At 37.3% G+C, this 72,089-nt stretch overlaps 3 protein-coding genes, 1 long non-coding RNA gene and 1 pseudogene across 5 annotated transcripts in view; 2 read left to right on the top strand and 3 right to left on the bottom strand.

The window, feature by feature from the left end:
- Positions 1 to 24,818: 24,818 nt before the first annotated feature.
- Positions 24,819 to 25,475, bottom strand: LOC111886768 (uncharacterized). Its single transcript, XM_023883011.2, has one exon. The coding sequence runs from the start codon at positions 25,473 to 25,475 to the stop codon at positions 24,819 to 24,821; it is 657 nt and encodes a 218-aa protein (XP_023738779.2).
- Positions 25,476 to 28,158: 2,683 nt separating this feature from the next.
- On the top strand, positions 28,159 to 37,500 carry LOC111886769 (GDSL esterase/lipase At1g29670-like; annotated as a pseudogene).
- On the bottom strand, positions 30,642 to 33,778 carry LOC111897826 (uncharacterized). Of its 2 annotated transcripts, XR_008231583.1 has the most exons (6): positions 32,714 to 33,778; positions 32,493 to 32,619; positions 32,053 to 32,407; positions 31,861 to 31,965; positions 30,988 to 31,539; positions 30,642 to 30,891 (listed from the first exon to the last, which is right to left on the bottom strand). XR_008231583.1 is itself a non-coding variant. In XM_052770314.1 (5 exons), exons 2-4 carry the CDS (start codon positions 32,191 to 32,193, stop codon positions 31,198 to 31,200), a joined length of 588 nt encoding a protein of 195 aa, XP_052626274.1. In that variant the 5' UTR covers positions 32,194 to 32,407; positions 32,493 to 33,778; the 3' UTR covers positions 30,642 to 30,891; positions 30,988 to 31,197. The 2 variants fall into 2 exon arrangements, 1 of the variants encoding a protein (XP_052626274.1); XM_052770314.1 differs by having other exon boundaries at positions 32,493 to 33,778.
- LOC111886826 (uncharacterized) lies at positions 33,981 to 35,305 on the bottom strand. The gene is made up of 3 exons (XR_008231584.1): positions 34,552 to 35,305; positions 34,146 to 34,473; positions 33,981 to 34,082 (listed from the first exon to the last, which is right to left on the bottom strand). It is a non-coding gene; the product is annotated as an uncharacterized LOC111886826 (long non-coding RNA).
- A 31,201-nt stretch (positions 37,501 to 68,701) lies between the features above and the next one.
- LOC111886824 (GDSL esterase/lipase At1g29670) overlaps positions 68,702 to 72,089 on the top strand; it is an 8,298-nt gene continuing 4,910 nt past the window's right edge. The window contains exon 1 of the mRNA XM_023883069.3: positions 68,702 to 69,001. Coding sequence (XP_023738837.1) covers positions 68,758 to 69,001 — 244 coding nt within the window. The 5' untranslated portion in view covers positions 68,702 to 68,757. The remainder of the gene's footprint in view (positions 69,002 to 72,089) is intronic.

Genomic DNA, 72,089 nt, shown 5'->3' with positions numbered 1-72,089 from the left:
ACCCCCAAATTTTGATGGTGTTAGAGATCTAATTGTTTCCATGGGGTGGATCTCGGATGTGGAAGGATGTCTCTTCACTTGTGCTTGTCCGATGAAACTTTGTCACCAAGAACTATTCATCGATGGAGAAGAGTTTGGTGAGTTGGGAACAGTTCGTTGAGAAGTTCAAGTCAAAGTATGTTCCACCAGTAGAGAGGGAGCGACTCACTCCAGAATATATGTCACTCAGACAAACTACTAAATCGGTAACTGAGATCACCAAGATGTTCACCTAAAGGGCCCTATTTTTCCCAGTGTATGCTGAAGATTAGGAAGCAGCGGGTCAATTTAAGAGCGAAATTGTTTTATAAGTCTTAAACAATACTTTTCAACCACTATGTATAGGGGCCAGACATGAAACACCGGAGGGTAGGACCACATTGGCATTATAACACTTTTGAAATCCAACAACCCTATACGACCCTTCAAACCAGATTCCCCGTACCACGAGTAGTTAAAATATATTATAATAACACTTTGTATATTATATTTTATGATACATTTATTTTTTATAAGTTCATAATAACGATATTGAACTTAAACATAAGCTATACTTAAAGTAGGGTAAACATAACTCACTTACCGAGAGGTTTGGCTAGGAACCGAGCTCTACGGGGGTAGAACTTCCGAGCCGAAGCTCTTCTTCTCGGAGCCTTCTGGTGCTCTAGGACTCGTCTCTTAGCACTTGGGAAATACTAAGGGTTCAGAGAGGTTTAGAGAGAAGTGAGAAAGAGATAAAAGGGTTAAGGTGTGAGGAATGAAGGAGAACTTCTCATGGTCTTCGGTTACGCTGAGTGTGCCTCGGAGGCACGTTACGCGTACCCGGTACGCTGCGCGTACAAGGGCTATGCTCCAATTACGAGGGGAACATATCAAACTTCGGATGGGGCATTGTGGACGCTTCTGGACTGTGCATGCGGGACCGCGGGGCGTAGGGTTATCTACACAGAGTGTGCACATGTACCCTCGCATTCAGCCTATTCTGAATTCTAAATTCCGTAACTTTCACATACGAGCTCCATTTTTGACGTTCTTTATATCCACACTTAGGTGGAGACAAAATCTACAACTTTCGTTTAGACTCCGTCGGCTAATTTTGAATTTATTTTTAAAGTTATATTTTAACAGACCTAGACAGGTAAAGTCTGTTAAAAATTAATAACTTTGTCATCCGACGTCCGTTTTTGTCTATCTTTATATTGTTGATCTCTTATTAACGAGATCTTTAATTCTCATTTAGATTATGTTGGCTAAAAATCGGTCAATCTAAAATTCGAATTTTGGGTTGTGCACTTCTATGTTAAATCTTGGAAAAAATCATAACTTCCTCATACGAAGTCAGATTTGGACGTTCTTTTTATGGAAGATTTCAGTTTAAAGTATACTACGACTTTCGTTTAGATCAATAAGGCTAAAAAGTAATTTATCGCAAGCTCACTTTTTACGTTTCTCGGTGTTGTGTCGGTTTTACCGTAAAACTTCGACAGGTCATAACTTCTACGTTATAACTCGGATTTCATCGTTCTTTATATATACAGAACCCTTGTGACATATACTATAACTTAGTTAAGATTATTTATTCTTAATAATCTTCTATCAAAAAGTTATTTCTGGCGCTTATTGTCTCTAAATCGACTAGCCCGAATCTGCGGGCATTACAATCATTTCCCCCTTAGGATGATTACATCCCAGAATCATCAATGAAACAGGGCTTGTATAATGACTCCGTACGTTATCTCTTCATCCTAGGTAATAACCGTAACTTCTATGTTCCTTCGAATGAGTATATAACTCTTGGACTTCTTGACTTTAGGCGGTGCTCAATCTTGCACCCGCTCTCCATCTGGCGTTGGACTTTCAATCGTAACCTTCGAGTCACAAAATCAATCCTTATTGGAGACTCCTTCTTCTTCTTAGCAGACTTAGGAAACGTTTTATCATTCGATTACCATAATAGACCGATGGGTCATGTTCTAATGACCTCTCATTGTATGATGCAACGCTTAGACTTAAGTCTTTTAGAGTCAAATTCGATAATGGAATATACCTTCCTTCATGTTCTAATTTGATATAATCACATTCTATCGTGCAACACTTCTAGCTACAAGCTTCTTACTTTAACAATGATCGCGATACTTCTACTGATTGCTTCGATTATCTTTCATTTCATTCTTCTGGCTTAAGTCAGATACTACATCGATCTTAGTCCTCTAAACCTCGTAACATACTCATCTCAGTCGGATTCAATTTGATATGACCACTAGGTTCGGAATAATAACCATCTTTTTAGTCATTTACGAAACATTGGTATCGATATTCATGAACAAAACAATTTCAGTTACTATCTTCTTGGTAACCTTGTGACTTTCCCCGATCCAAGTGTGAGTCCAGTGCTTCCGGTAGTATAGGCCCCTACTACCTTTCACACCTACTCATACTCGTCCTAAGTATTGTCTTCCAGTTCTCCAAGTCACCATACAAGAATTTCACATGGGCATTTAACACATCAGATAACATAACGAAGGTTTATATTACTTCTTGAAACGATTACATAGATATTCAGGTCCACCCTATACTACGCCTGTAATAGGCTACACTATATGATACTATCCGTATAGATACTTCATATCTTGATCTTTCGATATAAAGTCCTCACTCCTGATTCCTTGCATTGTCACCTGCTTCGTCGAAGATCATCTGCACTGCTCTTGCCTTTGGCTTTAGTGGTGCATTTTGCCTTGCTGCTTCATTTTTCTTCGGACAATCCGAAACACACCTTCTTGTTGAATATGCACTCATTGGCATAATGCCCATACTTTCCAGTCTTGAAACATTTCACCTCCTCACCACATTTTCCAAAGTGTTTCTACTAGCACTTATCGCACCATCTTGCTTCACCTCCTCCTCCTCCGAACTTCTTCGAACCAGACTTCGAGAATTTTCTGTTATCGTTGTACCTTGAAGATCCTTCAAACTTTCTCTTCTCACTAAATTCAACAACCTTGTGGGCGGCTCTACTCTTGATCATCTCCTCGACAGACTTAGCAACCAGATAGCCGCCTCAAGAGTAGGTGCCTGACGTACTGGCACTGCATACTCCAATGGTAGTCCCTTCGTATACTTATCGACTTTTGTTAGTTCGTTAGGAACGATGCGCAAAGAAAACTCCATCTTGTGTGTGCAATCATTGGCATACTCCTCAATGGACATGTTGCCCTTCTTCAATGTCAGAAATTGGTTTTCTAGTTCCAACATGTTTTGGGCTGAGCAGAATTGGCATTTAAAGTGGACCAAGAACTCTACCCATGTCAGTTGTAGTGGTTCATTGGGGCTTATGGTCTTCCCCAGGGCGTTCCACCAGTGAACAATGCCACCTTTAAACTGACGCACTGCATAAGTGGTTTGTAGCTTGCCCTTGTAATCACACGTTATGAAAGCTAGCTCCATTTCAGAGATCCAGTCCATAACTCCGATTGGATCTTCTTTCCCAGTAAAATTTGATATTTTGCAAGCTGTGAAGTCTTTGTACTTGCATCCATTTCTTTTAACCCCTTTCGTCTTGGTTATTTCTTCTAACCACCGGCGGTTCATGTTGGCCAACGGTTCTACTATAGTTTCCTTCTTCTGACTGAGCTTCATTCAGTTCAAGTTGTTCAACAGGCGCAGTAGGTTCATCCCTATTTTTTTAAGTATATACCTTGTCTATTCCATCTGACGATCCAACATCATTTGCATCATTGCTTGTAATCCTGCCATCGTGATTGGCTCGGGTGTAGCTGTTACTACTGGTGCATGCTCAATCACAGACCACTGATTAGAATTAGCATTTCCAAATCTGCTTCAAGTTCCCACCATTTCGATCTATGTACCAAATCAGACGTTCGGTATGCAGTGAGGATAATTTAGATATCAAAGCTTTATTTACCATAGACGTGTAAATCTCCTTATCTTTTTGAAAAGTTAAATGTCACTTCTAATACCGTAATTAAATGTTTAGAAATCTGAACACATAAAGTTTCCAGATTCGGTCGGCAACAGACCACATATCTGACCAAATAATGGCATCATAAAGCATCTCAAATCATTTACATATAAAAGCATTTTAGGCATCTTCCCTAAATAAGCTATCCCTTGTGTTTATTCAGGTGTAGTTCCTAAAATATATTAGACTTACTCTTCACAATCATCGCTTAGCATTCCAAGTTTAAGTATAAAAATAATTCCTTATTCCTAGTTCACTTAAACTAATGTTCTGATACCAACTGTGAAATCCCTTTTTTTCACGGCCAGAAAAGACCGATTTGTTTATGCTTTATTTGAAAATTAGAGTATACTTTTGAAGAAATATGTTGCGGAATTTGTTCCCAGAAAAACATGATAATAATATTATCAAAGCATTTCCGAAGAAATGTATTTTGTTTATATTAAAACTTTGGGAAGTCATCATCAATATAGAAACATAAGCATAAACAAACCTTACATTCATTTAGACTAGTGATTTAAATCTTTAATCTCTCAGTGTAATGTAGCTCCGTCTCGGCACCTATGATTCAAATAAACTGAGTGGGTCGAGTTGGGAAACCTGGTGAGTACATAGGGTTTTCAAGCCACAATAATAAAGTTATTATGTTTCATCATCAAACAGTTATCGTAATTACCCATCCCCATTATCTTCTTTATTTCTTAAGGACCTACCTTAAGAATCATCTATCATTCACTCATTCATTCCTAAGGATTGTTCTAAGTAATAGACACCAAATCCATCGTTGCCAAGGTTTGTATAACAGACACTAAGTCCATAGTTTCCAATGTTCTTTGTTAGGCACTAAGTCCATAACTGCCAGGGTTTATCTATTTTATTGATAATATTATTTTAGGGAGTCCACCCACAATACATGTCAATGGGATTTTAGAGTACATCCAATGAACATATCATTCACAACACCTACAAGTTGCGAGTCTGCTAGTGTTCCACTAGACTGTCTAGTGGACTTCTCAAGCTTGGACACTCTATTGGGATGCTTCACATTGACAAAACCCTATGGCTGAGCCATGTAAACATCCTCTGCCAACTTCCCATTATGGAAAGCGGTTTTGACATCCATCTACCATATTTCATAGTTATGAAATGTAGCAATCACTAGCATCACCCTAATAGATTTTATCTTAGCAACCGGTGAGAAGGTTTCATCATAGTCAACTACGGGAGTTTGAGTGAAACCCTTCACGACCAATCGCGCCTTATATGTGTGCACATTCCCATCCATGTCTGTCTTCTTCTTGAAGATCCACTTCCACCCGACCGTCTCACGTCCTAGTACATGGTCAACCAAATTCCAAACTTGGTTGTCATACATGGACTGAATCTCGCTGTCCATCGCCTCTTTCAACTTTGCAGACTCTGGGCTTGTCATGGCTTCCTTATAGTTGTTAGGTTCATCCAAATTCGCTAGTGTACTATCACTAATGAACGTATCCCCTTATATAGTAATATGAAAACATAAAATTGGGGTTGAACCCTAACTCTATCAGAACGTCTAAGAGGTAAGGACTCGTCAATTAGTTCACACTACTAGAAAAACAGCCTTTTACAACGCGCAATGCGTGTCGTAAAACGCTCAGATGAATCAGAAATGAACGTCAAGGAAAACCCTGTCATAACGAGAGACGACACGCAATGCGTATCATTAAAACCCCTGTCAAGAAAGGCCATGTCATAAATGAAGATGACACACATTTTTACGTATCATAAGTTTAAATGTTTAAAAGAAATAAATTTATATATTTATTAATTTTAAAATTAAATTTGCATTTAATTTCTCATAATAGAAATAGAATACCATATACAAAAAATACAATCCATTGCATAATATAAAATAAAATTTCATACTAAAAAAATAAAATAAATTGCACAAATTATAATATTTCATACAAAGAATCATTCAAATGTTAAACAAAAATAATACATTGCTAACATGGGTTATACATTCTTATAAAACTAACAAATAATCATACAACTTTGTTTCTTACTGGAAACATTTCAACCCATTATGCACCACTTTTAGGGATGTCGTCATTATTAGCTGATGAGTTGTTCTCCAAAGAAGCAACATCTTCACTCTCAGTAGAAGAATCTGTGGTTTTAAAATTTAATTAATAAATGAATCTTGTTTATTAAATATAACAAAAAAGAAAGTTCATAACAATAAAGACACATGATTTCCAAAACTCTATTTATTTGTCAATGGAAATGAAAAGAATTACGTTTTTCAGTTACTGCATTTGATTGCATGGGTAAACCTGAGATCCCATCCACATATCCAAGACAGAGTTCATTGAGACTCTTGATGAGAGAATCTAAATCATTTCCACTCCTTTCTAGTGCTTTCTCCAGTAGCTGAAAACACAGTTTGTTTCTTTTCAAAGACATTCATACACCATAACACAGAACAAAATTAATGTGATTTGAAGTTCGAACAACACTAGACATCAGACATCACAATTCACAGATATTATAAAATGTATTTAAGTGAGGTGGATCTGATTCAGGCCAGACAACAAACACATACAAAGACATTATGCATCTTAAATGTCACCATGGGAAGGAAGTTGTCCTTTATATTGGTCAAAAGTCGCAATGGTTCACTAAACATTGTGATGATTAGTACGTATATATATGTGTATGAATTGTATTTGTAAAAGTAACTGATGTGTGATCAATAAAGATAGTATTTACTGCACATAATCTTCTCCCACCTTGATTATTGATTGTTCCTTTTTCTCTTTAATTTGATATTTCTCAATGTTCCTTTATCTCTTTAATTTGATATTTCTCCAACAGGAATCATCTAACTCACTTGAATATAAACCCTGTGCTTTATATCTATCAATAATGTTATATATTTTGGAACCATATTGGAAGAGAACAACAACATATAATGCTCCTAAAAAATCTAGCAGTTCTTGTACTTTTTGTCTCTACACAAACTCATAGTTAAGTTGCTATTTAAAGCCATATATTAGGTTAAAAGAAGAGAAAGGAAATGAATTAGTAATATTGTATTTTCTATTGGGAAGAAAGTATACGGAAGCCAAAATTTTAAGATTAATAAGTAACTTGAGGGCCAAAATACCATTGTGTACATGAAAAATGAGTGGTCTTAACGACTGTTATGGTGAAGGACCGACAGTGGTCTTAACGGCTGTTATTCGTTCCTGACCTTCATGTGCGTCTGTTGGACTCATGCCCTGAAAAGGGTATTTCAATATTCACCTTCTTAAAAGTTCAAGCATGCATGTGTTATGTGTAGTATAATTATTAGGAAACTAAATGGAAACAATTCTATAAATAAACATTGGGATCACATGAAGGAAGTAAGTTCAAGACTCATGTGCATGGTGGTTTTTTGACTATACAACATCAAAGAAGAAGTCTGATGCCCTTACCCTATCTAGCATCTCCTGCTTAATTTGACCCAGTTCTGTCCTCAAACTCTGTGTGCAAGATGTGAAAAAATAAATACTACTTTCGAATAGACTATTATTAACAATAAAGAAGATAACTCAATCACACGCAACCACACAACAAAAATGATAAAAAATAAAATCACGAGTCAAAGAAAGCCAAAAATAAGATATGGATAGATATATGTAGCCGGAAAAGAGCTCACAGATAACTTTGAGGTAGCCTTGAGCTGATTAATCATGAGTGGAATTTACAAGGTTCTAATTATGGTGATGAACCGAATTAGATTATACTGTCGGTTCCTCCAGTAAGATCAATGTTGTTTCCACAAACAAGCTTTACACTGTATGATAAACGGTGTACTTGGTTTGGAAAAAGAGATTCTGTGAGCCATTGGGGGCGTACTAAGCTCCCTTATTAGTTCTTGGTTGTCTCTGAAAACATCACATAACATCCATTAAAACATATTAGAAATACACAAGGAAAACAATCATATGAGAAATAAAGATTTTGAACTTAATGATAACAGGTGGATTTGGCATAAATCTGAGCATAGTCAGCATTATGTTGATTTTCAACTAAAGAAGAAGTCACCTGCAAAACCCATGTAGCAGGATTATAACCATTCCTGATCCTTGGAACTGCTGGAATATCCTACAAGAAGTAACTTTGGTGAATGAATATCATTTTGTTCACAATAACCACTAACACGAGAAAATGTTGATTGGTTCTTTAGGTATCCTGAACAGAATCATAGACACCTGATTTGGATGCAAAACCACAGTGCTAAAAGATTTAATAGATTCCAGACTAGTAGAATTCAGCCAAACCTCTTCACCATCGAAGTCAACTAGAGCCACGGAAGATAGAAAAATATACCTCATCCAACAACTTCTTAAAAAGATTAAGAGCTTTGTCAGGGTCTACAGAAGGTGAGCTTGTTTGTAGGACCCTGAAATACCAACAAAAATTCCTTTAAGAACTTCACTCACAATAAAAAGTAAAAGTAGAATAATAATACAGTAAGATAAGTAAGCTAGACAAGACGTAGCATAAGTTGAGAAGCAAATACATACCCACATAGTTTCTTATTCAATTTTCAAAGAACCCATGTAAATTAGTAATTCGTTTTCCGAATACGCCCTTGCTTGCCTTCTTGGTGTTGAACACGACCAGTAATTCGTTTTCCATTATGCTGAGATGAATTTGCTACACGGACATCAGTGTTTATATAATGTGCAGCACTAAGTTGCAGATTATCCCTTAAACACCCTGCAACAACATCATCAAAAGGAACATTTGGATTAATAGTCTAGCTAATCTGCTTCAACACTTTACAACAGGGTATCAATAGATAAATAAATACAAGAGAAAAGAGATTATTTAAGAGGGATAATAAGATTAAATAGAAATAGAAATAGAAATAGAAAAACAAAACAGTACCAAACTTTTGTTATGGACAGTTGCTCCTGATAAAGCCTCGTGAACAGATGAGTTGGTGAGTTGGACAACAGGTAAATACTCTACTACCCTGATTTTAAGCCTCCGCACACTCCTATATGAGGGCATGGTATCATACAGAGCACAAAGCAAATCCTTCACAATACTAATATAGTATAGAAAAGCTTAAATTCAGCAAGAAATTTGTAATTAAAGTGCACCTCATTGCTCCACCAGCAGCTGGGACAGAAGGATGAATACATATAGGAGGAACATGAATGATGGATATAATGAGCTTCTCAGGTCTATCAGCAAGATAAAGCAACTCGCAATCCTGTAACACAATAAAAAATAAGTAAACATCAACAACTGTAAATAACTACTATTTATATTGCAAGTTCCCTCCAAAACAGAAATGATTAGCAATGATAGCCCATTGCAGTTTACATGCAAGAGATCATTTTTGAGACAGAGGAAACAGAAGTCAACTAGAGTCATAGAAGATAGAAAAATGTACCTCATCCAGCATCTTCTTAAAAAGCTTAAGAGCTTTGTTAGGGCCTACAGAAGGTGACAATTTGGCAGGTGTATGCGACCCCTTCAAGTAAATAGTATCATTGAGCACATTTGAGGTAGTATCTTGAACATTGCTTCGATCATCTATGACTCCTATTGTTCCCAGAGCCTTTTTCACTGTGCCAATAATGTATTATAAATAAGCATTAGCTTACATGTATTTTCTAAATAAAAGAATTATGGTAAGTTTGGTGTTAAAATTGATTGTTGTATAAATTTATCTTTGTGTTCATGAATAAGAGACAAATAGGAACAACACTGGGAAAAGTTCATTAAGTTTTTTATGTAAGGTAAAAAAGAAACATAAACTTAAAAGAAAATAATATATAGACATAGGGTAAGTGTCGAACCATTTACATAATGACATCTAGAGCATATCACCACCTTCTTACTACTTGCCATAGCAGTACACCTTCTAACTACCTGCTTATAAATTCCATTCTTCCTGAAATGGTCCAAATTTGGATTTATGATCCTCTTTAAGAAGTTTACACGTTTTGTCTCCACCAACAGTATGCAGGAACAAGACTGAAAAGGAAAAACCATGTAAATGGGAAAGAGAAGGGGAAGGGGAAAAGCAAACATAAATTGCAGCTACAATACCTTGCATATGCACTTCAAAATGTCCACAACATGAAACATATATCCAACATTATAAACTGGAAGCACAAGTGGCAGGTAACCAAAGTGACCAGGCCAACTATGAGAATCCCCATGGCATGTTTCACATGTGTCGAGCTTGTTTGTAGGACCCTGAGATACCAAAAAAGATGCTTTTCTAAACTTCACTTCACTCACAAAAAAAGTAGAAGTAGATTAATAATACAACTAAAGTAAGCCAATTGACCTAGAAAATATGTATCATAAGGTGGGAAGCATAGACATACCCACATAGGAGTCACTTCCGGAGTCATCGCCCTGTCGATTCAGATTTGAGAAAGTCTGTATGCGTCCACTAGACCGACTACCTGATGGCTTCTTATCCGTAGTGGTGTTCCTAGATCGTAGATTGTAAGGATTTTGTAAACCAATAGCAGGATGTGGGGAGGCTGATCGGGAGCGAGATGGAGAAGACGACGGAGAAAATGAAGGGGAATGTGTATCAGAAGGCCGGTTAGGGTGTCGGCCATGTAAGGCAGACACATGAGCCTCTTCTACGGCCGCAGCGGTTTCGAGGAAGGCTCTTCTAAGAATGTTGCGATCATTTCCTGGTGAGCGTCTTAGCCGATGTTGGTTTCCAGTCTGTATTTCATTCTTAGTTTTCTTGTGTGAGATGAAGATGAAGGCCCTAGGGCTTTTTCTTGCTAAATCAAAGAGGGGGGTTTAATTTTTGGGATCCAATATGCGGGGGTAATTTTGATCGATTTCATTTCCCGCCTAAAACGCGTGTTTCAATTAAAAATTATAAAGCGACACATTTACATGACGCACATTTTATGAGAGTCGCGTCCGCATTTCTTTTTTTTTTCTTTTCTGACACTAATTTTAGGGCACGCATAAATGCGTGTCCTCTAACCTTAAAATTTTGGAAAACTGACATTAGTTTTTAGGGCACGCACAAATGCCCGTCCTCTATCACTGTGTGTCATTGTTTGCACGTCCTTAAAAGCAGTTTTTCTTGTAGTGTAAAATTTAAAACCTTTTAATTTTAAAATTTTAAATATTAAAACTTTGGTTTAAAACTTTGATTTAATAATTATCCCAAAATTAAACTATTAGCTTGAATTATTAAATCTTGAAGTATTATCTTGTTAAATTAAACAATTAATTTAACCTAATCCCTTAAATCCCCTCTGATTCAAAAATATGGGATGCGATAATTCAAAATCTTTAATTATCAAATTAAACTATTAAAAAGATAATCAAAAGATATGCCAATATCCAAATCCCTAAAATTTAGGGATCTTATCTTGGGGAGGAGGCAAATTTTGAAACCCTAGGGTTGGATAACCCTAAAATCGAAATCTTGGAGGCTAAGGAAAGGATTTAGGAAACCCTATCAATTTTTGAAATCTAGGGTTTATGAACCCTAATTTCGAAAATCATGGCTTTAAGTTTTATTGGCTATAAACCCTAATATGACAAATTCATACTTTTATATAAAACTAATTGAAAACAAAACCGTATGCTCTGATACCATTGATGGGATTTATACAAACAATCCTATGTGTGCATGCAACCCTAGATAGGATCTATGTTTTCACTATTAGTTACACAACATTATAAACACAAAAGAAGCCTGTCATGCTTATAGTATTTTCGAAATCTCATAGAATAATAGAACACATACCTCTTGTTGTTAAGTTAACATAAGAACTTGTATCTTGAATCTCTTTGCCTTTGAAAGAAAGTATCACAAGTGTAGTACCTCTAATGGCTCACAAACACCAAGATCAAATGGAGAGGAAAGAGAGAAAGAGGGGAGAGGTAAAAATTCGGTTCTAGGAACTCTAGATATCAAGTGGCTGAATTTCTTATGCCAGTAGGTCTTTATTTAGGTGTAGGAATTAGGGTTTCAGTCCTTATCCTTATCTGATTACTTGCCCACCAAGCAGTCCAAAGGATAACCCTAGAAACCTTATCATGGACAAAATCTAAGGCCTTATCCCCTTGAATTCGTCCACCGTATCATATAGGGCATCCTTTTCCCTACTTTGCAACTATCACATAATTACAGTTCAGTCCCCTAGTTTAATTAACTTCTTTTGATCATAAAATTAATTCTTAATTAATTCTTGACCAATGTTAATTAAATAAATATGATTTCTCTTTTAATATATTATTCTCATTATATATTCATAAACCATAATAACCTCTTTCTCTATTATTTCTACAGTCAAGTTGCTTTGGTGAAGGCAACCCAAAAGGACCATGCACAACTGGGTCAAGTACTTACTAAATATGGTTACGGGCTTAGACAGTAATCCAACAGAAGGTAGTATTGGGCTTGTACTACTGAAAGCACAGGATCCATACTCGAATTGATGAGTGTGTTGGAGAATCTGAGAAGCTTTTGGGAGGAGTTATGACCTGGTTTGGGGACAGAGGATGTTCCAGTTGTTGTAGCTTCGCCATTGGCAAGTGAGCTAGTGAGCGTGACAGGGTGCCAGACCCTGAAGGATATGCTTTCCAAGAGTTTGCAGATGTGAGATTGATTTGGAGCACCCTGGGAAGAGAGGGTCATGCCAGGTGCGTATAGTAAAGGGTCCCAGGAAGAGACCCATGACCTCTGACCATCGGATGAAAGGTCAACAGGGCCGAAGTCAGTGCAGCACGTGTGGGAAAGTACACAAGGAATTTTGACATTCCAAGGGTTTAGGCAGTTACAAGCATAGCGCGGTTGGTTATGTTCGCAGAAGGGGTCAGGCCCTACAGTGTAGGAAAAGAGAAGTCAGAACTTCAGCAGGCAATGTTGTGGGAGGAGTAAGTGTATCCCTGGTTTATTTCTTTGCTCATGTTGGGTTAGATCATCAAATATCGTCATATGCTAATTGCATACCATGGAATAACCGGTGGTCAGTGTAAGAGCCTTTTCTTTCTGCTGGTCTGGGGTGTTAATTGTTCTCTCGGTTCATAGTAGAGAATTGTCGCGGGACAGTTAGGGGCTCATCATAAGTGCAAAGCTTGTGAATCCTTAGAGTCCTTCAGGAAGGAGGATCCTATTGTTAGTTCATGTCATCGGGATCGAAAGGGAGTTTTGCACCATGATCTCAGGTTGATCGAAGTATCTCAGGAGGAAATGATCAGGATTCCTCCGGATGTTGCAGGTATGTCATCTTCTACTGCTACTAGGTGGATGTTGGGAATACGTATCACTTTGAAATTGTGAGTGAGTTTGGATAATTAAGATTTTGGGTTGGTTTTCTGCTAGTGTCTGGGATATCAAGGATCATATATGCCATCCTGCATGCCGAAAAGTCCTTGATGAACCCATAGAGGGACGCATATTACGGAGTGGGTTCCGCGTGTACCGTTATTATTCTGGATCTTGTCGGGATCTGTGTAGGAGTATTATTTAAAGGATAGTCATTCAGTATTAGAGCGATAGTTCTTCAGTGAAGTTATCGTCCATTGGTTCTATCATTTGTTCGGGTATGGTTGACAATTGCCTATGGAAGAACTTTGGAGTTCAAGGAACTATCGTTGCTAGGAAAGGATTGGTAGCATGAAGATAGTGGAGTCAATTATATGTGTTAGAAGCATAAGGGGTTGGTCATTGGATGTTCAAGAGAATTGTATTTTTGCATGGGCTGTGTTCGGTTAGAGTTTACTGGTGCTGCAAGATTGGAAGTGGGAACGAGGACTCGTCAACCAAGGTGAAGATTAAGGTCTCCAGTTGTCAGCATGGATGATGGATTGAGGTGTCACACTGGACCAAATCTCAAGGGTACTCTTCAGGATTTTAGAGGATGGACGAACTTAAGGTTTGACTGGTAATTGACCGTTAGCATTGGTAAGCTCAGATTTTCGACATTGGGATATTAGAAAGCAAGCAGGATTGGGAATCCTTCAATTCTCACGTGCCGTGAAGACTTAGTCAAATAGAAGTCGGGGAGAATCGATTAGGTATCCAGGAGCAGAAATATGTGTGTGAAACTAGGATGAGTTTCACATCCCCGTTAGGACGGAAGACGGTTGAGTGGTCATCTTGATTGAGGATTGTGTGAGTTGGGAGCTCAGAAAACAACCCAACATTTGGTTCACGCTTTTCCTTGGCATCAGATAGCAGGTTTTGGGAACCCGGTTAGAGCTTCAGTTAGGACTCAAGTTTAGTTGAGTGGAAGGTTGACTGTGTGTTCGACCTGGTTTGAATAGTGTTGTAAGACTACGGGGGTAGCCGTAGCATTAACTAACATTCAGATAGTATGCAAAGTGTTGTATGACTATGGGGGTACCCGTAGCATTCACCAACAGTCATATAGTATGGAAAGTGTTGTAAGACTACGGGGGTAGCCGTAGCATTCACCAACAATCAGTTAGCATGGAAAGTGTTGTAAGCCTGCGGGGGTAGCCGTAGCATTCACAAGCGATTGAGATAGTGTGAAAAGTGTTGTAAGTCTACGGGTGTAGCCATAGCATTCACAAGCGATTGAGATAGTGTGAGAAGTGTTGTAAGTCTACGGGTGTAGCCATAGCATTCACAAGGCTGACAGATAGTGTGAGAAGTGTTGTAAGTATGCGGGTGTAGCCGTAGCATTCACTAGGTTGGTAGATAGCATGAGTGTGTTGTTGGAACGAGAAAGGAATAGTAGCACCCACCAGTTCGGGTGCAGCAGTGATGACGTGGCAAGTCCACAAATTGGTTTACAAATTTCCCTAGGTGGATTAGACCTGGTTGATCCAGTGATAGGATCGTGGGTATAGTTACGAGATGAAGGAAGCAATGGATTGCTTAAGGTTGCTTGTGATATAAAGCTACAATTGGTCATGTAGCAATCACTTTTAACCTTGGACTTGATGACGTCCGGATTCGACATAGGGATCCGATTAGTTAGATCAAAAGGTTGTTAGAGCCACAATGATATGATACCTAGTGGCAACTAGTTCCAGAGAAGGATTTTGTTCAGGAGTCGTATCAGACAACTTTTAAGTGGGGGTCCTTTGTTTTGGGTTGCAAATATGGACGGATGAATTGGGACCAGGAAGGTCTCGGTGGATTTTGGAAAGCAACAATGTGGCAACATACTGCTTCAGGCAGTTAAGTGTTCTGGCAGTTTCAGCGTTTGAGCAGTATTATTACTATTTTTGTTTTGGGTTGCAAATACGGACGAAATAGCTGGTTGATTGGGAACTCACAAGTCACTCACAACAGGACTAGCTGAGCCTTGGCAAAGTATAAGTGATCTGCGGGGATAATTAGGTTTGTGACTTTGTTTTCCAGTGGGGGCCTCGTGTTATCAGAAGTTGAGTAGTCAGTTGAGAGACAAGTGGATTGGGTTCAACAATGATGATTTAGTATGAGCGGTCTGTCAGGGAGTCGGACCATCTCGAGACAGCAAAATTAAGATAGAGTAGATTTGATCATGTTGCGAGGAATTCGTTCACCTGCGTATTTTAGGGCTTTGTGAAGATTTGGTCACGGCTGCCATGGGAAGGCTGGGGCTATGCTCGGGGTTGTAGCCCTGTTACTTGAGTGGTCGGTCATGTAAGGAATGATTTCGAGGACGAAATCTAAGTTAAGTGGGGGAGAGTTGTAACACCCCGTTTATTAAATAGATAAATAAATTGTAACATCCCAAGTCCAGGTATACCTTGTAAACCTTGATCTATTGAGTATTTGTCCATTTTGGCCCTTTGTAGAGAAAAGGTGGTAAATGAGTATGCGAGGCGTACTAGAGTGTACGCTCAGCGTACTCATATGCGTCCATTTCACGCGAAGGCCACCTAGTATGCTGGGCGTACTAGGCCCATAGTAGAAACCCTAATTTGGGGTGTGACCCTATATAAAGGATATGATGGCCTCATTCATGGCCACCATTCCCAGACACTAAACCTTCCTAACCCTAAATCTTCGTTCTTATAGCTTGTGAGTGCATTGGAGAGCTTGTGAGAAGAATCTTGTGTTCTTGAAGTGGAGAAGGATCTTTGGAGAAGAAGGAGGAGAGTCCAAGCTTTTGGATCTGAGCTTAGCTGTGTGGAAAGCTGCACTTAGAGGTATAAAGCTTCATTCTCTCTCATTCTTTTGAATTGTGCATTTATATGGAGTATTTTAGGGTTTTATCCCAAAAGATGGAGACTTTATGATATAATAAGCTCTAGAGATCTTGATCTATCCCCTTTTAGTGTATTTTGTGGATTAGAGTCTTAAAAATCCAATCTTGGACGTTAGGAGTAAGCCATGCATGAGATATGACCTTCGTGAAGAAAGAGGATGGATGTTTTAAGTGTTTGTGACCTAATCAGCCATGTAAAGGCCTAAAGTCACTGACTTTATGGATTAAGAGATGTTAGAGAGTCCAGATCCATGATATGAGTTAATGTCTTAACTGATTAAGACGAAAAATGTGAGGAGAGTGAAACTGGGATGTACGCTAGGTGTAATCCCAGTACGCACAACGTAGTGGTCGAGCATCCCGATGTATGCATGGTAGTCGAGTACGCTGAACGTAGAGAGTTGGTACGTGCAGCGTACTCCCTCCCGTTGACTTTCGATTGACTTTTAGGGTTTGCTCAATTTGTGGACTATAAGGCCATAAAGGGGTAAAATGGTCTTTTTCTCATCTGTGAGTTTATAGAAGGGTTAGTTTAGCTTCAATGATAGCCTTATTAATTAGGGATTATGCTCGTTGTGTTAGGCGGAGGCTAGACCGGTGATTCGAGTTCGAGATTATTTAAGTTCTACGAGGTGAGTCTTCTCACTATACTTACCTTAAGTGGTATTCTATGTGTGACCGGAATGTCTTATGTGCATACACTGTGTATTGATATATCCTACTAGTTGTACTTGTGATTTATATGTTGTGTATTATATTAAGTTGTCGAGTTGAGGGACCGAGGGGTCCAACTGAGTTGTGGGACCAAAGGGTACCACTGAGACACATTGACCGGAGGGTCTTATCTGAGTATAGCCATGAGAGGCTAATGAGATATGTATGGTATTTTGGGGAAATCACTAAGCTTTGTGCTTACCGTGTTATGTGTTATGTGTTTCAGGTACTTCTCAGGATCACTGGAAGGCTTCGGCTTGATTTTACACACGTTAGAGATTTGAGTTATGTTTGAGAGGATCCTGGATTTGTTAGATATTCAGTTTTTGGGATATGTGTTGAACGATTTGATACTATAACACTTTTTGAAATGTTTAAATTGAGAAAATGTGTTTTAAAATTTGAAAAAAATTTGGTTTGAAAATTTACATTATTACATAAATAAAAAATTAATGAATGAATAGTAGCCATAAAATCAATAATTATATAGCAAGGTGTGATTTCGAGGAGTTAACTGGCATAATTTAGAAGTCGGGGGTTAAAAGTGTAAGTTACGGATTAGTTTTGTAAGTATTTATGAAGGTAGGGACTAAATGGTAACTTTTAGGACTTCATTTGAAGAGATTTTGGGGCTAAGGGGTTGTTTGGTAAACTAGGGATCAGATTTGAGAGGAAATATTGAAGCACGGGGTATAATTGGTAAATATTGTACCTAGATTGTAATGGATATTTAATGTTGGGGTTTAAAGGGTAAATATGGAATTTATTTTGAAAAGATATTTCTGGAGAGGGACCAATGGTGACATTATGGCGAAAAGTTGGGAAGGCGTCGGGTATAAAGTATTCCCGTAACCCTAACCCTAACCTAAGGATGCAGCCGCCACCATCGGAAGTTCGACAACCGCTACCCTTCTTCATGTTTCCGATCAGAAGAGTCCGACGAGCTTGCCGTTTCCCAGCCGCCATCACCATCTGGTTGCATTTCTCCGACTGGTCACGTCTTCGAACGACCGCCACCATTTATCTCGTCCGCCGCTGCTTGCCAATGACCACCTGCACCGCAGTTTCATTGCCAGTGATGCTATGAGCAACCAGGACGATCACCAGAGGCCGACGAATGGATGGAGTCGCTGTTGTGTGGTCATGAACGATCGGCAATACTTGGGGATCAAGAAACCACCGTCACCACCGTGAGGTGGTGGATGCCATCATGAAACAGTTGTTGCCGCTGCCGTGAGCTACCACGTGGGTGGTTGGACCTTTTGAACAAATCAAAATCGTGTAGGTGTATGTGTTTTGTTGTGTGAGCGTTTTTTGGGCGGAAAACCAAGAACAGGCACCACCACCACCGTGAGGTGGTGGCTGCCACCATGTACCGTCGCGTGTGTGTATTTTAGTAAGTGTGTTTTATGTGTACATTTGTTATTTTCATTGTAACATTGTAACCAGAGCTAGAATAATAAAAAGAAACTCAAAACCACCATTGTGAGGTGGTGGCTACCGCCTCCTACCACCACCAACCGTCATGTTGGGTGGCAGTGTGCTTAGTTTTTGTTTGGATTGCTTTTGGAGTGCTTGGACTCGATTGGACTAGAACCCTAAACCACCACTGTGAGCCGCAGTTGACCACCACTACCTGAGGTGGTGGTGGGTGGTGTCCGACTAGTGAAACCCTAACGGGCCTAATGAAACCCTAATGGATCTAACGACTTATTTATTGGGCCTATTGGGCTGGGAGTGGGTTGAAAACCCTAATAAGGGTTCAGAAAACCCTAATTGTGGATATATGGGCCTTGGACTTATCGGGACCCACATTTGGTCCAGGAAGGTCTCGGTGGATTTTGGAAAGCAGCAATGTGGCAGCATACTGCTTCAGGCAGTTAAGTGTTCTGGCAGTTTCAGCGTTTGAGCAGTATTATTACTATTTTTGTTTTGGGTTGCAAATACGGACGAAAGAGCTGGTTGATTGGGAACTAACAAGTCACTCACAACGGGACTAGCTTAGCCTTGGCAAAGTATAAGTGATCTGCGAGGATAATTAGGTTTGTGACTTTGTTTTCTAGTGGGGGCCTCGTGTTATCAGAAGTTGAGTAGTCAGTTGAGAGACAAGTGGACTGGGTTCAACAATAATGATTTAGTATAAGCGGTCTATTAGGGAGTTGGACCATCTCGAGACAGCAGAATTATGACGGAGTAGATGTGATCATGTTGCGATGAATTTGTTCACCTGCAGATTTTAGAGCTTTACGAAGATTTGGTCATGACTGCCATGGGAAGGTTGGGGCTATGCTCGGGGTTGTGGCCCTGTTACTTGAGTGGTTGGGCGTGTAAGGAATGATTTCGAGGACGGAATCTAATTTAATTGGGGGAGAGTTGTAACACCCCGTTTATTAAATAGATAAATAAAGTGTAACATCCCAAGTTCAGGTATACTTTGCAAACCTTGATCTATTGAGCATTTGTCCATTTTGGCCCTATTTAGAGAAAAGATGGTAAATGAGTATGCGGGGCGTACTAGAGTGTACGCTCAGCGTACTCATATGTGTGCATTTGACACGGAGGTTACCTAGTACACTGGGCGTACTAGGCCCAGAGTAGAAGCCTTAATTTGGGGTGTGAACCTATATAAAGGATATGATGGCCTCATTCCTGGCCACCATTCCCAGACACAAAACCCTGGTTACCGGTCGATAGGGCCAAAGGGGTAGTCTAGTACCCAGCTATGCTAGACAATATGTTTATGTTATGTTATGTTATGTTATTATGTAGTAGTGGTAGAGGGTGAAAGAGTCCCCGTAACCGGTTCAGATACACCGGAGGGTAGGTCGGGCACCCAAATATGCCTGACAGTGGGGTAGGTTGAAATGGTTTTAGTAAGTAACAACACAATAATTATATTAAATAATGAAATGGTTTTTTATTAATCGCCATAGCAAGTAGCTTTTTTTTTAAGGACAATCAAATGTATTAGCACAAAAAAGGACTTAAGCGAGAAACTCAAGTCAAAAACAAAAAAAGTTCAATAAAGATTACATACACCAAAAAGACAAATCAATATTACAAAATTTGGAGTTCTTAATATAATTAAAAGTGTTAATGCTAACATCACGCACCAAAAGTATAACTGATCGGCTTTTAGTTTTGAAGACAATTCCATTGTACACCTTCCAAATAATCCATAAAGTAGAGTAAACAGGGGACAATCAATTTAAGAACATGCTTGTCACATGTATGCGAATTAACCTTATCCATAGACTTGTGCAAGAAAAATGCTCATCAATGAAGATACCCGACCACTCCAGCAACCACTTCCAAAGAGACGCATCAAAGGAATATGAGAAAAAGTATGATCGATACTTTCCTCGCGGGAAGGACAAAAGGCACAAAGACTTGAAGAAATGCTAATACCACACTTTTTTTTATTAGAGAAGGTAGGAATTCGATTTTTAAACAATCTCCAAATAAAACAATTGTTCTTGAGTGGAATCCAATCTACCCACCTCATCAAAGTTGTCATTTGATTCACTGAACCTATCAATTAGTTGCCTCAATGCCTTAATAGGAAAAATGTAATTGGAATCCCATGTCCACTGTTGTTCATCTATTAAAATGAACAATACTCAACAAAATCAACCATAGCCGAGAATTGCATGGATTCCCTACCTCATCCGTCGTAGCAAGTAGCTAGAAAGGAGAGAAACCAATTACAAATTAGTAATAAACAAACTAATCCGAGTTCCAAATGGAAAAACCTTTATTTATAACTACTTTACTATATCGAATCAACTATTATTTTTATTTTCTTATTTCTATCAAAAACAATATAATTTATTTTATTAAATATGATAGTTTTCGTCATTTAATATAGATATAGAAAGATAAATAAGAAGAAAAATTAAAAGGATATTTTATTTCTCTTTCAAATACCACACCACTCACAAAGTAGTCTTCATGATCGCTTCCACTGTTGATTTTTCTGAAACTAACGTTTGTAAAAAATCTAACCAAACTCAAAATGTCCATAACTACACTCAAAGAAGAAAAACAACATACATCAATCTAGGAATAACATCCCAGATTTTAGTCACCGATTCACATTCCGTAAAATAAACGATCTAGTTTTTCTTCATAATTCAAGCAAATTGAATACAAAGTCGAAGGAACTGTTGGAGATCAGGCAATTGAACAGTAAACAAATATTAACAATACAGGGGCAAATTTGGAATAAAATGAAATTTCGACTGATAATGACTTGCTGAACTACAACTAATAAATAGTGCTAATTAACATAAAAAGATAAAAATAGCAACGTTCCTATTCTAACGTTCCAGTCACCCACGTGCTTTTACCTTCCTAAATACTTGGTCAACCATTGACTAACATTTCTCCCCATCAATGTTGACTTTCTTGAGCTTCAGGTCTTCCACACCAATGAGTGCTTTCATCTCAACAAATTTTACTCGAGGCATTGCCTTGGTCAACACATCAGCCTTTTGTTGATCACCACTTACATGCTCCACATGGATCTGCTCTCTTTCAACACACATCTGGATGAAGTGATACTTAGTATCTATATGCTTACTCCTCCCATGGAAGACTGGGTTTTTTATGAGGGAAATGGTGGATTGATTATCGATGAACAACTTCACCTTTTGAGCTTTCTTTCCAACCAGGTCACTGAACAAGTTTCTTAACCAAAGTCCTTGACAAGCAGCTGTGGTTGCAGCCATATACTCTGCCTCACACGAATTTAAGGCCACAGTTTTCTGTTTTTGTGAGGTCCATGTGATCAGATTCCTTGAGTAATAGTAGGCCACTACTGTGGTTCCTCTTCCATCCTCACGATCATTGCTATAGTTGTTGTCACTATAGCCAATGATCTTTCCATCACCGCCCTTTCGATACATCAGCCCATGTTCAGTTGTACCTTTCACATATCTGAGGATGTGTTTTATAGCTGCATAGTGGCTTTGCTTGGGATCTTGCATATACCTGCTCATAACCCCAATGCTGTAGCTTATGTCAGGTCTTGTGTGAACCAAGTACCTTAAGCTCCCAACTAGTCTCCTGTAATTTGTTGCATTTACAGGTTCTTCCTTTTCATCTTTGGTCAATTAAAGTTTGGGCTCCATCGGGTACTGTGAGCTGTTGCATTCTTCCTTACCTGCCACCTTCAATATTTTTTTGCATAACCCTTTTGTGAGAGCATTATTCCTTCTTTACTCTGAGTCACTTTTATTCCCAGGTAATAAGATAGCAATCCTATATCACTCATATCAAACATCTGTTTCATCTTTCTCTTGAACTCCAGAATTACCTTCTCACTTGAGTCAGTGACTATAAGGTCATCCACATAGATACCAACTATGAGAGTCAGGTTGGGTTTGTGTACCTTATAGACAACTTGTTCTTGAGCACATCTGGTAAATCCAAGCTTTTTGAGTGATTGATCCAGCTTCATGTTCCAAGCTCTCAGTACCTGTCGCAAACCGTAGAATGCCTTGTGGAGTCGATATACGATATTTTGTTTCCCTTTGACCGAAAATCCAGTTGGCTGAGATACGTATACTTCTTCCTTTAGGTCTCCGTGTAAGAATGCAAACTTGACATCCAGGTGGTGCACAAGCCATTTCTCTTTCGTTGCTAACGCCAGAATCAACCTTATAGTCTCCAAGTGGGCCACTGGTGCGAAAACTTCTTCGAAGTCAATCCCTTTTTCTTGGACGTAACCTTTAGCGACCAGTCGTGCCTTGTGTTTGACTATGCTACCAACAACGTCCTTCTTTGATTTGAACACCCATTTTAACCCTATTGCCTTATGATTTGGGGGAAATTTGGTTAAAGTCCAAGTGTTATTTCTTTCAATTAATTGCAATTCCGACTCCATGGCTTGCTTCCAATTCCTTTCAGCTGATGCCTCTTCATACGATGTGGGTTCATCATCAACCAACAATAGTTATTGATTTTCTTCATATAGTTCTTGGATCTTAGCTTCGTCTAACCTTCTTGTGTTCTCATAGACATCATTCAGGGATCGAAATCCCCTTACTGGAGTGTCATCGAAGGAAGCCACTGATTGATCTCCATCTTGGTTTCTCGAGGATTGAGTTGGAGGAGTTAATCGAGAACTAACTCCAGATGTTTGTGATCATGATGGGTTTTCAGGTTGCGAGTTATCTGGTGTATAGTCACCGTGAGAGTTTTTTAACGGCATCAAGGGTTCCTTACTTACTTCATTTGTTGGCTCTTGGTTTTGGGCTGTTTGGGTTGTCATGTTGACCACATAATTGGTCCAGTAGGGTGTGGTAAAAGGCTCCCCCGTAAGTTCTTCATTCCAGAACCACTTCCTTGCCTCGTCGAATACCACATCCCTTGAGACTACAATATGCCGATTAGTGGGGTTGTACATACGATGCCCCTTCGTCCCTTCCTCCGTTCCAAGATACACCATGGCTATGCTTCTATCACTCAATTTGTTCAGTCCTCGTAGCTTTTTCATATATCCTACACATCCGAAATCTTCAAATGTGCAATTAGGGGCTTTGATTTCTTCCAGGCTTCATATGGTGTTACATCCTTGAGCGCTTTTGTGCTCGTTCTATTCAGCAAATACACAGAATGCCTCACCGCTTCACCCCATAATTGATCTGGTACATTCATCGCCTTGAGTAGCGCTCTTGTCATCTCTAGGACTGTCCTATTACACCGTTCCACCACCCCATTTTGCTGTGGGGTGTGCGGTGTTGTCAATTGACGCCTGATACCTGTCTGCTCACAGAAAGCCTGGAATTGGTTTGAGTTGAATTCACCTCCACAGTCAGTTCTCAACATTTTGACTTTATGGCAACTTTCCTTCTCAACCTGTAATTTGAACTTCTGAACATACCAAACGCATCATCTTTGGTCTTGATCAGGTACACCCACATGTAACGTGAGTAGTCATCCACGATTAAGAGGATGTATTGATTCCCCCCTTTGGTCGCTGGTGTAATGGGTTCGCATAAATCCGCATGTAGCAACTGAAGTGGGTCCTTAGCTCTCCACTGGGCCTCTTATGGAAAACTTTGTCTTGATTTCTTCGATATCATACATCCCTCACATACTTGGGATGGGTGAGCAACCCGATTCATACATGTCATCATTTCTTTACGTGTCATCTCTTCTAGTGTTCTGAAGTTCGTGTGACCCATACGTGCATGCCACCGCCATGAGTCATCATCTATTCTCATGCTTAAACACACGGGTCTTCCAGGCGTGAGCTTTATCTTATAAAGCTTGTTTTTTTACCTTTGTAATTTCATAATCAGGCTCCCTTCTTCATCATACATGCGTAAGAATTCCCTCTTCATACCTATATCATAGCTTTCTTCTGTCATTTGACCCAAGCTTATGATGTTGCTGTGAAGGGCTAGTATGTAATACACCTCTGGAATGATGAATTGATCACCATTCTTACAGTCAAACAGCAACGTGCCCTTTCCTTTTATTGGGGCCCTGGACCCATCTCCAAACCGTACTTGTCTCGTTACATTTCCATCTAGCTATGCAAATAAGGATTTGGAGCCAATCATGTGATTACTAGCTCCATTGTCTAGATATCATACGTTCTCATCTTCACTTTCTTTCAACTGACTTGGATACACTCGTTCTTCATTCAGGAGCACCATGCTTGATGATTCTTCTCCACATACAGTTAATAGGAGGGCAGGGCCTTCTTCATCTACAGCTAGGTTCACCTCCTGGTCCTGCTGCTTCTTTGCCTTGCATTCAGATGTAAAGTGACCAAGTTCTTGGCATTCATAGCATCTGATGTTGCTCTTGTCTCGTGGCTTTTTGTTTGTGTTTTTCGTATCCTGTCGTGAGTCACCACCTCAATGCCCACCTCTGCCACGAGACGAGCCTCGCCCTCGTGTGCTGCCTCTTCCGCCCCTTCCTTGACCACTTGTTGAATTTTGCTTGCTTGGACTCCGGTGGATTGACGAGCCTTCTGCCTTGGCAAGCAGCAGGGCATTATCTCCCTGTGTGCTTGCCTTCCAGAGCTGGAGCCTGTCCTCATAAGCCTTCAAATGCACAATTGCTTCTTCAAATGGCATCGATTCCATATCACAACTTTGTTCAATTGATGCCACCAGGTTTATAAACCTCTTCGGAACTGTGTCGAATAGCTTTCTCACCAATTCTTCATCTGCGAATATTTCCCCTGCACTCCCAAACTTTGAAATCATGGCTGATATATTTCCTGCATAATCATCTATGGTTTCAGACTCCTTCATTTCAAGTGCTTCAAACTCATTCTTGAGTACTCTTAGTCTTGCCTTTTGGACCCTCTTTGCACCCACATACCGTAACTTTAGAGAGTCCCAAACTTCCTTGGTTGTATTCTTCTTGGCAGCCTGTGCAAGAATCTCCTTTGGTATAGATTGAAAGATGAAAGCTCGAGCCTGCTTGCTCTTTTTCTCATCCACAATCACTCCAGTTGGTGGCTTAATGGCATCGCATAACCCATGGGCATCCATGATTGCTTCCATCTTTATTGATCAGGTATTGTAGTTTAGTGAGGTTAACATTGGGCATTGTAGGGTGAAGGGGCTGTCCTTGGACTGATTGGATGATGATGGGTTGTCATCTTGTTGAATCGAGGGTACTTGGGCATACAATTGATAAGGATTTGTAAAGCTCTGATACCAAGTGTTGAGATCAGGCAATAGAACAGTAAACAAATATTAACAATACAGTGGCAAAATTGGAATAAAGGCAGCCGAATGATTTTCTTTATTGAATGAAGACTACTAGCAGCCTAATGATTAAGGTGCTATACAATGAAATTTCGACTCATAATGACTTGCTGAACTACAACTAATAAATAGTGCTAATTAACAGAAAAAGAGAAAAAAATAGCAACGTTCCTATTCTAACGTTCCAGTCACCCACGTGCTTTTACCTTCCTGAATACTTGGTCAACCATTGACTAACAGGAACATCCACTTGATGGTGACACAAATTAGTTCTCGTTAGAAGATGATTTAATAGAGCTCTTCAAACTAGAATATTTACCTTTCTAAGCACCTACATACTCCACCTTATAATAGGATTTGACTTCTCCAATAGATAAACATCAATATACTTTCTAGCAATATCAAGTCCTAATTAAATTGTCTCTGTCTTTAGATAACATGAAATTTTATAACACTTTCGAACCCATGAAGTTGCTTAAGCTCGATTCAGCGTAATCTTCTTATGCCAATTAAAGTTCCAATCATTATTCAATCTTTTTTTTACCTAACAGTTTGCCCATTCACCAAATAGTACAACCTACTAAACCAATTCTTCAAAGGAATGTTTCCAATCAAAAACTTTCTTCAGATAATCTTATTATTCTAGCCCAAACTTCGAAGCCTCAGACTCGACTTTCACGAAATTGAATCCCCCTATCATCCTTAACAAATCTCCATCTTTATTTCTAGAGGAAAGAATAATTAAAAGCTTCCAAACTTTCAATAACAATATGACTATTATCCTTTGAAGCTAGCATAATGTCCTACTTGATCTAATGGATTTTTCGAGAACTCCCCCCACCACAAAATAGAAGCTTTGCTCTAAGAACCTTCAAATAGTTTTTAACATAGATTAAAAACAAACAAAATAGACATAAAACAAATTCTACTGACTCTAGCACTGACGAAATAAGCTTTGAAAAACCTCCAATGGAACGTATATTGACATTTCATTGGGAGAGCCTCTTGTCAAATCTATTTGTCACCCTCTGCCAAATTTAAATTCGAGATATGCTGGAGACCAGAATCCTAAAATAATAATAAAAAAAAGAAATAAAAAAAAAAACTTTTCTGGTTTACAACCCAATAAATTGACGGGAAAATAACATAAATGCCCTATGAACTTTCTATGGTTGTTCCATATAAGTGATAAACTATTTTTGTGGCTTTTTGAAGGAACTAACTCACGGGCAACCTGAATATTTAGCCCCTAAGACTTATTTTTACCGGTTCGCTTGCAACATCAGCCAAGTCAAGAATCAAATTTGAACCTTCATTTTTGTTGGTTGAAAGTCAACACATGCTTAGATTCAACTGTACACCTTCAAATCCCTTTTGAACCTGCGAAATGAAACACAACTTCGAAACTCATATCAATCCTTCAAGCAAATTTGGAAACCAAAATCCATTCGGTTATATTTCAGTCAATTTGTAAATGTAAGTCGGGTTAGTAAATTTGTAGATGAAATGTTCTCCATGTAAAAATCACAGACAAAGCTACTCTACACTGGTCATCTTCAACACCCCCCGACTCAGATTCTCTTCTTCATGTCTCCAAACTTCCACCCGTTGTACATCTCTATCGAAGCATCTGTAACCGCAAATTAAAGATATGTACACAACATCTCTAACCTTAGTGCACGCCACCACCTACAGTTCCACGAAGACAAAGACGATCTTACTAACTAGAGAAAGACGAAGACGTGTACACTTACAGATAGACCCACCATTCACGTCTTCTATAAATCTTGTTTCCAAGAAAAAATCTATAAAGATTAAGTAAATTGTTTGTATTGTATTCTTTCTTAAGAGCACTCTTTGAATTTGAGCCAATTATTTTCAAAATTGGTAAAATTGTTTAGTTTCTATTGTGCTAATAAGTAGATTTATATGTTCTTGAAGCTTTAAACCTTTAATCGTCATAGATACATGCTACATTGCAAGTGAAAAACTGAAAGAGCTAAGTTACAGCGAAGAACTCCAATTAGAGAGAGAAAGAGGAAGATGGAGACGTTGGGGAAAAGAGAGTGCTTTTCGGTTAAGTTCACCGATTGTGTTTAGCTTCATCTTAAATGGCAACATAAGTATGATTTTTGGTAGAGTTCCGCCTTTCTCCTCTATCTTCTCCACCACATTCACTACTATTTTCCGGTACTTGTTCGCCAACCATCTGTAAAACGACGAAACACCCATTTCTTCTTGCTTCAAGCAACTTCGATCTCCTTTCTCTGTTAATGTACCAAAATTGGAATTGATGGGCTGCAACTACTGGTAAAGTTCTTGAGTTCCCTATAACCCATGAAGCATTTACTTCATCGCCTTTGTTTAAACAAAGAATCAGAAGAAACCCAAAATCCAAATCAAAGCACATGACTTCATCCTCATCGTTTCCACGTAAATCAAAACATCCAAAATCTAGAAATACAAAATCTACATAATGATTCTGGTGTGTGTGTGTGTGAGAGAAAGAGAGAAGGGGAAAGAGAAGGCATATCAATAATGTTTGTAGAGGAGGAATCAATTTGAGATTGGTAAAGAAGACTAAAGGAACACCAACCAATGGAGGAAATATGGACACGTCCGCAAAAAAAAATGAGGTGGCAAATATATTACCGGCTTACCCCTTCTAATCTTCCAAAAGGACCTAACTGAACCGGCAAAAACGACCTTGTTCCTTCATAAAGACATTAAGAAAGTCAAATGACTAAAAGTAGGGGTGTTCGTTTGGATGGATCGGTTCGATCCGATCCAATTAAATAAATCCAAATTGATTTCGGTTTTCAAAATATGGATCTGAATAATCCAAACTAAATTCAAATACGATCCGATCCGATCCAATTACAATTCGGTAGGATCGGTTTTTATAATTCGGTTTTCAAAAACTAAAACATTTTAAATGACATAATTTTAATATTATCCAATTTTTATAAAAGAAACAAAAAAAAATATTTAGGTATGATTTAAAATTTATAAACTACTAAGAATGTATATTATAGTTTAATATTCAATAGCTAAAGAACTTTTAAGAGAAAATGCATATTAATGTTTTTTATTAGATGAAACTTTTTAAACTTATTTGAAAAAATAAATTATAAAATTAATAAATAGTTATAGTTATATTAAAAATAAATAAATAATGCATTGTTATTCGGTTTTTTTGGATTATTCGGTTCATATTTTATAAACCAAAACCAATCCGAAATTCAAACTAGTAATTCGGTTTTGTTGAAAACCAATCCAAAAATCCGAACCAAATAGTCCAATCCAATTTGTCCAATTGGACAATTCGGTTTTATCCAAATAATGAACAGTCGTAACTAAAAGGGTTAACCGTAGAAAGTTCGTAGGCTATATATGTCATTTTCCCTAAATTGACATACACTTTTAATTCATAAACTTAACACCAACTCAAAATAATAGATTTTTATATTCAGACACAAGCGAAAAGTAAAATAAAAACAGTTGAGAACCTTTGCAATGTTGGAAATATTCTCATACGATTATTCCCTCACAAAAAATAGCAACATGTGCGTAGAAAAGATAACACTAAGATCAACCGCATTCTCACTAGTGTTGACTCGAAAGTACCATCTTTTTTCTTTTTTCTCACTGACAAATCAACCGATTTATTAATAGTTAGTTGGACATTCAAGATTTGCATACCTAAAAGTGAGACTCTTCTTGACTAACGATTGTAACTCTTCATAAATAACGGACACACTTTCCTGGCATTTAACTAAAACAACCAACTGAAAAACAACTACTAAAGAATCCTAAGTCTAGTTTACTTTCACCATGCTTTTGTTTTTTGTATATAACCTTACTCTTTGGTAACTTTAATAATCATAAAAATATGTTTTCTGCTTTCTTGCCAAATAAAAATCCATTTTGATATTTTCCAAAAGTTATTTTTTTTTATTTGAATATATGTGAATTAATTAGCAATGTTTACTTTTTTGAATTAGATCGGTCATTTCAAGATTTGTCCAGGACCTCCAGGTAAAAAATAATAATAATATTAATATAGTCGAATCTTATATTTGATTTAGGTCAATACCTGGGTTTTGTTAACTATATCCCACCTTACGCTACCGTAACTGACCAAGTAATCAGACCAAGTAATCAGCACTGGCGTAAACTATGGTAGTGGCGCTGCTGGTATTCGAGAGGAATCTGGAAATATTGCGGTAATCTAAATTTCCTACCTATTTATTCCTACATTTTTACTTGTAATCTATTATAAATCCCTCTCCAATGATCATATTTTCCCAATGAAGTTTACAATAACTAGAAGATACAAGAATATAGTCTCACTACTAGAAACATGAGTTTTAGAGACGTAAGTATCCGTCGCTATTCCGTCGCTAAATGTTGTTTGCGATGGATCAGCGACAGACTCACTCCATAGGTAATTTATAAGTGGCTAATTTCTCAGCGAGGGTTTTAGTGATGAAGAGGTTTTTCCTTGCGACAAATGTAGCGACAGAATATCCGTCGCTAAATGTCACTCAACACATTTACTCAGGGCATTAGCGACAAAATTGATAAAGTCATTCTGTCGCTTTTCTGTCGCAAAATTTCAGTGATCAATTTTTTCCGTAGCAAATCCCTTGCAAAATTCATATATTGATTTCTTTTTTTTTTCGTCACTAATCTGTCGTAAACTTTAGACATGGTTTTTTTCCATAGCTAATCCCTTGCAAAATTTATACATTAATTTTTTTTTGTTCCGTCGCTGATCCGTCACAAACTTTAGACATGATATTTTTCCGTAGCTAATCCCTCGCAAAATTGATGCATTAAAATACTTTTTTTATTCTCACCAATCCGACGCGAACTTGTAATATCAGTTTTTTTTATTATGATTCTAAAAGAAAAAAATACTACAATCATCAAATTTTTATATTAAAAAACATCAAATAACAATGCAACCAAACATTACAATACCAAAACTATCAAAGTTTACCAAAGTATCATTCAAAAAACATCCAAAACCAAAACTATCCATATAACATCAAACTCCCAACGGTTTAACTTCAAAATAACATTTTAGCACCAAGAAATCCAAAGTATGCATCGGGAAATGAGTTTTCACAAAACATAATTTCAAAATAACATTTTAGATGCTCTCTTCATTTCATGTCCATCCAATCATCTTCGGTTCACATTCCTATAAAATATTATTCAAAACAATCAAAAGTATCAAATACAAAAGGTTAACAAGTCATGCAAAAACATCAAATACTAATGGTTAACATCATATTACCTCTAATTTTCAATTTCTCATCATATTTTGTAAGGCTGCATACATCTTCTCCATTGCTTCATATTTTGCATCAATTTGTTGTTGTTTGACATCTATTGATGCAGCTTTCGCATCCATTTCCTCACGCATTTGTTGATGTTTAGCTTCCATTTCTGCAGCTTTAGCATCCATTTCCCCACGCATCTCATTTCGTACACGTTCATAGACAAGCTAAAGTACAATGCCATGATAGGAAACTTTGTAAGTATAATGCCATGATAGGAAACTTTGTAAGTACAATACCATGATAGGAAACTTTGTAAGTACAATGCCATGATAGGAAACATTGTAAGTACAATGATATGATAGGAAATTTTTATAAAGTACCTCTTGGGATGTTATTGTACTAGATGTTCCTTCTAAAAAGCTCGCTGGATCAGACACAGATCCGAATCCATATATTCTTCCTTTCTTGACTCCTCCGGAAACATCACACCATGTTTCATTATCCAAGAGGGGGTGGCAACTAGTATCATCACCAAACTTAGCCACCATAGCACGTTCATAAGCCTCCTATTATAGCAAAAAAAACATGAAACAACAAAAACATGAAATAAGGAATAGAATGGTTCATTCCATTCCATTAAATTCATAATTAAGGAATGGAATGAACCACTTCATAAGCCTCCTATTAATTAATACTCAAACCTTTTATAAAGTTGATTACTACTTACAAAATACTTAATTACAACTAGGCAGAGGATAAAACATTTAGAGATAATAATTTGTTTCTTTTCTTTTGTAAGTTGATTACTACTCACGAAAGATTTGTTTTCTGTCAATTTGTTGCTTTATAGTAGGAAGTTTTGTTTCCTAAAAAAGAATTGAAAATACCTTAACTTTAGCTGCCTTTGGTGTAATGTACTCCTGAGTAGACCGTTTAGTGTGCAACCTTGCATAAAGTTCAACTCCTGTAGGAGGGCGTTTAAGTGTTGCTTGCTACAAAATCCATTAGTAATACATTAAAAAACAAAACAAAAACTCAATAGTCTAAGTGGAAACTAAGGTGAGATGCAAACATCTTACCATTCTTTTCTTATGTTGACGAATAGATATAGATCCCCCTGTATGTTTGGAAACAGAGCCATCTTCTAATTTATTTCTGTTATTTTTCCCTGATTGTGATAAACGTTTCCATTTGGATGTGGTCCACACTTCATTAATCATTTTTTCCCAATACTCCTTTTTTTATCCAATTTGGGTGATAGTCCTTTAGCAAAGTTAAATCACCTTCTAGTGAGGCATTCACATTTGCAGCTTTGGCAAGTTTTAAAGATTCTTCATGTGCTCTTCGCATTATGTCAGGAAATCGTTTCTTCATACAGTCTTCCCATACCTTGCGAGCAAGAACATCAGTCGCTTCGGGCCAGACATACAAACCCTACATGTAGATCATGCATACAGTTATCTTTTCCATTTTACACCAAGTTTTACTTTGATAAATCATAAAAATAATAAGTACAAACCTTGAAGTGTTCCCACATTGCATCACAATGTTCTTTGTCAACCTTCTTCCATGAGGTCCATGGGCCGTCAAACATCGTCTTCAGTATACATGCGATGGCTCTAATCACTGAAATCTGATCCGTAAATCTTGCAAAAAATAAATAATTAAAAAATTAGCATTAGTATTATCATTAACAAGTAAATTCATTTTCATAAACAATTGTAAAATTAACATTAGTACTCCTTTTCAGAATCGACTTCAATGAACTTCCTTTTTGATGGGTTACTTGGAACTTGTTCCAAGATGTTTGATCCTCTAACTGAAGAAGAAGAAGGTTGACTTTCTGCATTATTGTGTGATTGAGATGCATTTCTATCTCCAGCATCATGACCACCAATGTGACTACCACTACGACCACCACCACGGGCTCCTCGTGGCGCCATTAGTCAAAAACTAACCCTTAAAATCAAGAATTAATAAACTATTGGTTAGAACAAGTATGTATTATAATAGAAAATTTTAGAAGTAAGAGAAGGTAACATGCTATAATACACAAATAAATGAAAGTGCAATGTATATAGAAAAAGAAAACGATCATTTTAGCTAAAAAGTTATTGATAAGGTCCATTAGACAATATATAGTTCCAAATACATTGTTTCATTCCACATTTTTAGTAATTACTCATCATCAGAATTATCATCACATATGTTTTCTTCATCTTCAATATCATCTTGGGATGAATCATCCAAGTTATCATCAACTTCTTCATCCTCTTCTCTCTCAATGTCATTGTCATTAACTTCTTCTATTTCTCCTTCAATTACATGAGAAAGGGGTCCTGCCACCTCATTTGCACCACTACTTGTAGAAGGTAAAATTGCTTCACTTTCTTGAAAGAATTGGTCCTCTTCATACTCATCATCATCTTCTTCAATAACACATTGGCGTAGATCATATACACCCCTTGGTTTCGTCTTGACGACAGCCCACCAATCTTTCAAATCCTTCATTGCGGGATATAGTGCATAATACACTTGTTCTGCTTGTGACGCTAGGATAAACGGATCTTCATTTCTTAGCCTTGATTTGTATTTAATATCAACCAAATTATGCTTTCGATCCACACGTACCCCTTCAGTAGGGTTAAACCATATACACTTGAACAATACTACGATGCAACGCCCTATGCCTTGATATTCTACTTCTAAGACCTCATCCAACAACCCATAATAGTCACACTCAGTCTCATTGTAACAAGTCCCTCTTACACATACACCACTATTGTGTGTGACCTGTCCATCACCATATTTTTCAGTATGAGACTTGTAACCATCGACAAAGTATCCTTTATAGGACCTAACATGTCGTAATGGTCCTCGTGCAAGGCATTTCAGATGTTGACTGATATCATTTGATTGTTGAAAAACCTACATTGATAAATTCATTTGTTAACTAATTCACGGGGGAAGACACTTTGGTAACACAAAATTTTCTAGTATCATACTCACATGATCTTTAAACCACATAGCAAAATATTGATCCCTAAACCTTTCAAATGCTCCATCATCCATATCAGGTTGGCTTTGGATCACATAATTTTCAAACAACCTTAAAAAATAACAAACATTTTAGAGATTCACGATATCAAGGAAAATAGATAACTTGACATACCTTAAAAAAGGTAGAACCTCAACACAATTGATCAAGATGTAATTATGAGCAATACACATCTCATCATCTGTCAAAGGCCTCCGTTGTCCACTTTTTTCGAATAATCTTCGAGATGGAACTTTGAAAATGCTTAATCGAGAGTCGACCATGGTATAACTAGGAATGTCTGGGGCAAAATTACGCGACTCACGATTCAACCGGGTTTCAATTGTAGGCAAAAAGTATTGTGAGCAAAAAGTCGATATTTCTCCAATCATGTAAGCCTCAACAATGGACCCCTCAACCTTCGCATGGTTTTTTTATCTTTCTTTTCATTGATCCCAACTTCCTAAAAAGATGTTGGAAAAGACTTATTAGAAATTCCATAGGTTTTATGATAGAATATTTTGTATGGTAAAAAATATACCTTTCATAAAGATACATCCACCTATATTGAACCGGACCACCAAGCATAGCTTCTCGAGCTAAGTGGATAACAAGATGCTCCATTGAATCAAAGAATCCAGGTGGAAATATTTTTTCCAACTTGCAAATGGTTTCAACAATAGTAGTTTGCAAGCGTTGTAAGTCATCTACGCGTAACACCCTTGAACATATTACACGAAAGAATGTACACAACTCTGTAATTGCATCCCATGTTGAATTTGGCACCATACCTCTTAGAGAAATAGGCAACAATCTTTGAAGAAATACATGGCACTCGTGACTCTTGAATTTGTAAAAGCTATTATCATCTACATTAACGCACCCCCCCCCAAGTTTGAGGCGTATCCGTCCGGGAATTTAAGTTTAATCAACCATTGACATATTTTAGCTACTTGTTCTTTGCTCAAAGCAAACGATGCTCTCTTTTTCATATCCTTATTTCCCTTCTTCCATGTATGCCATTGCACTCGATTGCAATACATTTCTATATCTTTTCTTGCATTCATGTTGTCTTTGCTTTTCGGAGTGTCCATCACGGTGTTGAAAAGATTTTCAAAAACATTTGTCTCAATGTGCATGGGATCAAGGTTATGTCGTATTAACAACTTCCGCCAATATGGTAGCTCCCAAAAGATGCTCCTCTTAACCCAATTAAGAGTAATCCCGAAACCAGGCAATTTTGCATTCTTCGCTCTAAAAGGTTTGCCTTCATAAACAGTTGGAAAGTGTCGTACTTGCTCCCAAATCTGAAACTATCAAAAACATATCAAAAACATGGTAGATCCATCGTAATTCCGTAGCTATACGTTTAAATTTTGCTAGAGAACATATCCGTAGCAAAATCCATAGCTGAAACTCAAGTTTCTAGTAGTGTCTATACCATAAGGTCTATCGATATTCGTTGTCCTTGTATTCATAAGGAAGCTATGTAGAAAAATTCTAAAATTTTAAGGCAAACTACTTGGTGTTCCTTTTCTTTTTTTTCTTTTTTCTTTTTACAAAGACAAAATTACATATTTACTTGGTTTCATATATCGTATTTTAAAGATCATTCTATTAAACACATAAAAAAAATCAAAGCATATAGCCAAGGTTCTAAAAAGTTCGCTCCGCCATGGCGCGCTACGACTCCAAGGCTTGCACATGCCGCCAAGTTTTGCCAAAACGCCGCCTTAACACATATATGTGTATAAAAATGAATAATAGTTGAAAATACATATAAAAATATTAATTATATAGGAAATTGCCGCCTTAAGTCACGCCTTACAAGCATCATGACTGGCCAAGGCTCGGAAAAGCTTCAGGCTTGACATTGCCGCCAAGTCACGCCTTATGTTATTTACAACATTGCATATAGCCATATAATTTTGTTTCGTTTATTACTTCACTGCAGGGTGATCGGATCAGTTTGGATAGGCAATTACTTAATCACGTAACAACAATTTCTCGTATTTCTGCCTTGCAAAGAAACAAGACATTTACCAATGAATACCTTATGAAATGCATTTACTTAGCAGATATTGGAAGCAATGATTACGTCAGCAACTACTTCATACCTAGTATTTACAACACGAGTAATATATATATATATATATATATATATATATATATATATATATATATATATATATACTGTTGAGGAGTATGCAGTAGTCCTTGCGGAACAATACTATGAACAACTAACGGTATAAATACTATAATATTTGGTCTGATTTTTCATAATATAGGATTTCTTGGCCATTCTTATTGCCAATCTTATCTTCCTTGCAAGTATAATATGGTTCAAATGTTATCACACTTCTCATTTTAGTTTTGAAATATTTTGTGATCTTTAATACTTTACATATTATAATTACATAGTTTTAAGAATACTTTATCTATTATAATTAAGTGTTCAACCAAACCTTATATATATATATATATATATATATATATATATATATATATATATATATATATATATATATATATATTTAAATCATGTCACAGAAGTTGTACAATTTGGGAGCTAGGAAAGTTATTGTCTTTGGTCTGGGTCAGTTAGGTTGCATGCCAGGTGAGATAGCATTGCATGGAACTAATGGAAAACCATGCGTTGAGTGGATTAATGTTGCAGTAAAGCTATTTAATGACCAGCTTAAGCATCTTGTAGAGAAGCTGAACAAAGAGCATAATTGTGATGTAAAATTCACATTTATTAACATTACAAGCATGTCAGCACCACAAGAAGGTAATGCAAGAGTACAAAATCTTCATATAAATATGGTGTTTGATGTTGATTGCTACATCGTATTTTATAAGCATACTAGTTTATAACCCGTAAAACCACGGCTACAAAATTAATTAAACTTTAATAGTTAGAACACAAAATTATTAATCAATTATAATCGTTAATTTAAATAAATATGTGAAATTATATCACCCTATAATTTGTATTAATTTTATTTTAATTTTTATTGCATTGTTATTAATTTATTGTAATTAAAGTGAAATTTTTAAAATTTGAAATAAAGAATTAATAGGTTGACAAGTGGCATGCATTAATTAAGAGGTTTAAGGGGTAACACATGACAAAAAAAGAATAAAATGTGTATTAATTAGGAGGCCTACTATGATGACACGTGTCAAAAGGATATTAAAAGTATTCTTTTATTAGAATAGGGATTTATTACATAATATTGAATGTACTAACTTAATAAAATGTTTGGATATTGTAGATATACCTAATCCAAATGTTCCTTGTTGTCAAGTAACGAATGGACAATGTGTTCCAAATTCGATCCCATGTCCTGATCGAGATTTGTATATGTACTATGATTCTTTCCACCCCACAGAAGTTGCAAACACAATCATTGCAAAAAGGTCATACATTGCACTTTCAACCATGGATGCATCTCCATATGATATCAGTCATTTAGCTCGACTTTAATAATGTTTAATAGCACATGATGTATACGTGTTGTTTTATGATTCTCTTTATGTATGCAAATAAATGATACAAATATAAACAATACCATCTAATTATGTGATTATGTCTTGTTTTCAACATTTACATCCATAAAATCCGACCACATTAATGGACCAACCAACGTTGACCTTTCCCAAATAATAGTACGCCTGAAATATGGAAAATGTTATGATTTTGATAAAGGGTTATGGATTGTCGTTAGAGAATCATAGGTAAACAACTAATTGACGTTAAAAATGCATATTAAATTCAGATCTTGAGTAAATCAAATTAGGAAAATTATTGTTGATTGATACGAATTCCAAAATGAGGTTCCTTCCTTTCCCTTTATCTTTAATATCATGAATGTTTCCATCAATTTGATAGTTATTAGTTGTTACCTTTGATATTAAATGCAAGTTTCCTTTTATTTTTTATATATCCTAAATTTTATTTCGTTTATCACTATTATAATCGTGTCCCTCAACATTGGTTTTCTACAAATATCACTTGTGTGCCTTGTGTATTTTCTAGAAAGGTTTTCATGTCCGTTCATTTGTGTTTTGTTTTCTTTTTAATCATATATTCTTCATTCATGTTTGGTTGATTTTCCAACAAGTGGGACTAGAGCCATGTTTTGAAACCTACAAATGTTTCAATTAAATTCCTTGAAACCTACAAATGTTTTCTTTACAAGAAACCAAACTTTTAGCGACGACACAATTACCGACAACGCAAGCTTTTAGCGGCAGCAAATGTTAGAGTTGTTGCTAAAAGCCTGTGTCGCTGGTGAAGGTTTTTCACCCGAATCCGCGTTATCCCCTTCTGATAGACCTCGGTCGTTCTATCTAGTATCTAATTCAACGGTTGGGGCCTCTTTTTCGCACAAAACCAATACTTGTGACATTTTGTCGCCGCTAATAGTGGTCTAAAAGAGGACGTGGTACCCTTCCCTCCATATAGTCGCCGCTGTTAACGTGTGTCGCCGGTAAAGCCTACATAGTTGCCGCTAAAAGAGTCGTCGCTAAAGGCTATCGCAGATAAAAAGAAAAAAAACGGATGCATTTTGCTCTTTTGCTTCATGTGTTCCATCAAAACATTGCTGCTCCTTCTTGTCCCATTTTCTGCGATCGATTCCAGCGTTTCCAACAAGAAATCTCCCCACATTGTGAGAGTAGGGATCAAAGGTGTTTAGGGATTCAATTAAATGGGTTAACTCACGATTTCTAGCTCCATCTCGGGAAAAAAAGGTAACTTGAAGTTCTTATATCTCTTTGTCTATCTATGTTATCTTCGATTTCTAGCTCCATTTGATGATTAATTGCAAATTATTTTTCAATTTCAATGGTTTTTGTAGTTTTTTCTTTGGGTTTATGGGTGAGGGTATTTTCGGGTGAAGACCAATTTTTCCGGCGACATATCCATTGATTTCCACCATTACATGTTCTATTTACTCCAATTTATTGTGAAATTTGAGTTTAATTGTAAGCTATGTGTAGTTGCATCAATTATGTGAAATTTGCCATATGTATTTATATTTGATATTTGTATCAATCTATGTAAATTCGGTGTATATATATTAATGTATATGTGTTTGATTTATATGTTGTATATGAGTATTTGGTAGAAGTATGATGTTATTTTCTATATATATGAAATTATATGTATTTGTTATACGTAGGATGTTATAACAATATGTAAGTATGATGTTATAAGTATTTAGTTATAACAATATATAAGTATTTAATTATAATTTTATCATATAACTAAGTGTTTATATATACTTAATTGTTACTTACTTTTGGGAATTACAGAATCAGTTAGTCGAACTCTTAGAACAAACCCAAGGTGAAAGTGAGTTAACACTCGTTCAACAAAGAGCTACTTTTGAGAAAGTATTAGGAGAGCGACGTGGACATATCAGAGGCTTCAGCCGTAAACCTTCTGCTCTCCCGCCGCTTTCATAGCCATCGCAACCATCACCACAACCATCACAACCATCACAGGTAAAACAATCTACTTTGGTTTTTTGTGGTGATCCTTTGCTAAAATCTTTGGAAATTAGGTTTTTGTCCCAAGTGCAAGAAATAACAATGTACTTTGGTTTTTTGTCTTAGTTTAAAAACAACAATCTACTTTGTGTTGGGTCAAAAATATGGTTTATACTTTAGTTCTCTAGGAAAATGTATTTTTTGTGTGTTGGACCGTAAACAACTTGGTGTTTACGGCCGTATACATTTTTACGGTTGTGTTTACGGCCGTAAACCCATTTACGGCCCATGTTCTCCGGCCCATGCTCCCTTTATATATATATATATATATATATATATATATATATATATATATATATATATATATAGGTGTTAGGGGTGAGGAGTAGAGATTGATGAACAGTAGAGAGTGTACGGTAGAGAGAAGAACAAGTGTGTGTTGTGTGTGAATCTTGTAAGGGAACTTCATTCTAATCAGTTAAAACAAGATTCATATTATTCTTCTTCTCTTTCTCTTCTATTTGTTCTAACCATCCGTTTGATTGGGATTCCGCACCATCAAACAGATCTGATTGATACACAAGCAGATTAGGGACTTACAATTGGTATCAGAGCTTGGTTGTATCAGTCAATTGAGCTTCAAAGTCGAAAAATCGGTGTTTTTGGTCGAAACCTATGAGGGTATGGCGGAGTTTGCGGCTGGCGACTAGGGTTTCGGAGTTCACGGCCCGAGGTTCTCGGTCCGAGCTTGCGGCCTCGGAGTTTACGGTCAGCAGCAGTTTCCGGTTCGCACCAGGCCTTTGCATCGCGTCCTCGTCCTTGCTTCGGAAGGTACCGGGGTTCGAACTCGGGACCTCTGGCTCATCTATTCACACGCCTTACCAGTTGAATCAACCAGCAACTTGATACAAGTCTTTCAATTTTAATTCATAAACACTCCCCGTCGCACCACTTTCGCAATTTTTACACTTTTTACCCCAAAATTAAATTTCTTTTATTTTTAAATTCCTTTTCATCCAAAATAAAAAAATATGTATATAAATAAAAATAAGAATAATTTTAATTAAAAAAAATTAATAAATAAAATTATATTTTAATTTTTGACTTTTATTTTTTTAACTTTTGACCTTAAATTTTGACTTTCACTTTCAAGTTTGACATTTTACTTTAAACTTTGACTTTTTCGTTTAACTTTTAAATTTTCAAATTTAGCTTTTCAGTTTGACTTTTAAGTTCGACTTTTCAAGTTTGACTTTTGAGTTTAACTTTTTAAATTTGACTTTTAAGGTTGACTTTTGAGGTTTATAATCAAAGGGTTTGACTTTTAAGTTTGATTTTGGCTTCTATTTGTGCTTTTTAATGGCTTTTAAGGTCTACGAGGGAGTTGAAAACATGAAAGAGAGTTGTCAAGATATGTTCAGACAAAATTTCGACATTTTCGATTATATCCCTGGAGAAACCCTCGAAACTCAGTTGCAGCGATTTACTACACTTACTAGTGAGATGAATATAGTTGGGATCTTCTTGTCTAAATCTGAGATAAACAAAAAGCTATTGAATTCACTTCCAAAATCGTGGGATATGAACGTGGTTGTCATCAAGAAGACAAAAGATCTCAATCGTCTTAGTATTGCTGATGTAATTGAAGAGCTTGACGCTTTGAAGTGTGGAAAAACAATGAGTTCCATAAACCTTCTGGTCAATGAAGTTTCATGTTCTCAATCATGTGAGGTTTCATGTACACTATCTAGTGAAGATACGATTAAATTTCTTCGTGAATATAATGATTTGCTAAAAAAGGAAGTTGATGACCTAAAATACGAAGGATATCAACTCAAGAAATGATAGAAACCCCTGAATGCTGAATTAGAAGCGAAAACCAAAGACTTTAGGAAGCTTCAGGAAGAGTATAACAACAAGTGTGAAAATTATGACTATATTAAGAAACAACTTGCTGCTGTAACTGAAGAACTTGACACATTGAAAATTAAGTGTGGAAAAACAGATGTCAGTTTCAAAAATTATACTGCGTCAAGTCAGACAGTCGAGTCCTTATTTGAAACCCAATTAAAATTTAAAAATAATCAAAACAAGGGTCTAGGGTATGATAGTGCTCCTCCACCTTTCAATGATAACTACACATCCATCCTTATGACACATGAAGAAATTGCCAGGGAGGCACATCTTCAATATAGCAAACCAGTTGGATTCGTGTCAGGAGGTATTCAGATTGAAAATACTAATGTTTCTACTTCATGTGCAGGTAAAGTAGCAGAAGATGAGAACAAGGAGAACACTACTGAAAAAAAAACAAGGACTCCTTGAACTCTGAATCTATTGCTTCGAATTCTGTTACTCCTAACAAACCCGCCGTTGAGAAATACAGGCCTCCAATTCCAGTGAAATAGAGTGTCTGTTGCAATTGTGCTTGTGGGAACCATAAGAGACAAGGAAAAGATACGCCACCAGGGGCAGGAAGAAATATCTTCACAGTGACAAAAAATACTTGTTTTCACTGTGGAACACCCGGACACATTGCCAGAAATTGTCCTAATCGCGCATATGTTCCCTACTATTCACAAGGCTGGCAGAACGCGCCAAGAGGGAGATTTTTCAAAAGAAACCCCTCAAGGTCACGTTCAGACAATGCTGACTGGAATGCCATGAAGTCCAAGAATTCAACTCCGAAGGCCAAGCATCCAACTCCTAAGAACAAGAAGGGAATGTTGGCCCAGAAGTCTAGTTCAAGAGATGCCCCAGCAAAACCAAGACCGACTAGGTCAAAGTCATCTCGGCGATTGGCTTCGTGTTCAAAAGCAAGTACTGAGCCACCCATTGGATCGAACAAGAAATGGATTAAACCCGAATATAGATGGGTACCAAAGGTAAAAACTCCCAAATCTTCTAATGACTCTAATATTTCATCGTCTTCTGTTTATGATAAACATGATATGTCATGTGAGAGAGTACCCTGCAATGATGACAAAGGTCGACCCAGTTTCAAAATGGACTGGGTTCGAAAGACCGACTGATCCCGCTCTATGTCAGAGCAGCTATGGAGGCATATCATCAGACTTCGGTTTGTTGGTAGTGGCTGCTCCTGGCATATGATAGGGGACATCTCTTAACTGTACAGCATTAAGAACTTTGTTCGAGAGTATGTGTCCTTTGCGGGAAAGGAAGAAAGGAAGGGATCACATGGGGTTTGTTCTTAACAACATGAAGAATTTTTGGATTTGTTCTGAGATTATGCATGCTGTTCTCAGACCTTCTGGATGCAAAATTCAATCGGTGACTTACGGTTTGAATTTTCTTCTCTATACTCCTGAGTTTTTCTTAAGCTGATTCACTTTAAAGACTAATTTTTGTTTTAGGATAGTTTAAATTTGCGCATTTACTTTCGTTTCTCTCCTATGTATAAATTTAGGGGGAGAAATTAAAACAAAACAAAAGTTAGAAAATTTTAATTTAAAAAAAATCCAAAAACAAAAAAAATCCAAAAATCCAAAAACAATAAAAAAATCTAAAAATCCAAAAACAATAAAAATTCGGAAAATTTAAAATATTGCTAAAAGTCTTGTTTGCATGCGTTGTACTGGGAAATGAAATTAGCAAGTGATAACGGGCAATCTGAATCTGCGTAACGTACCCAAGTTGAATTGTCTACGCTCTGCGCTCGATGCGCTGGTAGGCATGAAAGATTTTAAATGGACTTGACTAGGGAGAGTTGAACTTAATAAATTAAAGGACTTGACAAACATTGACCTTGTTAGATCTGTTTAGCCTGACAATACAATGCTCTGATAGGTTGAGCAGGAAGATATACACAGGAATCTACTAGTCACACTAAAGAACTCGTATCTAGAACGGTGGATTCACTTTTCCTCGATGTGCGGATTCTATCCTGAATTCCGGTTGGATGGGGTGACTGGGGAATTCCGATAAATTAGGTCTGTAGAAGGTTATTTTCTTTCTTTCTGTCTGTTAGTCATATGTTGCCTTCTCTGCGTGATTGAGAGATCCGACCTGGACTGTAACATATGCAACTCTATCTCTTTGCATCTTCTATCTATGCAATTCTTTCTATCTGTTAGCCATATACTGTCTCCTCTTTGTGACTCAAATCCGACCTGGTACACAGTATATGCATCATTCTTTTTCTCAATCCCTTTAAAACTTCAGTTAGTCATATGTTTCATCCTCTGCATGATTGGAAGAGATCCGACCTGGGTGTATAGCATATGCATTCTAAATCTATCTTCTCTCTCAATAATTGTCTGCTCACCCAATGTAAGGAGTATTCTGGAAATCCTTGATTACTGGAGCATACCAAGAAGCGGGAAACATGTTCTAGTGCAATTAAAATTGAACACTTACTGATTGTCTGTAGATCTCACTGCTCAATTTAGGTGGACAACAATATCCTTGGTCGTCGTCAGCTAATGGTCCCTAGGAAATTTATCTAAGAATATAGGATCAAAAATGTCTTGTCTTTCTTAACTTGTCCAAAATTTATCACATATTTTTCGTGTTTAAGTGGATCACAATACCGGCGATCGACCAGACATAGACATGAAGGTAGAGGTACCGACAAGTGGATTAAGGTTGTCTCACGACTTTGATCCCAAATATTTTGTTTTTTATTAAATTTGTTCATAGTTTTCCTCTATGCACAAATTTAGGGGGAGAATTAAAAAAAAAAGGAAAAGAAATTCAAAAATAAAAAAAAATCAGAAAACTAAAAATCAAAAAAAAAAAATTATTTTTCTATTTTATTTTTCAGAAAATATGAAAATTCCAAAAATATTTTTTTGTGTGCTAAGTTTTCTTTTAGTTTAGTTTTGTCTTGAAAAGTGATTTCAGATGTAGATGAAACTCATAGTGTTTGTGTCGAAAAAAATTCTGAGCCAAAGCTCATCCGTGAGCATCGAAGAATTCTCATTCGAAAGAGCAAGAAATGAAGATTATTCTTTCGACATTCAATCTTTCAACCCCAGAAGTAAGGCGAAGCTGAAATTGAAGATTATGTGACGGATTGCATTGTACCTGCTGAAGTGATCTAGAAAATTATTTCTCTCTGAAGTTCTCTCTGAAGATTCTCAAGCTGAAAGCACCAATTTTCATGAATCAGTAACTCAATCCTCCTCACCCAATGTGCGTTCAATGTTAAATCTTGAAGAAAAGCTCAAGTGCTCAAGATGATGTCATTCAGTGAAGATTCATCAAGTACATCTTGAAGCTATGAAGTCATCGAAGATAAACGCTGAAGCCATTCTCCAACTGAAGATTAACAAGAAAAGCCAGCTACTTTTTAGGAAGTGCTTGTTGGGTCATTTAGAAAAGAAAGTTATAAACCAAGGGGGAGATTGTTGGGTCAAAAATATGGTTTATACTTTACTTTTCTAGGAAAATGTGTTTTTGTGTGTTGGACCGTAAACAGCTTGGTGTTTATGGCCGTATACGTGTTTACGGTTGTGTTTACGACCGTAAACAGGTTTACGACCATAAACCCATTTACGGCCCATGTTCCCCTTGTATATATATAGGTGTTAGGGGTGAGGAGTAGAGATTGATGAACAATAGAGAGTGTACGGTAGAGAGAAGAACAAGTGTGTGTTGTGTGTGAATCTTGTAATGGAACTTCATTCTAATCAATTCAAACAAGATTCATATTATTCTTCTTCTCCTTCAATTCTCTTCTATTTGATCTAACATCATCCGTTTGATTGGGATTCCGCACCATCAAACGGATCTGATTGATACACAAGCAGATTAGGGACTTACACTTTGGCATCATAAAATGCATGTTGATTTGGTAATTTTGGTTTTGTAGTGATTATTTGCTAAAAGCATTGGTAATTGGGTTCTTGTCCCAAGTGTAAGAAATAGCAATGTACTTTGGCATCATAAAATGAGGATATGGTGAATGATTTTGCTAAACTCATGACAAGAAAATTCGAAATGAGGATGAATAGAGAGATTAACTTATTTCTAGGACTTCAAGTGAAACAAGTCCCTCAAGGGATATTCATTCATCAAGAGAAATATATCTCTGAACTGATGAAGAAATTCTCAATGGACAATTGTTCCTCAGCAAAGGTCCCGATGGCCTTCGCATACAACATTTCAGCTGATCCTACCGAAGAATCAGTTGACCACAAAATTATCGTGGAGTGGTTGGGTCATTAATGTACCTCACCGCAAGTAGACCAAATATTGTCTTTGCAATAGGATTATGTGCAAGGTATCAAGCGGATCCCAAAGTATCTCACTTGACGGCAGTCAAGCAAATCTTTAGATACCTAAAGGGAAGTAAAGCGTTAGGCCTCTGGTTTCGCAGGAAATGATTTTAGCCTTCAAGCCTTCACGGATGCAGATTAGACCGAAAAAGTACTTCAGGTGGATGTCAACTTTTAGGAGGAAGACTAGTCAGCTAGTCCCCACAGAAGCAAAATTGTGTCTCGTTGTCTACCATAGAAGCTGAGTATGTGGCTGCAGCCAGTTGTTGTTTCCAAGTTGTATGGATGAAGACTCAACTCATGGATTACGGATACTGAATGTTGTGGGTACCAATTTACTGTAATTCAGAGAGTGCGATAGCGATTTGTCATAATCCTATTCACCAGTCAAAGACGAAGCACATTGAACTACGGTACCACTTTCTGAAGGATCACATCCTCAAAGGTAACATCGAACTGATTTGTGTTCCCACTCATGAGGAAATAGCAGATGTTTTTACCAAGGAACTTAATGCTACAAAACTAAATAGCTTTTTGGAAATGTTAGGAATGATGAACCCAGACCCACAATTCTTTTCGAGTTGATAGGTACCGCAAACCACATTTGGTCTCCAAGTGTGAAGAAATTGTTTTTTTTAAAGTAAAACTGTTGAAGCATTTTTCTCACTGCGGTTCTAGAATAATATATTCAACATATATCTTTTCAGTATGCTTAGTATACCGCAATGATATATGATCTATATATTCCTTGGCTCCTTTATTTCTTTTATTTCTAACTTCTTGTCAAGTGTTCCTTCAACATTCCACCGCAGTCACCTGAATCCATCCGCAGTTTCAACAAATGACACCACAGTCATCTTACTTCCACCGCAGTTCCAATAAATGATTTCACATTCACTTAATAAAAATTGAAACCTTTGTGTGCTATTTAATATCCTTCATTAAAAAAACAGTACTTACAACATTAATTTTGTAACATACAACGTTTCAGTCTCTTTCAAATTAACTTTTCTTAGTCAGGCCTAATTTAGGCAAATAAACAAATAAATCGTTTTTCCATAAAACGAAATCTTTAAAGAAATCTCTTTCCACAGCCGGTCATGTCTCACAGCCATTTAATGTCAAATTACTTTCAACTTCCTACTTTTTCACAACGGATAAAAACCTACACCACACGATTAACATGCATGTGATCATGGACCTGACATCGCTTTACGCTTTCTGAATCCCTCAAGATGATCTCCATCTTCTTCACCCTCTTGCTCAAACTCTTTCCTCCAAGTTCCAAATTTTTTTTGCAATCATGGTGAAATTGGGTATTTCCAAGAAATGGTCAAAGGCTTCTGGGTCTGCTCGTCCCACTGGCTCAAAAACCACCTTTAAATACAACTCACCGTCCATAGCCTTGAGCAACTTCAGAGCAATTTTCAAAGATCATCTGTCGTACAATGATGCAATCATACTAATGATGAAGTTCCTTCCAAAGCATCTTCCAAAGCATCCACTCTATGGTGCACTAAACTCTTTTACTAAAGTTGATCCTCTAGCGACTCTGTTCAAGTGCTATTTTTTTGCATTTCGTCCAATCCACAATCTTCAAGAAGTGCATATTTTACTCACCAAGTCTTAACGATGTAATTTCAACCCTATACGAGATGGGTTACAAGAAGAAATTAAACGGAATCGGAGAATTCAAGAACGGTCATATCCCGGCGGTGTAACAGCCGTGTGTCACTTCATAATCAGAAGTCTTTCCGGCAGGACAGGTGGCACTGATACTATGGGTATTAAACTATTAGAGATAGTATGGAGTTTTTTCACAAGGAACGCGGTTAATTACGGACAAATTATATGGAATGATTTCTTGCAATATATTCCAAAGGAGGCTCCTCGAGAAGATGCAACCGAGCTCACTTTTGCTCGATTCTGGCCCCTTTACATCTTGAATCTACACAAGGATGCCAAGCGTGACATGGGTGACGACATTATGCTTTTTGTCACTCATGATCTAAAAAATTACACTCCCTCAAAATATCAAACAACTTTTGGACCACTTAGGAGATTACCTAGATATATTTGTTGGATTAGTGTCTAAGTCCATAACTATTTTGGTATGTATTTGACCAGATGGTGCATGGTCCTTTTGGGTTGCCTTCACCAAAGCAACTTGATAGGATGAATTATGGAGAGAAAGGATTAAATATGATTTATTAATATATTATGGGAATAATATATTAAAGGAGAAATCATATTGTTTAATTAATATTAGTCAATAATTAATTGGTAATTAGTTTTGTGACTAAAAGAGATTAATTAAACTTAAGGGCTGGAATTGTAATTATAAGATAATTGCAATTTGGGCCATGGATTGCCTTGAATCAAGGGGTGGACGAATTCTGTGGGGAAACCCATAAGGAAATCGTCCATGGGCTTGATTAAAGGAGTCTATGGCTTGCTTAGGGCTTAAGCAACTAAATTAGGGTTTCCTTGTTAGATAACCCTAATAGCCTCACTATAAATAGATCCCTTAAGGAACAAAAACGTGTACAAGTATCTTGCTAGGGTTAGAACACGTTTTAGGCAGCCTCCATCCTCTCTCCTCTTCATTCTCTTGCTTATGGTGTTTGTGGGCCATCAGAGGAGTGACACTTGTGACTCTAAGCCTTCCAAAGTCAATTCAAGGAGGAATTGGGATTGTTATTGCTACATAACAATCAAGGTAATATCTTAAACCTAATTATATGTTAATATTGATTTCCATATGCTAGAATTAGGGTTTATAGTCTTGGATTCAAAGCATGTACAATAGAGAAACCTAGATCCAAGCATTAGGGTTTGTATGAGCACATAGGATGTCTTTTGACCAAAACCCATTAGTGGTATCAGAGCCTAGCTTGATTTCAATTGTATTGATGCATTGTATAACTGGAAAATTCGATTTTTTGGATTCTGGAGGCTGGACTCGCCGAGTCCATTGCTGCACTCGCCGAGTCCATGCAGACTCAACGAGTCCAAGCCTGACTCGACGAGTCAACTCGTCAGATAGGGATATCTTCGCGATTTCTTACTGTTTTTGCTTATGGATAGTTACCTTATCATGTTAGATCAATATTAATCCGATTATATGATATATTTGACTATATTTTTGATCTAATTGAAGATATTTATCAATTAATAAGATAATTGTTTCCTTATGTGATAATTGTTTAAATTATTTTGATTAAATTGATAAATTGTTTTGCAAGAAATCATTAAATAAATCAAATATGGATAATTATGTAATTAAATGTTAATTTAGATTATTTGTTATTTGATCCTTGTGCTTTGAAAAGTTTCATATTTTCCCCTTTAGGTTTTATAGTTTAAATTTGAACGCAAAAGTTTTGTTGTTTTTGAAATTTAAATAGTTAAAACTCCAATGTTTTGAAAAAGGTTTCAAAACTTGCCCTCAAGTTTTGGAATTTAAATTTTGATTAAATGCTTTAATTTTGATGTATATTTAAATTCTAAACCCTAATGTGTTGAAATGTTTCAAAACTTGCCCTCAAGTTTTGGAATTTAAAGGTTGATTAAAAGTTTAATTAGGAATGTTAAATTCTAAAACTCTAGTATAGTTTTGAAAAAGTTCAAATCACACCCTTATGGTTTTATTAATTAATTAAGGTGTATAATTAAAAGAGGTTTAATAAATCCATAAAAGTTTTTGTTTACAATTTAATTGAATTAAAAGTATAATTGTTAAATTAGACCACCTAATATTTTAAAAGTATAAAACACACCCTATACTATATATAACATTAAAAGTCTAACATTATATATATGTATGAGTAAAAGTCAGTCTTACTGTTAGTAGGCCTCATTCACGAAGCTGGTCTATGAGGGGTGTTTAAGGAAATTGCCTATAAAATGGCGATTGAATGGGTATCCACTCTTACCCACTGCACTCTTGACTAGTGGAGGGTCGTTAGCCGAACGGGTAGGATAGGACGAAACCTTCCATTATAAGTATAATGAATTATAAAAGTAACTAAATGTTTTTAAAATTCCCAATCTTAGTTACTTAGGCAAAAGTGAATTCATGCAATTCCATGAAATTACACTTTGTGCCCTTGCAAAGACGTTAGTGGAGCGTGTGTGGTTTACCGGCACACTAAATGGATCTTAGCAAAGATAGCAAAGGGTGACTCAATGTTTGTCATAGTTCGGTGGAGCGTGTGCGGTTTACCGGCACATCGAATAGGTGACTGTAACATGTGAGGGCACCATGTAAGTTTGCATGGTTATTCACACCCGCTTTGTGATCCTCGGCATCCCAGTCACAAACAAGAGGGGCATATCGAGATTTAAACATGCCATTGAAAGTTCAATGAATCTCAAAGGATCTAGGAGTTTTCATAGATTTAAAACTTAAATTTCTTTTTGTTTTTCATGGTGGAAATTAGTGAATCGTCATTCACTTACCTTCAAATATTCTGCAATTAGGGTTACGACATCCCTCTCCCGAGTTGTAGAATATTGTGTTGGGTCCTAGCCTTAGTATTTCATTTGGGTGATTTACTAAGGACTCTATCAATCAACTAACTTGAATTCGTTTTCTCCCGTATTGTAGATGTCAAAGTTCGACAACTATGGTCTTCCCGAATCCCGTGGAACAAGCTTTCCACATGAAGATGATATTCCACGATTCGATCGAGGAACGAGAAATCATGCTTCACTTCCTCCTCCTCCTCCAATTATTCTCCCTAACCCACAAGTTCAAAGGCTTGAAAAGTTCAAGATCACTCAAGCCCCTTTGGCAAGTAAACATAAAGAAGGAAAGTCGATGTGTGCACACGTCCTAGGGATGATGTCACACATTGATAGGTTAAGAATGTTGGGATCCGTTGTCTGTGAGGAGATGGCTGTTGATTGGGTTCTTCAGTCACTTCCTAACTCATATAGTGAGTTCGTAAGAGAGTACTATATGATGAACTACGACGTGACCCTTATAAATCTCACCTATATGCTTATTTATGCTGAATCAACAATGATTTGGCGCAATAGAAAAGCAAAGTTGATTGGTGAATCTGCCTTCGAGACCTCTATGGATATAGACAATGGCAACGAAAGACATGCTATGATCGAAAAGTTTGATCACAAGAGAAAGGCAATGTCTGAAGTAGTTCCATGTCATGTTCCAAAAGTGTCAATTTGCTTTTATTGCCAAGAGAAAGGGCATTGGAGACGAAGCTACCCTATTTACCTAAGAGATCTAAGAGATGGGAGAGAAACGTATGGCTTTGCTTTAGGTAAAATCCATTGACTAACTCTTTTAAACTTCTATTCTAGATTCTTAACACATAATGTGATAAGATTACAATTGATGTTTTGTAGGATCAAAGAAAAGAAAGGAAGCTTAAGGGAAGAAGTGAGCAGAATCTAACCATGAAGGAATGAATTTCGATCGCATTTCTCGAAGATTAGATTCTTAAGCTACTACTTAGAGTTAGAATTACATTGCTAAGAAAGATGTATTAGCATAAGTTTTTCAATGAGTTACATTGTAAGGACAAATTTTTCCGCAATAAAATAAATTTTGATTTTAAATTTTATTTATTTATCCTTACAATGGCGTGTATGAAAAATTGATGTTAAAATGTTTCTATTATTAGCAATAATGGATTTGGTTCTTATTATGTTATTTATGGAAAGTTGAGAATTTACCAAATAGGGAGAGTTTCTCATCGCCCAAAGTTTCAATTGGACAGAAATTTGGAATCACGCAACTTGGTTGCACGATGAATGAGAAATTTCATATTTGGAAATTAGACAAATTCATTGACATAATGTCAAGTGAAGGGCTAAGAGATCGAGCACACAATGTTGCGTGTTGATCAAGTCCACCATAAGAGTAACAATGATATTCGTCATGATTTACTAAAGGTTTAGTAAATATGATTATACTTACAAGATTAAGTGATTCTGAATTGATTAAAGGGTTTAGATCAATAGCAGAACGAATAAGAAGAATCAAGTAGGCAGAAAGATAAAAGTTTCTCCATTCTAAGAAGATGGCAGAGTACCTTTTATGCTTTATGATAGGTCTTAATGATTAAGAACCATATCTTAATTGATCCTCTAAGTGAGTCTTAGTACAATTATATGTCTAAGAAGAGGAATCAAGAATTGAAGAAATGGTTAAATCAAGAAGTCAATCATACTTCGTTCCAATAACAAGTCTTAAAGTTAAGATTGTGACATTGAGTGAAAAGTATTAAAGGTTTATAACATTCATCAAATGTGGAAAGTTGTGATGTCTTGAATAAGACAAAGACCAACTAAGACCAATTTATGAAGTGTTTTAATAAAAGATACACTAACTCTTGAATATTTGTTTGTCAAGAAATGATTATTGACAAGAGAATCTTATATGTCAAGGAGTCAGTAGGAGTCTTAATGGTCTTGAAAGGTTTCAAGAACAAATCAAATAAACCTTATCGATCATCACTAGCACACGAGTTGAGGTTTACAACCTATCGTGTTGACATCATTTTGTATCTGTGCCAATCCAATCGAGTTAATTATGCATGTGAGTTCTATGATTTCTCATTTTGAACGCATAAGAGGCAAAGCACCTTAATCAATGAAAGGTACATTGATAGGAAATGGCGAGCTGCTTAACTAATTGGAAGACATGGTGGGCAGCTTTGCTACCATAAGGCAAGAAATCAAGATTAAAGAAAGTTCGGTCCACATGGATAGGAACACATACACCGTTTAAATCTAAGTGTCATAAGATTTCCTCCTTCATGAAAATGATTGTGAGGAAATGCTTTCACTAAGAAAGATTTCAAGAAGATAGGGATTGTAAAATTGCATTCTCGAATTCGATTATGGTTACGGTATCCCTTTCCATAATTTGAATTGTGAGGTTTGGCAATTGTTTACACACACATATGAACTATCTAAGGCAAAGGTGTATAAGTTCAAGAAGCCTTGATAAAAGATTATCAAAGCATTAAGTATTAGAAACATGGACTTAAGAAATTCAATAAGCATTGTTTTTCTGAAAGTTAAGATGTTTATGAATACATGTCGAAGCTAGTGGGAGCATAAGTGTTATGTTTTATAGTAATCATCATTATAGTGGGACCATAAATGTTATGATTGTATGATTATTAAGCAAAGTATTGCAAGATTAGCAATATTAATTATAGAAAACAAGAGTCATACTTTGCAAAGTTGTAAGAGTTGAATAGTTGTTTTTCTATAATTAAGGGAGAGACTATTATGCTTCATTTCAAATCTAAAGGTTTAGGTTGAGAAATGTTAATAAATTTAGTCAAAGGTACATAGTGTGTTCTTAAAATTTCGATTATGATTATGGCATTCCTCTTCACAATTCGAATTTTGAGAACATAGCAAATAAAACATTGTGCGTCGTGTCCCATACGCTTCGGGTATAGGATCGAATGCAAATGCTTTAACGTTTGACCGTTCTAAAATTTTCCAAATGTCGAGCGCATTTAGAGGGAAAAGGGACTAGAATTGGTTTTGACTAAAATAATTAAACAACTATCAAAGGACAATCCAAAGTTTGACAAGGATTGGTCGCTTGTGAGTAGTTGGAAGCATGGTATTGGATGGACCATATCGACATTATTATGAATAGAAAAGATTCTATTAAGAATGAGTTGTCTTATGGAAATTATGGAAATGTTTCCATATTGGATGGACCATATCGACATCATTACGAATAGATAAGATTCTATTAAGAATGAGTTGTCATATGGAAAATATGGAAACGTGTCCATATTGGGAATTGAATATTGAAAATCTATGACTAGATTAGGAACTTTTATGCAAAAGGATGTTCAAAGGAATGCACTTTGAGAGAGAGACATCATATCTAAGGAATTGTCTTGTAACAATCTCCGATAGAAGACTTTGTAATATCATTGGCAATAGTCTTTGTGACTTTGGTGCAGTGACATTACGAAAGGATAAGTTGCATAGAATGTTAGAATCTAGCATATTCTATAAGAAGAAAGAATTTGATATTCTTTCACTTATGAAAAGGATTTGGAGTTGTGAAATGAGAATGATTGGAAATGTGTTCAATGAGATCTATTTCACAAAGTAAGAACCATAGGTAAGCACTGTGTGCATGCTAGGAGCATGGGACAAGTGTTGTAATTCAAGTAAGAAGTTGATTAACCGAAACGACAAATAATGAGTAATCAATATGGTGATAAATAAAAGTTGTTTTATTTATGCTCAAAGGATTGAGGCCATATGGGATTAGTATTATTCTTGTGTTTCACATTTGCATGTTTTGACTTCCAGAATAATTGAGTTTATTAAGAATAATCGAATTATTCAAACGGGCCACAATCGTTCATATGTTGGAAGTAGATATGAATGAAGACTGTCGTGAATTGGTGTGTGGATTGTCTAAAAGAGTATTAGACATAAGCAAATGTTTGCTGCAACGTTCATGAGTGCTTATGAATATGATTTGAGCATTGGATTAAACCCACGCTCACTTAGATCACTCCATGAATTGTATCACGAGTGATTAGTGAGACGATAACATCTTATATTCTTGAAACCGAGATGTGTGAGTTGTATCTTGCAAATCAGTTGCACATTGATAATATATAAACGCACTAGTAACTTGGTGTTATAAAACATATTGTTGTGTGTGATTTGGTTAGTGAGTGCAAGCAAGCATTGTATCAAAGTTTATCCATTCCTTTTATCCAAGGCAGGATAAAAGCGATATCTTTTGGGCCCCTCGATGATTTAGTGATGACAAACGTAAATGCCCGGCCGGGCTAGGGCTAATTTGATTTGTTCAATTAGTCAGTCGTCATAAATCGGGAATCAAGATATAGTACAAAGAGAATGATTTGAAGTCATATCTCATATGATATCTAGAATGGAGGAATATATGATCCCTTATCTAAGGACACGCGTATCTGATAGGATCAAAGTTGACAGCGGCTTTGGAAAGCTACGATTGCAGATCAGGATCTGAAGTCATACGCAGAATAGTTGTTAGACTTATCCAAGTGGGAGACTGTTGGATTAGTGTCTAAGTCCATAACTATTTTGGTGTGTATTTGACCCGATGGTGCATGGTCCTTTTGGGTTGCCTTTACCAAAGCAACTTGATAGGATGAATTATGGAGAGAAAGGATTAAATATGATTTATTAATATATTATGGGAATAATATATTAAAGGAGAAATCATATTGTTTAATTAATATTAGTCAATAATTAATTGGTAATTAGTTTTGTGACTAAAAGAGATTAATTAAACTTAAGGGACCGGAATTGTAATTATAAGATAATTGCAATTTGGGCCATGGATTGCCTTGAATCAAGGGGTGGACGAATTCTATGGGGAAACCCATAAGGAAATCGTCCATGGGCTTGATTAAAGGAGTCTATGGGTTGCTTAGGGCTTAAGCAACTAAATTAGGGTTTCCTTGTTAGATAACCCTAATAGCCTCACTATAAATAGATCCCTTAAGGACCAAAAACGTGTACAAGTATCTTGCTAGGGTTAGAACACGTTTTGGGCAGCCTCCATCCTCTCTCCTCTTCATTCTCTTGCTTATGGTGTTTGTGAGCCATCAGAGGAGTGATACTTGTGACTCTAAGCCTTCCAAAGTCAATTCAATGAGGAATTGGGATTGTTATTACTACACAACAATCAAGGTAATATCTTAAACCTAATTATATGTTAATATTGATTTCCATATGCTAGAATTAGGGTTTATAGTCTTGGATTCAAAGCATGTACAATAGAGAAACCTAGATCAAAGCATTAGGGTTTGTATGAGCACATAGGATGTCTTATGACCAAAACCCATTAATATTTTGGAGTCTATCGAACTCAAAACTCATGAGGTAGCTGACCACATCATGTCTACGAGTGGTATTGAACCATACCACTCTTCCCTGCCTAGAACATGTAAGGCTACCGCAACCCATACCGCAGTACAAGTCCATCGTATCGCAACTTAAGTCCCCCCTACCGCAACTCAATTCCCTCCTTCTGCAACACAAGTCCCTCCTATAGCAGACCAGATTGCTCAACCCAAATTCAAATGAATCAAGAAAACAGTGACATCAAGAAAAGCACCTCAAAATGTTTTAAAGAAAAGAGGTGAACCTTCCAAGAAACACAATTCTAAAACCACTGAACCCTCGGTGACGGTTCACTTTACTCCTACCAGAACTCAAGATCCCGCAGTCAATGTGGAAGATGAAACACATCATGAGTCTTCAACTTCAGTATACATGTTTAGAAGGAAGATGTTGAAGTTAACTCCAAACCAAAGCCAAATGCACACCACGACTCATACCACAGTCTCTGAAAAGACTCTGATAGTCCTTGGAGCTACTGCAGGCTCACCCATTCATACCCTATCTAACCACTCAGATACAATAAGTGTATCTGTTTCATCCCAACATGGAGACATACCCCCAGTCGAATCCCAAGTGGATCCCATTGGTTCGAGTCTCCCTACGGTCTCCAGGGTATCACACTTACACTACTTTGATCCTAAGGAGTTGAACTCCATTTATCTTCAAGTCGTACAAACACTACAAACACCATTCACATAGCAAGGAAATTCTTCCGCCTTAGTCATAACTGAGCTGAGGCCAAACTTGACTTCCGGTCAAGGAGACCAAGGAAGCTCAGGAAATCCTATTCCACCAAAATTCCACACAAGTGGTCTAGGTGTGGGGAGTACAATTGTGCAAGGAACCACGAACCCGAGAGACACCCCGATGCATTTTAAAGGAATTGACGATGATTGTTCAGAAGATTCTTGGTCTCGGTACCTCCAAGTACTGATCCCGGAATCCAAAAGTTTGAAGCTTTTCAGAGAACAGTCCAAGCACGAAGGGAACATTAGAAACTGCAACAACAACAAAAAGATGAAGCTCATCAAACTGTGGCGAAGTACTGGGTAGACTCGTTCAACAACACCAAGACTGTTCACGATATTTTTCGGATTCAAGATATGGAAGCTACAATGCAACAAGATCAAAATCTTCAAGGTATTGATGGTCCATCGAAGCCTCCCCTAACTGCTAAAAATCATGACTCTAATGATGATGAGATTGTAGTTGAAATCCTCTTAGGTCCAATGTTTGGACTTGATGACATTGATCTTGATGACGTTCAGCAACCCCCAAACTCAAAAGAGTTTATGATGGTTTTTGATGATGAAGAATCTAGTGGATCACAACACTCCACTTCCAAACCCAAAGCAAAAAAGAAGAATAAACTGGTTGTTACAAGAAAAGAATTTCAGGGTCTCCAATCAAAAGCCGACGATATCTTGGCCGCAGTCACCACCAGCCAACCAATTAACACGGAGATCCCTGCACCGCAATCTCTAATTGAAAGGATAGAAAGATTGGAAGCGAGAGAACGACTGGATGTAGATTGTATCACTCTAAAAGTTGAAATGGGTATTAGAGCCTTGGATAACAGTCGCACTATTGATCACAAAGAGTTTATGGCAGCTGCTGAAAACCTCATCAAAGAGCAACCACATTGAAAGATGACTTCAAGACTTCTCTTGAAAAACAGCCAGCCCATTCCAAACAGCTGGTAGAAGAAACGCACAAATCTTATGAATCTACCATTGCGGTTCTTCAGTCAACCATCAATGGTTCAAGGCATTCCCTTATGGCTAATTCAAGTGTTGATGAAATTCTTTGATTGACCAAGAAGATTTATAAACTGCTGTTCAACACTAAAATTCCCAATAATCTCCATGTCTCAGAATTAATCAAGTCTCAATTCAATGAGACCTTCTCCAAAATTGATGGCCTTAAACAATGGTTTGAGGAACAACAGATAGATATTTCCTCAATAGGGAGAAATAAGTCCCCACTACACTCCCATCTACATTTTAATCAATGAGATTCAAATCAATCTCCTCTAAGAATTCCAATCCATCAAAGGATTGTAACTCCGCAACCAACTCCATAACCTTCACCGCAACCATCTCCATGAAAAAATCCTCCAAGACAAGCAACTTCGGTGCCTTCTCCAAAATAAACTCCACAGCAATAGGATCTGTGACAACCTTCTAATGAAACTCCCCCGCAGTTCAAAAAACTTGGAACCCATCATGTCCTTGGATCATACAAACGACTCCCCAACTACTCGCCAAAGAAAATCTCAGTGGAGAGCTGCGAAGTTCGTTGAGAAGATATGGAAAGAACATGGTTTTGACACAACCATTGATGATACCTTAATCAAATCATGGGTAAAACCCATCTGGTTACTTCTTGATGATGATAACAGGCCCATCTTAACTTATGTTGAACCCCCATCTGATGGATATTGGGACATTCTAATTTCTCCTAACTCCAATTTTTTTTCAGTCTTTGAACCTTTTGATCTTAGCCTCCCAGATGATCAAGGACTTACTCTCGAGTTTAAATGTTTAAACCAGTTTCATGCTAAGCATGGAACTACATTCAAAAACATCTAGTCTAATGACAGACCATTGGCAATGAAGAATTACAAGGTGAGGAAATTCATGAAAATTGACTTTGTTCGATATACACTCACCCGGAGAGGAGTTGATTACATCAAGAAACAGACTGACTTCCCTTGCATGAACCCCGAAGAAGCGTTCCTGATTGCAAGGGTGTTCCAAGTCAAAGCAGAAAAACATCCAAAAATGAAGATTGCATGTGAAAAGCCAGTGATTTTCTCAGAGCATTGGTCTGTGATTTCAGCAAAATTGATGTTGAAATTCACCCTATTTTGGCCATAAAGTTTAACTTTCCAACTATTGTGCCCGCGCCAAGCTTCACTGAAGGTTATCAAGAGATGTCAGTCGGAGCAACAAACTTTCCAGAGTTAGGAGTGATTTTCAAGAAAACCAGCAGTGGTCTCAAATACTTCATTCCTGTCACCGCATTATATAGACTGACAAAGAAGCAATTGGAAACAACTCTAACTTTGGTCCATTGATCTAAGCATACGACTAAAGAAGTGAAGTTCGAAATCAATTGAAGGATCCAATGGTTGGGCGAAGGAAGGAAATTTTGGTGGCTCATTATCGTTTTCCTGCAGCTTAACAAATGAAGAAAAGTTGAAGAGGTCACTTTGGGGGAAATTGTTAAAGAAAAAAGTGACCCTCTTAAACTTAACGATCTGCAGTCCATTTTACTATCGTATCTCTTTTATGCTACTGCAATCAGTCTTGCCACCGCAATGGATGTTTGTCTACCGCAGTTGAAGTTTTTTTTTGAACCGCAACCTCTCTATCGCAATGAATATTTTTGGTTACATCAACTGACTTAGCGTGTTTTCATTACATTGTCCAGTGAACCTTGCATGGTCACTTAGATTCATTAGTTTATTATTGTTTATTCAAGATGTAACTTTAAGGAACTCTATAAATAGAGTATTCGTCTTCATGTATTCTATACTGTTTACCACTACTTCTTATCATATCTCTATAAACGATATTTCTGAACTTTCATTCTGAAATACTAAGATCTTTTCCTCATATCTATATCTTATCTTACTTATTATCTTCGAAGATCCTCTTCATGTTAAACTAATCACACATACTAACTAGTGTTTGAATACAAACCATGTTATGAATCAGTTTGGTGTATACTTGATATAACTTGTTGTCATTTACACTTCCTTTACTTTTCAGCACTTTATAATTCCACAACTAACCATCTAACAAATCTAACTTATTATTGTTGAGATTTTATGATCCATTGAGATTAACTTATTCTACAACTATAATCTTGTATTAACGTTTGTTCAAGTGTGTCTCAAAAGTTTTTCTCTCAACATCTCTAGCGCCGGTGAGGAGCAAGCTCAGACTCTGGAGTCAGGCAGCTAAATGATTAGATGAGGGAGTTCATTTCATCTGAGATCACACGCAGTATATTGGACCACACTCATGTGACCTTTGGTACGGTCAAGGAGGGTATTCTAGAGATTCTTGATAAGAGGTTGAATGATTTCCACACCGAGATAGCGACCATGATGGGGGCGCGCACGATGAAATTCAGGGAGTTCCGAGCTTGTGGAGCTCTAGACTATCATGGGGCTCGTGACCCCATTACTAGCAGCTGGTAGTTGGTTGATGTCACCAATGCCTTTCTCACTAGCAGATGTCCCGAGGGTGACAAGGTCCGACTTGCTTCCTTTCTCCTGAAGGACAGGGCAAGCGACTAGTGGGAAGAGGTTGAACATGCAATTGGTGATGATGCCCTTAACACTATGACCTGGAGTGACTTCTCGACCATGTTCAGGGCCGAGTTTGCACCTGTGATTGAGGTGCAAAAGCTTGCAAAGGAGTTTTAGGATCTCCATCAAACTACTGAGATGGTAACTGAGATTATTTCCATGTTCAAGGAGAGGGCCCTTCTTGTTCCGCGGTACGTGGCAGACGAGGAGATGAAAAAGACCCGATACCATGAGATGTTGCGGAGTGATCTCTGCCAGTTTGTGAGTCGATCTAGCTGCAAGACGCTAGAGGATATGATTGCAAGGGCTTGGGAAAGGGGGTTGGATTTGGAGATGGAAAAGAAGACGAAACCAGAGGGGGTTCAGACAGGGGGTGCGGGAAAGAAGCCCAAGGTATCAGATCACCGATCGAGGAGCCAGCAGGGCCACAGCCGCTATGCCAAGTGCGGCAAGATGCACAAGGGGACGTCTAGGGCGGGTAGTTCGGACTGTTGTAAGTATAGCTGAACTGGTCGTGCAGCAGGGACTGTACTGCTACCACCACCACGACAGTATCTAATCTGATTTGCTTCCAGTACAATCAGAAGGGATACAAGCGGTCCCAGTGCCCGAGTTTAGCAGCAACATGACAGATGGCGGCACCTGCTCCTGCTACACTGAGGATTACGGATGGCCAACAGGGCCGGATGGAGGCGCCTATGGAGAAGAGCAGGGCCTTTCAGCTGACAGCAGAGGAGGCACGTGTTGCTCCTGATGTAGTGTCAGCTATATATTTTCTCCTTATCTCTTTATTAATATTGATTTCTTGCTTATGTTTATGTGTTTCATTATAGGATCATTCCTTGTGAATGTTATATCTTCCCTAGTATTATTTAATTCGAGGGCTACCAAATATTTAGTGTCACTCGCACTCAGCAAGCAATTTGTGGGAGCTCCAGGGGAGCTGGACTACCCACTTGATGCAGAGACAGCGGATGAAAGGACTGTTCGAGTTGCGAGGGTTCATCGAGGATTTACACTATAGTTGTTCGATGAGAAATTTTCCATGGATTTAATCCCCATTCCCCTACGAGGGAATAAGGTTATTGTGGGGATGGACTGGTTGAGCCCCAATGGGGCAGTGATCAACTGCAGAAAACAGCTTATACGAGTTCGGACCCCAAGTTGGGGAGATTTAGTGATTTAGGGCGAGAGGCCGCAACATGGGCCGACTTTGTGTTCAGTAGTGAGAGCTAGGCGTTATCTTCAGCAGGGTTGTGCAAGTTATGCTACATATGTTATGGATTCCTGGGATAACGGTACGATCGTACGGGAGTACCCGGACGTCTTCCCAGAGGATTTTCCTGGGGTACCTCCAGAAAGGAAAGTAAAGTTTAGGATTAACCTAGTTCCTGGTGCGACTCCGATAGATAACGCACCATATTAGTTGGCTCCTCCTGAGATGCAGAAGTTGTCTAAACAGCTGCAGGAGCTATTAGACAAGGGATTTATCAGGTTAAGCAGATCGCCATAGGAGCCCCAATGGATCGCATCAGATTTGTATAGATTATCGAGAGCTGAATAAGGTAAAGATGAAGAACTGTTATCCCCTCCCGAGGATTGATGATTTATTTGACCAGCTTCAGGGTGCGTCTTGCTTCTCCAAAATTGATCTATGATCGTGTTATCACCAGATGCGAGTCAGAGAGGACGACGTACCGAAGACAGGCTTTTGGACTCGCTATGGTTACTATAAGTTCGCGGTGATGCCGTTTGGTCTTACCAATGCACCTGCCGCATTCATGGATCTCATGAACCGTGTGTGCAGATCGATCCTGGACCAGTCTGTGATAGTCTTCATCGATGATATCTTGGTTTACTCAAAGATTTCAGGAGCAGCATGAGAAGCACCTAAGCAAGGTGCTGGAGACACTGAGGAGGGAGAGACTTTTCGCAAAGTTCTCCAAGTGTGAGTTTAGGTTGCACGAGGTGCAGTTTCTGGGGCACCTTGTCAACCAGAAAGGTACTCTGGTCGACCCGGCCAAGATAGAGGTCGGGATGCAGTGGGAGGTTTCGAGGTCTTCATCTGAGATTCAGAGTTTTCTTGGTCTAACGGGTTATTATCGGAGATTCATCCACGATTTCTCCAAGATTATTGTTCCTGTGACCTGCGAGGCACCGATTCTGATTTTTCCAGACGACACCGAAGAATTTGTGGTTTATTGTGAAGCTTCGATCATGGGTATGGGTGGAGTGCTAATGCAGCGGAATCACGTGATAGCGTACGCTTCAAGGCAATTAAAGCCTCATGAGGCGAATTACCCGACGCACGATTTGGATTTGGGGGCTGTGGTTTTTACCCTCAAGATTTGGTGACACTACCCCTATGGAGTTCGTTGTACCATTTACACAGACCACAGGGGCTTAAGGTACCTGATGGATTAGCCAAATCTAAACACGAGGCAACGTCAATGGTTAGAAGTGGTGAAAGATTATGATCGTGAGATCCTTTATCACCTAGGGAAGGCCAATATGGTGGACGATGCTCTTAGCCGCAAGTCAGTGTCAGCTCTGATTCAAGACATATGTGTAAGGATGATTACTCTGTTATTGGAGCGGATCCGGGAGGCGCAGGTCGAGGGTATGTAGGAAGAGCGTCAGAAGTGTGAGCGGATCGTAGGCGAGGTGGCCTCATTTGATTAAGACAGTCACAGGTTGTTAACCCTACATCGGAGGGTCTGGGTTCCTTACTAGGGCGGTGTATGCTAGATTCTGATGGATGAGGCTCGTAAGTCGAGATTGTCCATCCATCCCGGGGTGCGCGAGATGTACCGGGATCTTCGTCATGATTATTGGTGGCCTTTCATGAAGCAGGACATAGCTTGGTATGTGGAGCGGTGCTTGACTTGAAGGAAAGTCAAGGCCGAGCACCAGTAACCTAACGACAAGATGCAGTTGTTGGAGATTCCCATGTGGAAATGGGAGTACATCACTATGGATTTCATCACGAAGCTTATAAGGACCGCATATGGAGTGGATTCGATATGGCTCATCGTGGATCTGTTGACCAAGAGTGCTCATTTCATCCCGATCCAGGAGAGTATATCGGCTGAAAAGCTAGCCGAGATCTACATATGTGAGGTAGTGGCACGTCATGGAGTACCGGTTTTGGTTGTGTCAGACTGAGACGTCCGTTTCACTTCCAAATTTTGGAAGCCGTTTCATGACAAGATGGGTACTCTTCTTCACTTCAATACCGTTTTTCACCCTCAGACAGATGGAGAGAGTGAGAGGACGATTTAGACTTTAGAGGAGATGGTACGCGCATGCGTATTAGATTTTGGAGGTAGTTGGGATAAGTATCTTCCATTAGCGGAATTTTCGTATAACAACAGTTACCACAGTAGTATAGATCGACCTCCCTTGGAGATGCTCTACGGGAGAAAGTGTAGGACCCCAATTTGTTGGGGCGAAGTCGGTCAGATAGTCATGGGGAATCCTGAGGTGGTACTCAAGACCACAGAGAAGATCCAACAGGTCCAGAGCAGGCTCCACACTGCTTAGAGTCGACAGAAAAGCTATGTCGACAAGCGCCGATCAGACTTGGAGTTTCAGGTGGGCGATATGGTCCTCCTGAAGGTGTCACCTTGGAAAGTTGTCATCCGGTTTAGGAAGCTGGGCAAGCTGAGCCCCAGGTACATCGGTCCAATCATGGTTTTGGTTGGGTGGGCCAGGTTGCTTATCGTTTGGATCTTCCAGCAGATTTCAGCTAGATCCACAACACTTTTCATGTCTCACAGCTGCGGAAGTGCTTAGTCGATGACTCCGAAGTTGTACCTCTAGAAGATATTCATGTTGATGACAACGTGAATTACATCGAGAGACCAGTAGCCATTCTCGAGAGGAAGACGAAGGAGATGAGGAGCAAGAGGGTAGAGTTGGTCAAGGTGCAGTGGCAGAAACGCAAGGGCTCGGAGTGGACTTGGGAGCCCGAGGATGAGATGAGGGAGCACTACCTGGAGCTATTTCCAGATGCAGCGGACTTCGAGGAAGAAGTCTGATTCAAGCAGGGGAGAATTGTAAAACCCGTGACTTGAGGTAGTGATAATTACTTAATTCCTTTAAAATTAATTGTTGTTGGACTATGAGATTAATATTGGATTATTGAGTTGGGCCTTTAGCGAGTGGGCCATTACAATTGGGCTACCCGGAGACGTACGTTGGGTGTAAGCTTGGCGTACGCGAGGTGTAGTGCAGCATTGGATGCAGGGGATTGGTATGCGTACGCACAGCGTACGCGAGCATATTCAAAACCTTAATTTTTAGGGTTTAAGCCATATAAATGCCACATTATGTCCCAAACCCTATCCTCCTTTCCAACCTCTCAACCTCAGAAACCCTAGAAAGCCTTATACTCTTCATCTTGTGTGATTTTGATCTTGTGAAGCCATTTTGGTAGTTTGAAGCTTGGAAGGAGAAAGAAGAAGTTGGTGAAGAAGAACTTGAGTAGCTTGAGCTCAAGGATCTGAGATATCAGCATCATCTAGCACTCTTTTGAGGTAAAAAGCTCACAACTAGCCTCATATATGTTTAGATCTATGATAATGGTGTTTTGGACCTTTTTGGTCCCAAGAATGGATTTTTATGGTTCAAATCCGTTTCTAGGCTTAGGGTTGCTACCCTTAGTGTTATATGTGTCCCTAGAACAGAAAAAGTTTCCATCTTGTGTGACAACTGTCACTTTCTGGTCAAGTCAAACCGGTCAACTCAATTAACCCTTGTATATTAGGGTTTACATTATGTTTACTATTGTACAACACACTATTTTAATACAAAAGTATCACTTAGGGTTTTCATGTGTTCAGAAAATCTAAACCCTAATCAGGGTAAGTAATAGAACTACTCAATAAAACATTTTTACATACCCTCCGGGGGCGTATAACTCTCATAACAACGCTTAACAAGGTTTACAAACCTTGCATTAAGAGGCCAAACACTAACAAAAGTCACAAACAAAGTCTCTCTCAATCTCTCTCGCTCTATATATCTCTCTCTCTCTCCCAAATCTTTCTCAAAATCCCTTATAACTTTTTATAATCACTCGGGGCATTCTGACCGTTAGAAAAGTCAAAAATCACTCGAAACGAGAAGTTTATTTGAAAATCAGCCATATAGAACCGAAACTAGCTTTAAGGACCGAAGCCCTAATAGAACCGAACCTCCCTTACAGAACCGAAGCCTCCTAGACCCGAAACCTCTTAGGAACCGAACCCACTTAAGGACCGAACTCACCTTCGGTTCGGATTATTCACCTTCGATTCGGATCAAGTCCCTTCGGAACGAAGCACCGCCTCCTCTCGGTTCATTTTGCCTTCGCTTCCCTTACACTTTCGCATGCGAGCTTCTCGGACCGAACCTACCTTCGGTCCTCAGCAGCATGAACCGAACCCTCGCAGATTCGCTTCCTTATTCCCGGTTTTCGAGTAGTTTCGCGTTTTAGGCCCGTTTTTCATGATTTTAACGTGGGATTTTCACCCAAATCCATATTTTGTCATTTTCAACCCTCTAAGATCAGGATTTATCCATATCTTGGATATTTCTAAGATAAAATCCATTATATTGATTAGGATAAAGTGCAAGTACAAGAAGGTACTTTTGACTTTCCCCATAAAACTATGACAACAAGTCATCCCCCATACCCACTCTAGGACAACCTCCAGTCACTATTCACACTATACCTTATCAAATCATTGTCCTTTATTGCACCTTCCAACACTCCATATGATTCTCTAACAAAATCCTAGCCAAACATTACCTTTCCCCTCTAAGACCTCACTCTTTCACCAAAAAGCAAACACATCTCTTCTTCATTTCCTCTCTCTCAAAACTCGAGATTTCAAGGGCTGATCTCAAGCTTTTCATCCACTTTTGGTAAGTGTCTTTATCCTACACTTGAACATTCTACACACTTCCACTCGAATCATGGATTTCTTACACAAATATCGACATATTTGTCCTTAGAATCTTCAAATCCTAAAGCTTTCTCCAAGTGTTATTGACTTAGAAACCTCTTCTCTTCAACATCCATCTTAAGGAATCACTGAAGGTGAGTTCATACCCATACATTTTCATGTTTTCTTCAAGTTTTAGGGGGGGGGGGGGATACAACTTAAATCACCTTAAAACAACTGAAACTCATACTTCATCTTTTCATACAAAAGTTGAGTTCTATTCGTGGACAGTTTTGACCATCTTAAACATAATATCTTTCAAAAGTGTTTAATATGCATGTAGTTCGGGTTTATAACTTTCTAGTGACTACTTGCAAATCTCCATACGATTTTTCTATAATTTATGGTGATTTTTAAAAAACTGCCTATCATTTCAGAAACAAATTCGGACCAGTCTGTGAATATGAACATTTTCAGACAAGTTAGAGATCACTAAAAATCATAGTAAAAATTATGAATAACTAGTCACATTTTGTAAACTCTCAAAGTTTACAGATTCAGCTTTCGACTTCGTACGATTTTTCTGTGATTTTTCTAAAATAGTGTAGAAAGGTTAAAAACTAGTTACATAGCTTACAATATTAACAACACTTTGTAACATGTTGAGCAAAGTGTATAACCATAAATTTCTAAATATTGAATGTAATTCTTTTCATGTAACATCATAAACAGGAATTAGTCATTCATGATGAGATTTTCCAATTACTACAAACATATGAAATAAACTATAATACGTATAGTTTATGGTAGTTACACACCACAAAACCACTAGGGAAAACTACTCTATTTACTCCACAAAAAGGGTTTTCAATTACTACAACCATGTATAACAACTATAATATGTATAGTTTATGAATTTTACATTACAAACATACTACATAAAAGGGTATTTACTTCCACCACATAAAAGGTTTTTAGAGTCAAGCCACACGTAAACTCATTAACGTAAATTGTGAGACCTGTCTTCATTATACTCTTAGAGTACGAGTTAAAATTATTGTAAGTTATAACTAGAGTCTCTTGTAGTGAGAGCGTGGTGACAAATGTCATAACAGTTCCGACGCCTGAAGAACGTCGCAACAGGTCTCCTCTGTCATAATATGCTTATAGTGTAGGGAGATAACGACACATATAGTTTACGGGAATTTCTACTTTAAAATGGGGTTTTATCTATTTAATACTGCATACATAGTTACAAAGTATGAAACACATACTTACATTCGGTCTTGGGATTTAAGACTATATAATATTTTATAAGGAAAATATTGGATTTTTCTTGCTTATACTTGCATTTACTAACAAAGGTTTCAAACTCTACATTCAAAAGCTTATGAAACGAATTAATGTATGTTGAAGATGTAACGAATTGATCATACATTTTTGGACATGTAAGTATTTTATATTTATAATTTTCGATTTGTCGTATTTTATATTTGTAAGATTGCTGGAATTGTCGTTTTGTAATGTTGGATTCATAATCTTGGGTTTTTAATTTTTTAGTTTCTAAAAGATTAGGTTTTTAGATTTTAAAGTTATTAAAAATAGTTTTCTTAGCCTAAAACAAAAGCAGTTTTTTAGCAAAAAAAATCGAATTTGAAGCCTATAAACCAGGGGAACCGGGGCGGAACCGAATGCTATGTAAACGGGGGATTCGGGGCATTGGCGGAGCCAGAGTCAACGTAAAGGGGTATCCCGAACCAATGAGTTCGGTTTCTCGGTTTTCAGTTTTCCAAACCCAGTTTCGGGTTTAAACCCAAACCCATTCAAAGGTTTAACTTGTTGAGAATTGAGAATCTTGTGTTGCTTATATAATAGATGTATAGGGCTATGTTTCATTTTATGGCCGATGTGGGACAATTTTAGAATTATAAGAAATAAGAAAGAAGTTGAAGGGATATATGATAGAAACTCATAAACAAAAATAATTAACATATGTCAAGCCCAAGATTCAAACTTCCAACTTCCGGAAAAACACCATGTCATCATAACCAACGGAACCAACTAGAGCTTTTGTTATTTTTTCGCAAAACACATTTATATTAAGGAACTCAAAATAAACAAAACTTTTCGGAAAAATTTATACTACTAAATTTTTTTTGAGGGGCATCCCGGGATACCCCGGGATCCAATGTAGATCCGCCAGTGATCCGGGGGCGGGGGCAACAACTAATTAATTTCGGGAGCGGGGCAGGGGCAGCTATTTCCGCTCCCGTTTGATCCCGTTGACATCCCTACTGGAAAGCACATGGTCGAAGGTTTCAAGGTATATCATTAAAAAGGGATTTTGGGTTGTTTAAATATCGTTTTTACTCTACAGCTTTCTCTGCAAAAGGTTTAGTTTATGTACAATGGATTTTTTTCTTTCTAGAACTACACAATTATTAATTAAATTATAACTTTTAAAGTATCATGACGTCGCAATCATTTTTAATAAACCCCACGTTTTAGTTAAAAACTCAATCCAAATTTAATATAGAATGAACAATCCGAGTCAAACCGTTGACACATATATAATAAACGACAAGATGATCGATTGGTTGAATAACACATGATATAAACTCATTAACAAGTAATTTCCAAAAAGCAATATATTAATTAAACCATCAAGAAAACAACATTTACAGTAAATATATAATAAATTTATTAGACACTAACTTGCCACCTCTTAACGCTTAAAAAAGAATTTCCTCATGCCCAACCCTCTTAATCTCTTCCCCTTTAAGTAGTATGCTTTCCCCATTGAAGAACGATCACAAGATCCCTTCCATTAAGAAATTAACATGACTCGGGATCAACTCAGCTTATTTTTACGGATCCTCATATTTGTTGGGTTGTTGCATAGCCAGGCATCCTGTAAACCGCAAGTCCCATGTTACTTCATATTTGGGGACTCATTGGTTGATAGTGGCAATAACAATGGCCTCAAAACAGCCGTGAAAGCCAATTTTCCGCCGTATGGGATTGATTTTCCAGAAAGCGTTACAGGCAGATTCACGAATGGTCGAACTGTTGCAGATATCATTGGTCTATTTCTCTCTTTATCTCATTTTGTTTGACAATTTAGATTTTTGGATGTTGATTAAGAAAAATAAAGAAATTTTTTAGAGCAAAGTGTCAATTTACTCGTTTTTTGACGTTGTAGTTATTATTTAGTGAGGGGTATTATATACAATCATACGATACTAATTTTTCCGGCATATCACTTTCTTTATTAACATTGCATATTTGACCTTTTTCATTTTAAATTTCATTTTGTGTATTTTATTAACTAAAACTCAAAAAAAAAAAAATGTTAACATTATATAAGTGTTTATAGCTAATATCTTCTCTTAATTTTTTATTGCAATATAATACATATTCGCCTTTTAACAAAAACATCTGAAAAATAACCGATTTAAGAGATCGCTGCATACCCTATCATTAACTTCGGCTATCGTGGACGACAAATTATAAATTAGCTTATTTCAATTAAGAAACATCGTTGACAATCCTTGGTTCATTATCATTAACTGAGATTTGTCTAGATATATTGCTCGATACAAAATTAAGATCCAATGACATAAAAGCAATAAGTTAAACAAAATTTCTATGATAAAAAATGGGGTAAATGACATAAAAAACATTTTTTTACACAAAAATTCGATTTTGACACCGTGTTTTTTTTGTGTCAGTTTTGACACTGTGTTTTTCAATTTGTTACAATTCTGATCACTTGACCGATTAACCAGGTTGCATGCTGACGTGACATGATGACGTGTCAGTTTTGATGACGTGGCATGCTGACATGATATGCTGACGTGTGAAAATTGAATTTTTTTTTCTCACAAAAAACACTAAGTTTTCATTTTTTTTTTCGATTTTGACACTAAGTTTAATTTTTTCTTTCAAGTTTGACACTATGTTTTTTTGTTCCAAATCGAACATCATTCTTTCCAATTTTGTTCAATGTTGACAATTTTCTATTTGAAACCGTATAAATATGTTTTTAATACATTTAAACCATATAAATATGTTTTTTTTTTCATTTAAAAACCATAGTTTTGTATAAATACTTTTTTTTACACTCAAACCATATATTTATGTATAAATATGTATTAGTTATATAAAAATTGTATTTTATATTAAATATGCAACTTTAAAATGTGTTTGGAGGTTTGGAGGCGTGCAGTCGATCAAAACTCGGATATCAAGTTTGCAACCCATCAAATTTTTCATCTTATTAGAAGCTTATGGTTAGTTTGATTCTCATGATATAACTAATGTTTTGAATGTAAGAAAAAAAAAACATTGTATTTAAATAAAAATGTGGTTTTTAAACGAAAAAATATCTTTATACAATTTAAAATGTAATAAAAAAATATATTTATACGGTTTCAAATAGAAAATAAACAAAATTGAACAAAATTTGATAAATGAAGTTCGATTGGAACAAAAAAAAACATAGTGTCAAAACTGAAATAAAAAATTAAATTTAGTGTCAAAATCGAAAAAATGAAAATTTAGTGTTTTTTGTAGAAAAAAAAATCAATTGTGACACGTCAGCATATAATGTCAGCATGCCACGTCATCAAAACTGACACGTCATCATGTCACGTCAGAATGTAACCCGGTTAACCGGTCAAGTGATCAGAATTGTAACAAATTGGAAAACACAATGCCAAAATTGACACAAAAAAAACGGTGTCAAAATCGAATTTCTTTGTAAAAAAAAATGTTTTTTGTGCCATTTACCTATAAAAAAATGGATAATGAAACACGTTACCATTCATTTTTTTTAAAGTCATATGCTTTTAATACGTAACAACACAATAATTATATTGAGTAATGAAATGATTTTTTATCAACCGCCGTAACAAGTAATTTTATTTTTAGTGGCAATCAAATATATTAGCACAAAAAAAATGACTTAACCGAGAAGCTAAAGTCAAATACACAAGAAGGTCGATAAAGATGACATACGTAATAATGACAATTCAATATTACAAAATTTGGATCTGTTTTTAATCCAATTGAAATTGTTGATGCTAATAAGCCTTCAAAATCATCCATAAGAAAAAATCAATCTAGAAGTTGAGAAAATATTGGTTCCTTGATCAAAGGTTTAACATGCATATTTGACCATTTTCATTTTCATTTTGTGTGTTTTATTGTGAATGTAACTTTTCGCAGCATTGGTAATTATTAACTAAAACTCTAAACGCAAGAAGTGTTAACATTATATAAGTGTTTATACACACATTTTTTCATAAATACACATATACATATACATTTCACATACAAATACACTTATACACACATTTTTATCATACATACACATACATTTCGAATACAAATACATTTAACATACAAATACCAACATTTCATATATCACATTTTATAAAAACATAAAAAATAAGAAAAAAAAAAAACCTGGAAAATCGCTATGGTGTGGTTATATTTCTTGTTGTTGCCGGAGAAGAAGCGATGTCACAGGAGAAGAGGTGGTCTCACCGGAGAAGAAGCTGTGAAACCACCAAAATACAAAATTACCATACAACTTTGTTACATAAAACAAATTGAAAGAGAGAGGAAAAAGAGCACATATCCTCGCTGCAGATGCCGGAAAAACGCAAGTTTTCATACTGGAAAACTTATCACAGCCGAAAAAACAGCCTAAACTAGTGGGGGAGAGGAGGAGTGAAGTGGAAAGGAGAAAGAAGATGATTTGTGGTGCTGGTTGCCTGAAAAATCGAATGGAGGAGTTGTTGTGGTCGTAAATCACCGGAAAATCGTCGAGAGGAGGATTGGGGATCATTATGGGCTGTCACATGTTCTGAGACACGGTGCTGTGGTAAAAGGGGCGAACCGTTTAGTGGCGCCGGTATTTGTGGCAACAGGATCACAATTGGGGCGACATGTTGGAGGGGATGGGTCCCACGTCTTTTTTGGTGACTAGTAGCGACGACGGCCGTGTCTCTATTAGGGGCGAACCGTTTAGCGATGCTATTGCTTTCGTACGGAGGAACCCTATCCATTCGATCAGATGAAAAGTGAACGACCACTACGAAATCACATGGATGGCTGACGTGTGCTATTAGATACGACGCATTAGCGGTGATGGGACGCTTTTAGC

This window comes from Lactuca sativa, chromosome 4, assembly GCF_002870075.4.
Source record: "Lactuca sativa cultivar Salinas chromosome 4, Lsat_Salinas_v11, whole genome shotgun sequence".
NCBI classification, from domain to species: Eukaryota; Viridiplantae; Streptophyta; class Magnoliopsida; order Asterales; family Asteraceae; genus Lactuca; species Lactuca sativa.
The sequence above is the reverse complement of the archived record's forward strand: the minus strand, read 5'-3'. Positions and strand labels throughout refer to the sequence as shown.

Bases quoted from the DNA above. Each gene is read 5' to 3' on its own strand.
- LOC111886768 (XM_023883011.2), bottom strand. From the start codon at position 25,475: ATGGAAGCAATCATGGATGCCCATGGGTTATGCGATGCCATTAAGCCA.
- LOC111897826 (XM_052770314.1), bottom strand. From the start codon at position 32,193: ATGATTAATGAAGTGTGGACCACATCCAAATGGAAACGTTTATCACAA. The intron at 31,966-32,052 runs GTAAGATGTTTG...TGGATTTTGTAG, and splicing joins GTCAACATAAGAAAAGAATG to CAAGCAACACTTAAACGCCC. The intron at 31,540-31,860 runs GTATTTTCAATT...TTGCTATAATAG, and splicing joins CAAAGGCAGCTAAAGTTAAG to GAGGCTTATGAACGTGCTAT.